Raw genomic sequence first — 72,089 nt, 5'->3', positions numbered from 1 at the left:
TAGTGGTCCCTATTTTTCTACTTGCATTTTTACATGCTTTCGAACTGCTAGGTGGGCAGAAGCTGGGACGAGTAACAGGCGCTCACTCTGTTACGCGGCACTCGGGATTCGACCCGCCAAACTGCCGACCTTCCGATCGACAAGCTCAGCGTCCTAACCCACTGAGCCACCGCGTCCCTTTAGGGTACCATATATTGGCTGCAAATACACAAATAACCACAGGATGGCAGCAAAAAGATACAGATCATTCTAATACCTGCAGCCATCTAACGATTGTTTAGATTTTTACAACTCAGATCTGGTAGCCCTATTAAAATAGCTCTCCCAAACTGTTTTTCAAAATTTAGTCCCACCTACATGTATGAGATTGTCCTATCCACTCAAACCTTAAGCTCCCCCAAATGTTACATGGTTTGGGCACCAAACAGCTGCCCCACCCTTGCCTTAAATGAGCAGATTTTCTTCTATCTTTGGTAGAAAAAGCTAGAAATAATCTAAACAATGGGTAATAAGAGTTTTGGGTAGATGGAAGATAGAAACCGCTACATTCTGATCACCTAAACCACAGGTCTGCAACCTGCGGCTCCGGAGCCGCATGCGGCTCTTTCAGCCATCTCCTGCGGCTCCCAGTCCTCTGCCATGTGCAGTCCAAAAAAAAAGTGAGACTAAAAAAGTTCAACCAATCAATTCAAATATGCAGGGTAGGTGCATATCTCGCCTTGGCTCCACTCTTCAGTCAAACCCTGTTCTGCACATGCACGCATGTACGCGCATGCGCACACATTTTTTGCGGCTCCCAGTTTTTCCTTTTGTGAGGGAATCGGTTCCGAGTGGCTCTTTCACTGTTTCAGGTTGCTGACCCCTGACCTAAACACACAACTGAGTGCCAAAAGATCTACTAGTTCCTAAGAAGATATTGTTTATCCAGCAATGGATTACTGTATATCTCTTCTCTTCTCTTCTCTTCTCTTCTCTTCTCTTCTCTTCTCTTCTCTTCTCTTCTCTTCTCTTCTCTTCTCTTCTCTTCTCTTCTCTTCTCCTCTCCTCTCCTCTCCTCTCCTCTCCTCTCCTCTCCTCTCCTCTCCTCTTCTCTTCTCTTCTCTTCTCCCCTTCCTCTCCTCTCCTCCTTTGAGTCTATATTGACTTCTGGTAACTGCCTGGACAGGCCCCTGCAGTTTCCTTTGCAATATTTCAGAAGTCATTTGCCCTTGCCTTTTATCTCAGGCTGAGATAGTGACTGGCCCAAGGTCATCTAGCTGGCTTCAAGCTGCACGCAGTCTAGGTTTCTAGTATGCCTTAACTACTACATCAAATTGATTCTCAACTGTTTCATTACATTGTATGATTAAGAATGAAAAACCACCCATGACATAGAGTGAAAAGCTTGTTTGATCCTTGTGATTGCTTACTACAATGAACAAATGGCTCACTACTGAATTGAACAATTTGAAGTGATTTTCTAAAGGCAGCATCAATGTGTGCATTAGCCTTAGGATGCCCCATATTTCATAAGTCTTATGTTATTAAGCCAAAGTTTTAGAACTAGTGATATAAATGTTGAGAAATTAAAGTGAGGGCGCCTTGTTAATCAGTATAATCACATTTTCCACCGTGGTCTGTAGACAAGCACTTTCAAATGAAAAAAACACTCAGCAGGCATTTGTTTAATATAGAATAGATCATAAAAATAGACAAGCTGCTCTTTAAAAACTTTATAGAAACATTTCCTGTGTTAAAAATAAGTGCTTGTGCCCAGCAGAAAAAAAATGTTCTGTGATTGCATAAGATACCGTACTAATAGCAAGCTTCAAAATGTTGTTGAATTTTGGGGTGAAGGGGAGGGCTGCATCTTTGTTCAGTTGAATTTCTTTAATAACTTGGAGTATATACCGAGTTTCAAAAATCATAGATACTAAATCAAATATCAAGGTAATTGAAGTTCGGTATTTCACTGCAGACATCGTCTGGAGAAAAAGAAAAGATAGTTTACTGGTTGTATATTATTAAAATTATCAGTAGGATTGTGCTGGACCAGTATATATTCAGCTGCTCCATTTTATATCTAGTTTAGGAAGTAAGAACTGTGTTAGTGTATTCAGCATTTACAGGGTTAATACAGCACGCTTAGCAGCATTGTATGTAAGAACATGTAGCATTTACAAGGTTAAACGTTATTTCCTCAAGAGATGCCTTATGGGAATTGTAGTCTGTTTAGTGAATACCATGCTTTCTAGTTAAGTGGGTGGAGCTTTCATAGTTTATTACAGGATGGGGAAATCACTCCTTTTTACCTATGAAAATGGACAGAAACAATTGTACTGGACCAGTCCACAGCAAACTAAGTTTGTCTAGATTATCTGGAAATAAAATCTTTCTAAACACCATTTCATTGAGTTATACTGAATGATTCCTGAAATTAAATAGCATCTTGGTTTTGGGAGTCAAAACAAGGATCTTGGAGAAATCCCACCTTTCACCTTGTTAGTGTGACTGATCTGTAATGGTGATTGTACCTGTCTTTACTCTAAGAGAAGCAAAATCCAAAAACCAAATGTCTTGCTGGAATATTCTACCATTCTGGTGCTCATCCTATACTTTGGGGACAACAATTTATTTTCCTATGCTTCATCTTTTCCAAATGTTCTTTACCTGATTTCTCTTGCTGTTTCTCCTAGGTGAATAAAATCTGCTGGTTGGTCTGCACATAATAATAATAATAATAGTAATAGTAATAATAATAATAATAATAATAATAATAATAATAATAATAATAATAATAATAATAATAATAATAATAATAATAATAATAATGTTGGAAGGGACCTTGGAGGTCATCTAGTCCAACCCCCTGCTCAGGCAGGAAACCCTATACCATTTCAGGCAAATGGCTGTCCAGTCTCTTTTTAAAAACTTCCAGTGTTGGAGCATTCACCACTTGTGGAGGCAGGTTGTTCCACTGGTTAATTGTTCTAACTGTCAGGAAGTTTCTCCTTAGTTTTAGGTTGCTTCTCTCCTTGACTAGTTTCCATCCATTGCTTCTTGTCCTGATTTTTCAGGTGCTTTGGTGAATAGCTTGACTCCCTCTTCTTTGTGGCAGCCCCTGAGATGTTGGAACACTGCTATCATGTCATCCCTCACTTTTCTCTTCGTTAAACTACACATACCCAATTACAGCAACCGTTCCCTATATGTTTTAGCCTCCAGTCCCCCAATCATCTTTGTTTATTATTGGGACTTATATGCCGCCCTATCTCCCGAAGGACTCAGGGCGGCTAACAACAATTGTTGCTCTTCTCTGTACCCTTTCTACAGTCTCGACATCTTTTTTACATTGTGGTGACCAAAACTGGATGCAGTATTCCAGGTGTGGCCTTACCAAAGCATTGTAAAGTGGTATTAGTACTTCACTTGATCTTGATTCTATCCCTCTGTTAATGCAGCCTAGCACTGTGTTGGCTTTTTTGGCAGCTGCAGTACACTGCTGGCTCATATTGAAGTGATTGTCTACTAGGACTCCGAGATCCCTCTCACAGTTACTATTATTGAGCAAGGTACCACCTATACTATACCTGTGCATTTGATTTTTCCTGCCTAAATGTAGAACCTTACTTTTTTCACCATTGAATTTCATTTTGTTAGATAGCGCCCAGTGTTCGAGTCTGTCCAGATCCTCCTGTATTTTAAGCCTATCTTCTGGAGTATTGGCTATTCCTGCCAGCTTGGTGTTGTCTGCAAATTTGATGAGTTCCCCATCTATCCCCTCATCCAAATCGTTAATGAAGACGTTGAAGAGCACTGGGCCCAGAACAGAGCCCTGGGGCACCCCACTACACACTTCCTTCTATGTAGATGCAGTTCCATTGAGGACCACACACTGAGTACAGCCTGTCAGCCAGCTACAAATCCATCTGGTGGTGATGCTATCTAACGCACATTTTTCTATCTTATCAAGTAGTAGGTTGTGATCTACTTTATCAAATGCCTTACTGAAGTCCAAGTAAATTATATCTACAGCATTCCTCTGGTCCACTAATTTTGTCACTTGGTCAAAGAATGTAATAAGATTTGTCTGGCATGATCTGTTTTTGACAAACCCATGTTGACTTTTAGTGATGACTTTGTTTGCATCAAGGTGTTCACTGATTTGTTGTTTGATTATCTTTTCCAGAATCTTCCCAGGTATTGAGGTCAGGTTGATAGGTCTGTAGTTTCCTGGATCTATGTTTTCCCCTTTTTTGAAGATGGGAACTACATCAGCTCTCTTCCAGTCCTCTGGTAGTTCCCCAGTGCTCCAGGATCTTTGAAAAATATAGTTCAGTGGTTCTGAGATCACGTCTGTCAGTTCCTTGAGAACTTTGGGGTGTAATCCATCTGGTCCTGGTGATTTGAACTTGCTGGACAGGTGTTCACTTACCATTTTTTTGCCTGTCTTAACTTGCATTTCTATTCTGTTTTTTATGGCACTGGTTTTGGTAGGTTGGACTGTTTTTTCCCCTTGTGTAAAGACAGATGCAAAAAACGAGTTAAATAGTTCTGCTTTCTCCCTATTGCTTGTCACCTTCTTGCCACTTTCCCCCACTAATGGACCAATCATTTCCTTAACTTTTTTCTTGTTTTTTATATGTTGAAAGAAGCATTTTTTGTTATTTTTGACTTTGGTTGCAAGCCTTAGTTCATTTTGAGCCTTAGCTTTCCTCACTTCATCTTTGCAGGCACGGGCTATTTGCTGATATTCTGACTTAGTTATGTGCCCCTCTTTCCAATTCTTATACTTGTCCTTTTTATCTTTCAGTTTATCAGAGAGTTCTTTATGCAGCCATGCTGGTTTCTTTTGAGAGCTGTTATTTTTCTTCTTTGTTGGTATTGTACTAGACTGGGCCTTTATTATCTCACTTTTCAAAATTTCCCAAGCTTCTTGAGTTGTTTTCCCCTTTAGGATTCTCATCCATGGAATTCTTCCCATGGTCTCTCTAAGTTTATTGAAATTAGCTCTTTTAAAGTCCAAGACTCTAGTTTGGCTGTGTTCTATTGCTTGTGCTTCCAGAATGTTGAATTCCAATATTGCATGATCACTTCCCCCCAAGGTTCCTATGGCTTCGACATTTTCTATCATTTCATCTCTGTTTGTGAGAATTAAATCCAATATGGCTAATCCCCTAGTTCCCTTCTCTACTTTTTGGGAGAGAAAGTTGTCTGTTAGGTTTGTCAGGAATCTGTTTGATCTTCCACTTGGTGCAGAGTTTGTCTCCCAGTTGATATCAGGATAATTAAAGTCCCCCATTACTGATGTGATGTCTTCTTACATACTTTAGTTAACTGACTAGCAAAAGGTTCATCTATTTCCTCTGCTTGGTTGGGCGGCCTATAGTATACACCTATGGCAATGTCATTTCCTCCTCCCTTTTATATTGACCCAAATGCATTCAAGGTTACAGTTTTTGTCATTGTTGTGCTCTATTTCTGTAGAGATAAAGTTATTTCTTATATATAGAGCAACTCCACCTCCTCTTTTGTTTAGTCTGTTTCTTTTAAATAGTTTAAATCCCTCTAGCTGTGTGTTCCATTTGTAGGTTTTGTCCCACCATGTTTCCGTAATGGCAACAATATCATATCCGCCCTCATTTACCTGAATTTCTAGTTTACCCTGCTTACTGTTCATACTCTGTGCATTAGTGTATAGACATTTGAGTCCTTTATGACTGACCCTGTGTTTACTTGCTGCATAACCTGTGTGGTGTCTGGCTTCCCCTATTTTCTTAGATTGCTGGGGACAGTGATGTTCTGTATCAATTAACTCACTGTCCCCATTGTTTAGTTTAAATTCCAGAAAAGCTGTGAATTTATTGCCAAGTAACTCAGTCCCTTTCTTGGATGGATGCAGACCATCTCTTTTATACATTTTTTCATTGGACCAGCTACAGACATCGTGACTAATATAACCAAAGCCTTCTCCTTTACACCACTCCTTTAGCCACATATTAAATTCTGCTATACGCTGGCCTTTTCCATTTTGCTCCTTATACACTGGTAAAACCTCTGAAAAAGTAAGCCTACAGCCTATTCTGCTAAGTTCCTGCCCCAAGCTCTGGAAATCATTCTGCACAGAGAGGAAATCATTCTGCACATAATCTGGAATTTGCAGTAAGGAGCCAAGTTGTCCACTGTAACATCAATGTGGTGGTCAGAAAGGAGAACATTGACAGCCAATCATTGAAATAACTCCTTCCTTCTTGTCTTTAAGTTTTGCCAATGAAACCTCAGCCTTAACTAGCTAATTCTTGGGTGCAGTAGAGGCAGTCCACTAGTTATTTCCCACTGGGGAAGGGCAGAACTCTATCTATAACCAATTATCATTTCTACTTAACTGTCCTGGCCCATTGCTGTCAGATATGATGCAAAATGCCACTCATCACCAGTTTGGAATAAGATTTAGAGGCTCTCTAGTCAGTTGCTCAACATGCTATAGAGACAATGAGCTCTGCTCTGTCTAAGAGTACAGAATGTCTTTGGCCAATCACAGGGCTCAGGAAATTATGTGAAGCTCAGGCTTTTAAGACAATCTGCACTCTGCTTTCTTCAACAGTGGTTTAATAGGAAGAGAGAACACAGGAGTTTGATAAAACAGAAATCTGAAAATAAAACCAAAGAATAATTCCAAATGACAAAGGGATTTGGCAACAATTCCTCCTCCTACAAATGAGAGAAAGAAGAGAGAGTGGGATAAATGAAAGGAAATGGCTTATGACAAAAAGATGACACTTCCAAACAACTGCCAGCCTCTAATCCTTGGCACCAGTTTTATACTATTACTAATGTATTGCCGAACACACTCTCCAGTTCACCAATAAGAGAGCAGAAAAAATAGCAGTCAGCCAAAGGTCTGTCTCCCACTTTTTTTCTTGCTGCATTTGCTTTTTACAATCAGGGGAGAAAAGGAAGTCTTGTCATTTTAATTCAATGTTCCAGGCAGCCTCTGTTGAATTTTATGACAAATGGAAGCATAATCTTTGCTTAAGCTCTTCTAAAGTAATTTGATTTTAAGAATTAGTGGCTTTAAAATGGATAGCTCTTTGAATGACTTCTCATTCAATTGAGAACAAGAGAATAAAACAGAAATTCTCTTTCAACTACTTGCAATGTAAAACTTGGGTTTTTAAAAAAATCTCCTTGTCTCTTTACCTTAAGACCATAATGAAGAAAATAGCCAGTAAAGGTTTTCTTAGCAAGAAAATTGTCAACAGGATTTCTGTAATTTTGTGCAGGCTTGGACAGCTGGTAGACCTCCTTACCTATGTTTCTAATTCAGATGTATAATAAAATTTGTCTTTAGAGTTGCTCAGTCACAGTACTGGATGTTTCTTTCCCCATCAAGACATGCTTCATTGTACCCAAATTGCTGACAACAAGAAGGCCCAGTCTTGGAAAATGTTCACTCAATCATTTTTATTGACAGTTCTCAAAGTGGGCAAAGCTTATTTTTACCAGTAGCATAATACAGACAAGCTTATTGGACTAAGGCAAATTGTGATAATAGATTGCCTGTTATGATTTTTTTTCAAGGCATGGGCCCAAGGAAACTGACACTGCTTTTATTTTTAAAGGTAGCTAGTCATTTAAATCTGTGTAAGATGGGAGTCCACTGTTCCTTAGAATTTCTATAGGAAAATCAAAAGTAGATAATGTTGATCATTATTGAAGCAGACATCTGGCAAAATTGGTGCAATTTGAGGAAATGGCTGAATGGTTAATTGCCTATAATGAGAGTCAATCATTATATACGGAGCCTTAAAAATAATATCATACAGTGTAGGATATTTTAGAGTCAAAGATAATGTACTTCTCATTGATATGTAAGCTCAGTAGAGTTGTTTTTTCAGCTGCTGTTACAGCTGTTATGCTTCAGACTTCTATATTGGAAATGTGAGGACACATGAGCTTACCCTCCACATGAGAGGTCTAATTTCATGTGACATGGCTCTATCACAAGTCGCTTGCACCGCACTAGAAATCAAGTCGTTCATAACTGAAAGGCTTTCAGCTCACATTACCACATAGCTAGAGTTTTGCCACTGAAGCTGTCAGAAAGTTTAGACAGCATTTCCAGATAAATTTTAGCTTATGCACCATAATCACGAATCCCATCTAGTTCATAAAAGAACAATTGTTTGCCTTTTGTGGCACAAAGTTTGCCTATCTATGGCTCAGTGTCAGCCAAATCCAAAACATGTGCCATTAAATGCTGCTCTGACTAAGCCACACAGCACATTAAGCTACAATGTGGTTTTAGCTCAGTGTGCATATAAATGACCTAACTGATTTATTTAATGAATCACCCTGCTGAAATCATTAGATCTGTATGAACTAGCAAACAGCTAAGCTAAGTGAGCCGAAATCTCAATGTTTGCGATATGTAATGTATGCAATTCTTAGGAAACCAGTGTCTGAGCTTAGCTTCCAGATTTAGTATGCCATTTAGTATGACAACTCATACAACATGTGGAGTCCACTACAAATTAGCTTGACACAAAGCATACACCCTGGTTGAGCGTTCACAGGCTGCATCAGAACTGAGATGGTGTGCCTGTAACAGTTTCTGAAAACTGGCAAAAATCACAGTAGTTGGATTAATGCCTAAGGCATTCTTTCCCCATGCAATAACTTTTGCAGCATCACGAGGCAGAAAATTCTAACTCTGAAGGCCAGGACGGGTCAGATATCCCACCTGTAATTTTCCTTAAAAAAACCCTGACCCCTGAAATTGGACACAGCGGGGACCAAAGCAGCAACTTGTATAGCCACTGAGTGCATCACTTTCTGAAGCAAACCGTTCCAGTCCCCCTGAACAGATTATTGGCAAAGTGCAGGCATCATGTGAAGTTTTATTTGCTAGGTAGCCATTCTCACAGAATAAAACAAAATATTTACCTGCTTTAAATTATTTCTTAAGAAAAGCTAAAATCTAAAGTTGTACTTTGTTCTTGGTTCCTGGAATATTTTGACCTGACAAAATATAGTCTGTGGCAGAAAGAAAGAAAGAAAGAAAGAAAGAAAGAAAGAAAGAAAGAAAGAAAGAAAGAAAGAAAGAAAGAAAGAAAGAAAGAAAGAAAGAAAGAAAGAAAGAAAGAAAGAAAGAAAGAAATCAAAGCTGACCAGCAGGAGAAAGAATTTGGGGAACCCATAAGAGCAGGGAGGATAAGAAAAGGCAAGATGATACTCATGATCATACAATCAAAGCCACACCTTTTTTAAAAATTTGATTGCATATTTTGATCATGCAGTTACAACCACCATCTTGACTTTTCTGACACACAAATCCCCATGGAGGCACTGGAATTAATAGAATAGTATACATCATCTAGGATTTTATCAATAAACCAGAATTCTGACATTTATGGTTTACAGTTCCACGAAGATGCTGCTAATGTGTCTGCTATTTCAGTTAGACACAACAAATCACTTCTTGAAATGAGATTGAAACATGTGATTCAAAAATAATTCAGAATAACAATGGGATGCTGAACTAAATTACCAGTAGGCCATACAATATTTTATGGGGAATTGAAGGCCATAGTTAATGGAATGATGAGTGATGAAATGAAGTAGGCAGGGACATATATACATGGGTAGAATTAGGATTTCTCAGTGTTTGGGTTAATGGCCTTTAAAAAAAACACGTTCACATTGTGTCTATTTTAGGGCTTGCACTAGCTGTTCTTTTCAAGAGTGGGAAAGCAAACATGGTTGAGATGTAACACCAGAAAATTGGACGGATTACCAGCTTCCCCTTTTATTACTGTATTTATTATTATTATTATTATTTATTTAACTTATATACCGCCCTATTCCCGTAGGACTCAGGGCGGTTTACAGGGCAATTAAAATCATACCATACAAACGTTAAAAAATTTAAAACAGTTAATGAAAACAATTAATTAAAATTTGGAAGTCATTTGATGGTTAGTCCTGATGGTTTCATAATAGGTCTCACTAAGCGGTATGGCACATGCAACTGAAGTTAGCAACTCTGAGAACTTCCACTGTTATCATTCATCAAATATGCCTTTTGGAAATAGACACCTGCATAGACCTTTGAAGTGCCAGCTGCTTTCTGTGCTTGGCTGGAACGCACAGTGGTGAAATTTCTTTCTTACCCACTGCCGGCCAGCAAGAATTGGTCAAGGGTATGTTCATCTATTGAAGAGTTAGAGAAGGAAAAAGCACAGAAGAAATGCTTTGATATATAAAGTGCACACGGAAAGTTACTTAACAGCCCAAGAAAGGCCCTTTGTGGTCAGCAGGGTGCATTTTATCCTGCAGTTTTCCAGACTCCTCTACCTGGTAGTCCTGAATGGTATTCATGCCTCTGTGAATTGGTGCAGATATTAACACCTTTGTTAGGTGGTGCAAATATTTGGTCTGCCTGTTGGGTTAATAACTGGGAGCAATAGCACAGCCATAGATTTGCACTTTCCAGAACCCTGCCACATACAGGTGGCCCTCAACTTATGGCCACAATGGAGGCCGAAATTTCTGATGCTAAGAGAGACAGTTAAGTGAGTTTTGCCCAGTTTTGTGACCTTTCCTGCTGGAGTCATTAAGTGAATCACTGCAGTTGTTAAATTAGTAACATGGTTGTTAAATGAATCTGGCTTCCCCATTGATTTTGCTTGCCAGAAGGTTGCAAAAGAGGATCTCACATGACCCCATGACACTGCAACCATCATAAATATGAATTGCTTGCCAAGCATCTGAATTTTGATCACGTGACCACGAAGATGCTGCAGTGGTTGCAAGTGTGAAAAACGGTCATAAGTCACTTTTTTTTACTGCAGTTGTAACTTTGAATGGTCACAAATTATTGTAAAGTTGAGGACTACCTGCACAGTCATTGCCTTCTACTCAGACTGCTTAGCTCTGAAGCCAAACAACAGCTCTGTAACCAATCAATGGCATTAACTTCTTCTCTAATAATGTATCAACTGGGCCATTTTGGGACTGTTGTAGTCTACTTACTCTTGGCAGATGTAAATGATGCTTTAAAAAGGGGTTCTATTCTTACAATACCAGTCACGTCTATTTTTTTCCCCCAGGATTTTATACCATAAAATTTAGAGCCAGGAATGCAAGTTGAAGGAAGAGGTGGCAGAAGATGGATAGCCAAGCCAATAAATTGCCAGCAGTAAAGAAGAATAGGAGGAAATCCTCCCAATCCATTATTGTTGTTGATTATTAGTTTAAATAGTATTTTTTAAAAATTATTTGCATATAATAAATGTTTTGGGGCCAATGAACAATCTGAAAGTTCATAAAGGAGTAGACGAGTTGAACAGTTTGGGACTCCTGATCTAAAGGAATTTTTGATGATGTAACCTGAGATATGTACTAAAGATTTTGTTATTGAACTATTGACTTACCCAATCACCACACTGCTTTCCAAATACTCAAATGTAAAACTGGAAAACCAATAAAATTTGTTGTAAAGTTGGTATTCATTCATTCATTCATTCATTCATTCATTCATTCATTCATTCATTCGTTCGTTCGTTCGTTCATATTACTGACCAGACAAATCCCTGGACAGTTTACAATTAAATATTTAATAGTTGCACCCCATTTTCAAAGGCATTTAGAGTGAAATATTTTTTCTTTAAACCAATATTATGATATGGTTGAGAAATAACTACTTATTCATGGCCTGAGAATGAATATGACTGGGTCCATGGATGGAAGGTTTAGAAGAATGAGGGACCTTTCTTAAATAATCCCCCCCTTTGTTTTCTCTGATTCTTGAAAATTTGGTGAGCTATAGTAATCACACTGAAGCCAGTGAATAATCCTGGTTTCATTATGTTTGTTCTGATCCCACATCCTGATCAGAAGAAAGTGAAGAACAAAAGCATACAAACCAAAGGATGCTGCCTGATGCCAAATCAAACCACACTTCCTTCTAAATTAGCAAGATTGAAACCAACTTGGATGTGGCTTTTCAAATGTTAGGCTTGAGGGTTTTCTTTTTGTTTTTTGTTTTACTTTACTTGGACATGCCAAGAACTGAACCTGTAACCTTCTGCATGTGCTATCCCAACCAGATTAGTCCTTCCTGATATAGGCCAAAATCAACCAGAATAACAGCATGCAACTTTTTCCAAAATTAAAATACCAATGAAAATACCATTGCATACTGTGGAATGAGTATTTACCTACCAGGACCCTAAGATCATTCCCCTAAGTTCCTTCACTGCATGGGACAACCAATAACCCCAAAGGAGAGGGCTTTTCCTGTTAGGGTGCCCATCTATGGAATAAATGGCAGAGAGAGAGAGAGAGAGAGAGAGAGAGAGAGAGAGAGAGAGAGAGAGAGAGAGAGAGAGAGAGAGAGAGAGAGAGAGAGAGAGAGAGAGAGAGAGAGAGAGAGAGAGAGAGAGAGAGCTGGCATCTCTATGATCAGATAGGGGACACTAGATGAGACTACAAACTCGTTTTCCCAGGCATTTTAAGAACTGCATTTTGTATCTATAGGTTCTATTGTGGTGCTATTACTATCATTACTTTATGCCAGACATGTCAAACACAAGGCCCGGGGGCCAGATCTGGCCCGCAATGTGGTTTCATGTGGCCCGCGAAGCCATCCTGGAAACAGTGAGGGAATGGCCCCCACTGTCTTGGCCCTGGCCCAGAGACCCTCCTTCTGCCAGAGACCCTCTGTTCTCTCCCACTCTTGCCCAGGCACCCTTGATGCGAACGATGTAGAGCTGGCCACGCCCACCCAGTAGGCCATACGCACTCTAGCCATGCCCACCCAGTAGGCCACGCCCACCCTGGCCATACCCACCCTGCCCCCTGAGGGCAACTGCGATGCTGATGCGGCCCTCAATGAAATTGAGTTTGACATCCCTGCTTTATGCTATATTTATTATTGCTGGCCTGACTTTTATCTTGTTTGTTCTGCTGTTCTTTGGGGAGATTTTTATACTATTTATGTATTGCATTGTTTTACACGGTTTTATATTTTATCGTGTATACCCTGGAAGATTTTTATTGGATTATGTAAAGGAGCAATAAATAAAAGAGAGATACAGTTTTGCCATTCCTACAGTGTTTATTTCTTATTTAGGAAGATTGCCATTGCTATTTGTTTCACAAAACTGATTTGTTTTTATGCCCACCATATTCTTTAATGCTTTCCCACTAGCTGCTGAGCTCACGATTAGAAGAGACAACTAGCATTTCATTTAACATCCTTCCACCATGAATACCCTCAGAACTGTGGCAACATCAGCTCTCTCTGGATTTCCAGTCACATAGAAAGTTGGTCTAAAGAGTCCCAAGTTTAGGAATGCTGCTTTCTGTTGTCACTCACCTTACTTAAAGCTTTGCATTTTTGTTCTTATTTGAGGAGCACAACTAGTATACTGAAAAGTTTCCAGGAACCTCTCCACAACCATTCTTTACCAATTCAAGGTCTGTGGCAGACTTCACTCAAAGCCAGCTGGGTTAAACTGCTGAGCTGATTTCTCTCTGACTTTGCAGTGATATAGTTGAAATTGAAGCAAAGTAGTGAATTTCATAGAATAATTGGCAATGCTTTGTCGGTGGTATGGTGTTCCCATTGGCAGGAACTCTTCTCGCGTCCTACTTCTTGCCTTCTGAACTTAAGACAAACTTTATGTTCTCCAGGCCACCATAACAGGTTCAGCTTGGAATATCTCTCAAGGGACATTCCATTTCAAGGCCATTTTTCAAACACATACACATTCACACATATTTACACATACACAATAACCAGGCACAACACCCTAACCTTTGTAGGGCCCTTGCAAACTGTTTCAACAGTCCTGGTCATCCTGATACCACAGCAACAAGTAACCACAGTTAGTGCTAATGTGAAAAGGGGCTAGTTTCAAAAATGCCAGCTTGCTTAGCTTTTAGCTTCGACATTTCCAGCAGCTTTTAGACAGAAAAGGAATGGGATCCCCATTGCCAGTTAGTTCTTCTCATAGCTCAAGTTAACTTTGCTAGACAGATGCATACCATTTACTGGAAAGATGTGTGTGCGTGCGCGGATGCATATACGAGACTAGCAAATTGTTTTCTATATATTTTGTGTGACGTAAAAATAGGTACATTTTGGTTACTCCAAAACTTTTTATAGTTCAATGAGGACGGCATTACCCAAATGCTCTTTTTGCATTTTTCTATTGTTCATCTGGAAGGAACATTGATTAGCTCTTGGTGTTCTTAGCTGTCCTCAGTCTTCCAAGGTTGGCTGAATTGAAGATAATCAAATAGTTGGCTTAATTTGCTTCTCAAAAATTGGGAACAAAAGTAGAGATAGATGTACTCTTCACCAACCCAGACATTTGGAAATCTGAAGAACTGATAAGAAGTTTAAGGATTCTCCAGTGTCATACCCAGCCCTAGAACGACATTGAACTTTCCTCATATCATATAGACAGAATCTTGCCAGACTAAACCTGTAGTACTTCAACCCTAACAGATATACCTTGTGGAGCTATCCTAAATATATTTCTCTTTCTCTGATCCTGCTCTGGATTGTGTTGTTGCTTGTCTTGCCTCCCCTCCTTGGAATGTTTTCTCCTTCTTGGGAAGCTGCCACTTCACTGTAGTCCATCACATCCAGTCATGTTGCAAAGAGTGTCAGTTGCAGCAACTTTCCCTAGTAACTAACTATCTGACAGACCAAAGAACAGAACTATACCCGCTAACTGTTGGGAAGGAAGAGTCCCAACTAGACTCCACCATTCCTGTATCATCTCAGCTCAGGTAAAGAGGAATATAAAGATATCCTTGAGGAATTAAATGACTGTTATGAAAACATCCACTAATCCCAGATAGACAGGATGGGGTAAAGAAACTCGAGGTTGCCCAAACTCAATTCTCTTTAGAACTAAGAGGGGGAAAAATCTGTCAGGCTTTCAAGATTATGTTATTATACCCCATAACAATAAAATAGATTTGAGTCGTTCACATGGTATATTTCCTTATTTAGTCTACCTCAAAGGGCTGACATCAGGACCTCTGAGGTTGTTATGTGTTTAAGCTAGCTCAGAGTAATTCACACTCTTTTTTTCCTAGCTAAAGCTCATGCGAAGTGAGAGCCAAAATAAAATCTCCCATGAAAATTCATGGGAACAAAGATTACCTTCCCCCAAGAAAGGTTCATAGGGAGTGAAGCTGAGGTTTCCTAAAATTTTAGATTCTCTAATCCCCATGGCTGTTGAAGACCTCTGGATCCTACCTAACCAGGGAATGAATTTCATGGTGGTCTGGAGGCACCTGCTCATACTTAATTGAGTTGCCCTAAATTTGACCTTCCCCTGACATCTGTTTTTGTGTGACAGCCAGGTTAAGTATGACAGTGCTTCAAATAGACCAGTGCCTGGCACCTGTTATTTTGTTATTTATCACAGAGATTGTGTCAGTAGTCACTTCCTTGTGCTCCCTGCTGCCCAAACATGGAAAGGTGATCTGCTCTTCTCCATTCCCCCATCCCATGCAACAGATTGCCTGAGAAAAGAAACAAAGGAAGGAATATGCATACTTTGGAAGACTCATGAGCGCTTAGCCATCGTGTAAGAAAATAGTCACTTTCTCCAAGCTCATTATATTCATCTTGTCTAATGGGATTTAAAAGCAAAATTAGCCCTGAAAAAGGTTATTGTGGAGATGCTGGCCATGATCTGAAACATCCTTATCGTATGCAAAAAAGGGGTATGTGCATCCTTTCAAATTCAGCCGCTGCCTCGTTTCCTAACTTCCAAAATGGCTTTACATCAGTGGTGGGATTCAGCCAGTTCACACCAGTTTGGGAGAACTGGTAGCTAATTTTTTGTTGCCCAGGCCCAGAATGGAATTCTGGAAGCAGCATCTACACAGAGAACCGGTTGTTCACATATTTGAATCCCACCACTGGTTTACATTCAGGAGGATTTAGAAGATTAAAAAAAAAGAGAAGAAATGAGGAAAGACAAGAGCTTATTGCCCAGAGCTGTTTGATCTATAATATGACTGCGATCACATGGGTGGGATGGGGGGTGTGGGGTGTACAAAAGTAGGATGGTTGTGTTAAAATGAATCAAATCAATTAAAACAAGTTGCTTTATCTTAAAATAAAATCACAAGATGAAGTATATAAATAGTTATTGGGGCTCATGGCAGCCTAAATTATGTTAACTTGCAAGGGAGATCAAAGAAGTCAGGAAGTCAAGAAGGCAACTCTGACGTCAAAGTCAAAATTCTTCCTCTTTTTTATGTCTCTTGTATAATGGCATCTGCCAGTTTGACTTTTGTGATCGTATCATCCATCCAGACATTCCTGTTTCCTTGTGTCTATTTAAATATGACATGCTTACCCATGGACATTGCTCAAATCTTCTGATTCTTACCCATGTACAAAGTAATGAGTCCACTGACTTTCCACTCCAATGCAGGATCTATGGTGTACAAGTTGATGAACTGTGGGTAGGAAAGAGCCATCCTTAAAGGGGGTACAAAGGCTTCTGTGGGTTGAATGATGAGGACTGGACTGGGATTTATTATTTCCTTTTCTAGGTCATGGAGACAGAGGAGGAAAGGGTGTATTTTTTGTTTTTATTTAATTTATAATTTATTTGTTTTATTTAAAGCCTAACTTAATTATTGTGAATTTTTCCACTGAAAAGTTCCATTCCTTTTACTGAAAAATGGAAGGAAATCAATCATTTGCCTTCATTCGTGGGACATTACATTGTTGATTTGGGCAGTTGTGTACCAAAATTCAGCACTGCAATTGGGGTGGGGTGGGGAAGAGACACTTTTGGAGCTGGGGAAAAAGGAAAGTTCAGAAGCTTGATTGCTAAAACTCAAAAGGCATTAAAATGCCTGAGCCAAAACAGTCTTCTAAAATCTTGTACCTTCCAAATGTGGTGGAATTACACTTCAGAATCTATCCATGATGGGAAACAGTTAATAAATACTTGAACAATTATATATTAGTAATGCTTGTATGTTTTCGTATTGACTGACAAATCCAAGATCTGAGTGTGCAAGTTAGCGAAGATAGGTAATATGATACGGAGCTAAATAACATCAAATTTCAATTAATTTTTGTAGGAAAAAAAATGGGTCTCCATAAAATTGTTCACCATGGAGTGTACTTGTGCATTTGATAGTGCAGTGAAATCAGGTCTTTTTTAAATACTAAAGCTGCATTCCTGCACCCACTTACCTAGGTGTATACACTGAAACTCCATTCATACAGCACATTTGACCAGTTCAGTTGCGTAACATGAGCCTCAGATACTATCAGAGGCCAATGAAAAACCCAAACCCCTCATCACATAGTGCACTCTGATAACTTCCCTGTGTGAACTGAAGCAACCTCTCCATAAAACATGCAGACTTTGCAACCCTGCAGGACAAATGCTAGTATGAAGAATTGCTTTGCAACATGTTAAAATGTCTTGAATTGTTAACCTTGGCCTGTTTTGTCTTATTTATTAATATTTGAGGGGATGAGCTAAATCTGTTGCATAAACCCACCCTTTGGCTACTTTTTTCTTCAATGCATTGTGATAGCAAACTCAAACATGTGACTTTGAGTTGAAACTCAAATACTTTGGCCACCTAATGAGAAGGAAGGACTCACTGGAGAAGAGTCTAATGCTGGGAAAGATTGAGGGCAATAGAAGAAGGGGACGACAGAGAATGAGGTGGCTGGATGGAGTCACTGAAGCAGTAGGTGTGAGCTTAAATGGACTTGAGAAGATGGTAGAGGAAGGAAGGCCTGGAGGAACATTGTCCATGGGGTCACGATGGGTTGGACACGACTTTGCAACTAACAACAACAACAAAGCTTAAAGCATCCTAAAGATGAGATCTCAGTTGACCTTTCATGTATGTTTCTATCTATCTACCTCTGATTTTTGGGGTGAGGATCAATCATTTAGAGTTTTTTTTCCCCCAATGAAATGGTATAGCTGGATTGGAGAGTTGGTCTTCAGGATAGAATCTACATGAATGTCCATGTACATAAAACTGTAGTTCTGTGAAGTATACATACAGGGGCAGACAAAACAGTTGTATGTTACATTTTCAGAGTTCCAGGTACGTCCTCAGCTGTGTAACCTCTGTGTACATAACTCTCAGATTTATCACAGCTTGTGGATTGTCTGGTTGCTTTGAAGGGCCTCAGGCTGTTTAGATAAGTGAGGATACACTGCACACATATTTGATTCATGAACGAGAAAAGCACTATTCATTTCAGGAAAGCTTTGCAGCTAATTTTAAACAACTGTCTCCCTGGAACCCATGCTGGCAGTTCCTTCCAGTGTTCACAGCTGCAGCCCATTTTATAAATGTTTGGGTTTAATCTGCATTAGGGGTGTTGACTATTGACAGCCCCAGAGGCACCAGTGGCACCCTTGGAAAAAAGAGCAATTTTCTTTAAAATTGGTGGTGGAGGAGCAATTACCTGAGAATTACTTTTGACATTAAGGCAAATTACCCTACTGAAATAACATATTTATTGATTTATTTAGATCATTAAAAAAATCCTGCTCTTTAGCCCCCAGAACTTGCAGAATGACCAATGAAGATAATTGATAAAATAATCTGGGCACTGAGGCCTCCAGCTGAAAAGATTGGCCCCTACCCATGTGGGTATTTTTTTAGTATCTTTAGTATCTTTCTAGATCAAGATACTCAAGTCAGGCTGTGGGAAGAAGAAGAGTTTACTGAAATAAACCACGTTTTGTTCCATGCACATTCACATCTTTGTCCTTCCAAATAAGTTTCCTGGAAATGTCCATGTCTGCTCTTAAGGTTTCCTGAAGGGCGGCACAGAGAAGGAGGCCTACAAGATTTTGAAACAAGACTGGATTTTAATGTCTTGGTAGTATGTTTGCACTATTCAGTCTGGTTGGCTATAATTTAAACTAAAATTTCTCAATCTGGTGTCCTTGCATGTCTTAGATTACAGATATCGATAGGCTGGAGTTAAAGGGAGTTTTAGACCCAGAGATCTGGAGGGCACTGAGTAGGGAAGAACAGCTTAAATCTTTTTTTTTCCCTAATGAATTCCTGCCTTGTCATTCCTACTCTTCCCAAAGAAGAGATAAGTTTGCAGTCCAAAGTCACCATTCATCATCTTGTCTCAGGGGATTTTCTGCAGAGCCTGTGGCCATAAAATGATAGAAAGTGGTGTCATGAATACTGTCCAATTAACTGCCTAATGAAAACCATGCACCATTCTCTACCTTTGAATTTCAGCAAAACTAAAAGATAGTTGTAACTGCATGCAGCATAATTATCTTTGCAATTCTTCTGGAAGGATTGCCTATAGGCAATGAACCAAAAGATTGTTTCCTATCTGAGTAATTTTCACCTTAAAATAAAAAAAGTCATTTGATTATTACTAAATATTCACTGAAATCCATAAATAGTTTTGCGTAGCCCAGATCAACTGGGAAGCAATGTTAGAGTTTGCTGTATGATAAATCGTATGATCCTTAAATATATATATATATATATTAATTTTTTTGTATCCTACCTTTATTTTTACAAATAATTCAAGGCAGTGAAGATGTGCAACACACCTTCCTCCTACTGTTTTCTCCACAACAACAATCTATGTGGGGGTTGAGCTGAGAGCGTCTAGTTCAAAGTTAACTAGCTTGCTTTCATGGCTAAAGCAGGACTTAAGAGCCCTGGCAGTGCAGTGGTTAGAATGCATTATTGCAAGCTAAATGTTTATGGAGATTCTCAGTCATCAAGGTCATGGTTGTCCCAGAGGGGCTTTTTCAGGAGGCAACGGGACTTTGTTTTCTTGTATTGCCCTTTGGCAATTCGAGTCTCACAGACTCAAGGTTCACTCAGCCTTCCTTCCTTCCAAGGTTGTTAAAATGAGGACCCAGATTGTTGGGGACAATATGCTGACTCTGTAAACTGCTTAGAGAGAGCTGTAAAAGGGTAAAGCACTGTCAGATGGTATCAGTGGTGGGATTCAAATATGTGAACAACCGGTTCTCTGTGTGGATGCCACTTCCGAAGTCCACTCTGGGCCTGGGCAACAAAAAATTAGCTACCGGTTCTGCCGAAGTGGTGTGAACGAGCTGAATCCAAACCACTGGGTGGTATATAAGTCTAAGTGCTATTGCTATTGATCTCATGATCTCCACTTTCTAGGCTGGTGCCTTCACCACTAAACTCACTATTAATATCTGAAGAGTATATTTATATTCATATATAATTTTTATGTTATATGTTATATATTTATATATGAATTATATATGAATAATATCATTATTTATCAGCCCTATGAGTAAATCCATATTTCTTACCAAAGTCTAATATAAAATGGCTACATAAATAATGGGCTGGTGCAAAAACGCATTATGGTTTTGATTAAGATTGCTTTACATTTCGATATGGAATACTTATATTTCAGCCTACAACTCTGTTATATCAAGGATCCTGAAGTGGGGTGGGGTTTATTTTGGAGGGAGAATGGGTGGGTGAACCAGGGATAGCTAATATTAAATTATCAATTAAATGTGAAAAAGAAGTAAATGGCACCAAAAAGAGAAAGATAATGAATAGCATCAAAAGATTGTTTGCTTTGAAGCCTTGCTCTTTATCTACTTCTCTTTAAGCACAATTTGATCTCAGATTACCTAGGTGCTCCCTTCTTAGCAGAGTTCTGTTGTGAAGGAACTAAGAAAAAGTACTGAGTTTTGGGAAAAGTGAACTTCTCTTTCTCTCCTTGCTCCTTCACAATGAACCCCACCTGTGCCTGTCAGCCATTTTTTAGGCTGCTTTTGAGGATCATGTTGATACTTTTCTGGAGCATGTTAAGGCTATATTTAAAATGAGCCCAGTTATAATGGAGCTTCTTTTGAATGCATCAATAAAAAAAACAACTGCAAAATCAGAACAAGTTTTGAAAGATTGTTAGAGTTGTCAAAACTCCTCTCCTTCCCCAAGTCCAGTTATGTCTCGCATGTAGAAGAATGATTGGTGGGTTTTTTTCTCCAGCTGCCTATTTGGTGGGAAGGCAGAGAAACAAAGCTGGGGGAATCCACCCAGCCCTGTTCTTAATGTGTCTTGTTCACTGTTAAGTGCTTGTACTGTAATGTCCTTGCGCAGGGCTTTTTTTTTCTCATAGAACACTCAGAACGGAGTTCCGGCACCTTTTCTGGATGGAACCTTGTAGGGTAGGCAAGGCGGGTTGTATGACATGTGTGAGTTCCGGCACCTTTTTCTTTTACAAAAAAAGCACTGTCCTTGTGTATGTAACAGATAAATATCACCAGTGGAAACAGCAGATTTTATGCTAGTAGTTTTCTGCTGGCTCAAGACCTGTTGGATAGTATTAACTAACCATGAGAAAAATCTAGAGAATCTCCGCTCTTTCTGTTTCACCAGGCAACTGCCACTGTTGTTTAAACTAATCTAGGCTTCCAACCTGAAAGAATAATGCCCAGAGACTGCTTGGAGGGGATGTATATCCTTGTACCAATCTAAAATGGCCGATGGAAGCCATGCTGATCTCATACCAAGGGTAACTGAGGAACAGCTGACACAGTACATTTGCTGATATCCAAGGGAAAGCCTATGCTGGCATAAGGGAAAAACACCATTTTAACAATGGTAGAGCTATGGATGATTTAAGGCAGCCTCAAGTGTGGGCTAGTGAAAGAAATGTCACGAGGACACAACCACAACTAGTTGATAGATGTTTGTACCACAGTTAGTTGCATGTGAAGAAAGGTTTCAGTTTATTACTGTGTAAAAGGGCAACATTTAGCCTCTCTGCCCAGTCTTAGAAGAGGATTGCTAAATATCTTTGCCCTATTCTTCCTTGGCCCCTGTCCTGTTTTGAACTAACAGTAAGCATGTAAAACATGACTGTCCCTTACTTCTTTAAACATCTCTATCAGCATTTAACTTCAGCAACTTTAAGAGAAATGGATTTCAACTCCCTACCAACTATGGTGGTTGGGGAACTCTGGATGTTGAAGTTCACCTATCTTAAAGTTGCCAAGGTTGAGAATTGCTAATCTATATTATTTCCAAAATAATCCAACCCACACCATGTTTTTTAATGTTGACATTATTTATAGAATACAAACAGATGTTTAACCAAAACCACCTCCCAAATATCATATATTGCCTTATCTATAATGCCTCTTGACTCAATTAAAAAGTTAAAATGAAAAATATAAGTGGAAAGAGGAGAGAAAGAATTGAAACAAACATATTCAAAAATTTAGACATATTAAAAATGTGCTTGCAACATGCTATTTAATCTTAGTTTTTGACTGCACGTTCTAGAAGATCCTTATTCAAAAATTCAAAGACTATTGGATCAATGCTTCTTTCACTAAGGAACAATTTCTCTTAACTCCCATTGCAGTCCATAAACCTGTCATTTTGAGTTTGTTGTTGTAACCTCCTGTTTTTAATGGAATGTGCTGAGGATAAAATTGAGGGCTGACCATTTTTAAGGCTGAGTCAGGGACAAAGATAATGTATTGCTTTACTTCTTGCCAGAATAGGGCAAGGATAGGACAACATCGTAACATATCAATTAAGGGTAATCCACATGCAGCCTATCTCCAGCAAGATCAGTAAATTCAGGTTGATGATATTGATCAAAGGTCCAGTGAACACGCAAGACAATTATTTCAAATTATGAATAATATAGGTCCAATGAGAATTAAAGTAGAATTCCACTGCAATGAAGAATGTGTAATCCAGCATCAGCACTATTCTACTTAAGCTGTGGAAAGATTTGTTCAGCACTCTATATAGGGTTGGTTAACTTTATTAATTTCAAGATGGAGAAAGCATCAGGAATTTCCAATCTGAGCCTCAGGGCCAAGTTTAGCACCAGAGCTCAAATACTGCCAAATTGCTAAAGGTAAGCTAAATTCCAATTTAAAATCCAATTGTACCTAAGACAATTGCCTCCTATTATGTATTTCTTCAAACTGGTGTTTTCTGCAGAACATTTGATCTTGCTCCTAATTTTATATTTGTCCTAATAAGGGTGTATCTTTCTCTGGCAAGTATTTTTATTCCCAAGAAATCTACACAATACTTCTTTGATATCAACTCCAATCTCTAGAATTGGTAAAAATTAAAGTATCACTAATCCCAGTGAAATGCATTTATGCACATATTTAACTGTTTTGGATGAAACCAATGGGTTATAACAGTGCATAAGTATCTTGGATCATTATTTCATGCAAGAAAACTTCAAAACCTGCATTATAAAAGAAACCATATCAGAAGGCTTGCCTTTGCCATATATTTCAAACCAGTCTTCTTTCTTTGTGCAGTGTCTCCTGAGTAGTCTACTGCTGTGAAAATAGGCAGGTTCTCACAACATCAGCATTCTGATTTGATGAGCTCAGGCAGAAGCAGTTGCTATTTTGTTTAGCTTTCTCTATCCAGTAAAGTGGCAAGGGAAATAATAAAAGAATACAAAACACAGAAAGGTATTATCTTAATTGCAAGATCACCTGATATATTTCCCTAGTGAGAGATTCCTTTCCAAAGAATAGCACTTTCTTAAAGGCAACATAACAGATTGCCTCAAACTTGCAGTGCAGCCAAAAATATCAGACTTCTGGTCAGTGTAGGTCCTGGAAAACTGCATTTTCTGATTCCATTGTAGCTGCTCTGAATAAAGACTATCTGGCCCTGCCAAAGATGAAACCATTCCCACAGACCCCCTCCCTCAATCCTCCAACACTTCTAGTATGTATTTGCTGACTTGACAGAAGGTAGAAAGTTCACATTTATTGAGTTCATCTGCGCTTTCAAATTGTTTGGGTTTTGCTTTCTTCTCCTTGGAAATCAGGTTCATTCATACATGGTCATCCTGGTTAAAGCCACAGCAGTTGCTGTACAGTAAAACAACACACTACATTTTTTTTACTTTCAAAATGTGGTTAGTTTTTCTGCAGCTTATCTTGCTAGGTGAACCTATAGTCATGCAAAACACTTAACCTGACAACTGGTTTTCTGGGTTTGTTGAGTAAGAAATAATGTATGCATGCTCCTACTTTAATAACTTAAAGCATATAAGCATTAAACCCTAGAAGAGACATCTCATGCAGTTCAATAGCAGAACCATATTTAGACAAACACTTCTATGTGTATACAAATCTATGTATTGTATAGTTGATATAACAAAGTGACACAAAAACTCCATACACTAATTGAAAAACTCAAGAGATTAAGGAGATCTGAACTGCAATAAAAAATGAAGATTCAATTTTATTTTAACACTAGTGTACACAGCTCATGACACAGAGATCCATTGTGTTCATATATCATACTTAACCTGGTTAAAGTGATAGCAGTTGCTGTACACTGCTATTACTAGTAGTTAGAACTATGATACTCAGCCACATTTTGAAATAATCCATTCTTTCATAATATATAAAGTAATCACAAACATGATTTTACATATTTATTCTTTATTGTATTGCACAAAGTATCTACGCAATTCAGGGACATCACAATATTCCCTGAAAACAATTGCTCTAGCACAACGTCTTCTGAGCATTGTAACTAGTTGGTGCTTCCTTCTAAAATGTAAAAGAATCCATCACACAGTTTTAGACATTTGTCAATATTAATAACTGAAAGGACAAAGTTAAAAGATCAAAATATGGATTTTATGTGAATGCACACAAATATACAGTTTATACTCAGATTCTCAAAAAAAGGAAAGAAACAACAGTTCTCTGGTGCAATCACAAGAGTTTCTGTTTGTAGAAGTTGTTAAAAGTGTAATGTGCATAGAATAGATTTCAGCTCATAAAATAATGCAGTTTTAACTTCACTTTATTTCTTCAGATTGTCTAGTACTGAAAACGTATTGGCATAAGAGCTTGCACAGGAATTGCCCTTAACTTCAGTGGCACCAGTTTGTATTGGCTACACATTCTTAATAGTTGAACAGAAAAAGCCATTCCCATTTCAGCTTAGAACTACACATTAACACTAAACAATAACAGTGCAGCCAGAATGAAAAACATTGCTAATATAATAATAATAACAATAGTTATAGTAGTACTAGTAAAAAGAATTTCATCATTCTGGGGAGTTACAAATAATTTTGAACTAATTATTATTACTTTACTTCATAAAACCTCTGCCTAGCATACATGGAATCTCTGAGAATCAAACACTTTCTGATTTTCAGAATAAGTTCAAATATTACATTGATATCTCTTGTTTTAATGAAATATTTTAATACAGCTGAAAATTGTGTCATTAAAATATGTACTCATTTGAAAACATTTGCCATGCTAAAAAATATGTAAAAAAATAGTTTAAAGTCATTTGTTTTTAGAAAACATGTCAATTGCAAAAAGAACCAATTTTTATATACAAAGCAAAGGCACAATCCATCCAAGGCTAAGCCTATTTCTTTTTCATTTATTCTCAATAGCTGAGATATTTAAATATTTACTTATTTTTCTCATTCAAATGAGTTGAGGTTTGACACCTTTTTATTAATAAGCAAAAACATTAGATTGCAACTTTAATCGCTTGACATTGGATGGATGGTGTCTGTACATTTAAAATATATTTCTTTGAAGAATACTGAGATGGCACAAAGCAGCAAGTTCTATGATTTGTTTTTGTCCATTACACTCAGTACTTCATCCAAAAGTGAGGGTCCGAGGTCAAGCTGCAAAGAAAGGAGGGGTTCTGCCAGGTCTGAAAGAGGGTCGTCTGATTTAGGCTGCATCTTGGTTTGATCACATGAAAGATGGGGGTTGTCAAGGAACTCCTCTGTTTGCCATTTCGTATATTGTTCTGAATGGCTAGTTGAATGGCTGTCTGTTCCATTAGTATAATATGATCCTGGCGCTTTCTGCTTCCATGTGATGTCATCTCTGTATATTTTCCCATTCTCCAAGTGTTTGCTCTTCTCCTGCAACTTTTCTTCCATTACCGGCTCACAACTATGCCTGGGATTCCTCAGGGGTCCCAACGAGTCCCGCTTTGAATTAAATGTCACTGGTGACAACAAGGGCAACATAAGGGCTTGAGAACCACCGATGGCAGGAAGCGATATGGCATTTTTAAGGACGGGAGAAGGAGTTTCAATAAACACTGAGTCAGAAGTGCTGTTTGCCCTTAGGAATTCACTGCATCCTTCATATTGGCTGGCTGTTGTTTCTCCCTCATTTCCAGGTAGAAGCTCATAATTTCCTTTCAGAAAAGAGATGTCTCCAAACACATCATGTTGTCCTTCTTTCCCAATGTGAATTGTGTGGCGGAAGTCACCCAAAGGTGGACTGATCATATCAGGAGACAAAATGTCCCTCAACTTGAATTTCTTTCCTTTCTTATTATTGTCAGCTTTCAAGTAGATGGGTGTCTTGGCTGGCATCTTTTGACAATATGAGGAAAGAGAAGACTTTGTCTTCCTTGTTAAAAAAAAAGGGGGGGTTCAAAATATTCTAGGTGTACAAATTCTTTTTCTTCAACAACTCCTTTATGTATAGTATAAATCTATATTACATTATTGATAGCAGCATCATTTCTAAAAACATTCATATAACTACCACTGATTCTGTCTCACAAACAAAATTTTGGAAGCTGGGTTGTTTTTATGTATAGTATGTTTCTTCAAGGTGACTAAGGCAGTTAGAATGCTGTGCTGTTTTCTCTCCCAATCCTGTAAAATAAAACAAAAAAAGCTTAGTATTTATTCTTTATAATGTATTCAATCTCTATTGCAGAAACAATAAATGGTACTTTTAATAGTTCTGGCATGATTAGCTCTGTGAAGTAGCTTGTCTTCGTTAAGCAAGATAAAAAAAATCTAACTAAGAGCTAACTACCCTTTTTTTCTAACTTGGCTCCCTAGACATAATTGCCAAACATAACTATCTTAATAAATTTACTATTTTGGATTCTCATTTTTCTTGTTCTGTCATGGAATGGAATTCTTATGTTTAGTGCTCATACCTAAGGACATTCGATTTAAACATCTTACCAAAAAGTACCTTCACGTTTGTTAGTCTTTGAAACACAAAGTTGAAATATGTTTCTGTTTGAGGTTTTAAAGGTCAAAGCTAAAACTGCTTAAACAAATGCCAACAAATCTTTTGACTCATCCAGGTGATTAGTTCAAATACAGGTCTAACTTCCTATTTGTATAATCTGGCAAATTCTCTTTCAAGTACTATTTCATGCAGAGAGTTTAATGAGTTGGGCTGGCTGTCCTGGTTTGTGTGGTATATGTGCATGCACATCAAAAATGCAGATGCGGAAAACTCAGGCTGCAAGTGGAGATTAAGTATAAATATTGAAATCATAATCTTAGTATTAAAACTGTAGTTTCAAACCTTGTTGACATATTTTGTTCCTATACAAATTTGCTTTTAGCAGCTGGCTTCCAATTTTAGGGCAAAACAGTTTAACAAAATGAAACCATGATTAAATTATCAGTTAAAAGCCACCCATTGAAATCTAGACTTGTTATAATAACCAGTTGAATAATCGCTTCCTCAGCAAACAAGTAGACGTGAAAAAATGCGGAAGCATAATTCAATCAAGTATTCAAATTAACTTACTATTCCGAATTTAACATATTTCATAAAGAAGACACTAAATAATGGGTATTCTAATACATACAAAAGTATAAGTGGCTCTTCCCATAATAAAATGAAGGGAGGCACTTAAAAAAAAGAAATAAAAAATTACTAGAAATATACAAAAAATGTAGTCCAATTATATAACAATAGAAAAGGAAATAACTGAATATTCTAAATCAGAAGTCCTTAAATTTCACAACACTACAGCCCTATAAAATTAAAAGATGATTCTTCAAAATTCTCAGAATATTGCTCTTAACCAAATATATTGTAAATAACTCATTTTTAAATATTAGAAGCATAAGAAAGAAAAATATGCTGAAACTAAGAGTAACCTACCAAGGGAAAAAGGGGGGGGGGAGTAATTTTGTAGGATTGAGTGAAGCCAACTGCATTCAAGAAGGAACTGTGTTGTGAAAAGCAAGGGAAAATATTCCCGAATATTTAAATGAGGAAAAGATCCAAATGGCTTTCACAACAAGTTATCATGATAACCAGAGAGAGGATGAAAGCCTTGAGCAATGAGATAGAGGCATGCACAATGTCTGAATACAGGCTTTTATCTTCAAGCAAGAAAGAATAAGAAAAGATATGTAAATCAAGAATGTCAATAAACAGAGGAATATAACCAGAAAGGAAATGAGCGCTCTTTTAAGAGAAATCACAGGAAAAATACCCAAATAGGTAGAGCAGGAATGCTCTCAAGAGTAAGCGTGATCTGACAGAACAAATGAGATTAAAGAAAAGCAGAAATTGGAGCTCAGAAACAGATAAATATGTACATGTACTGAAAATGCTAATAGGAGATTAAGGAGGAATGCAACAAAAAGTTTAGATAAGATTATGGAGGATAAGGTTATTTCTGTAACAGCAAAGACTGGAACAGTTAGGCAATAGTCTTTCTAGTATTAATATGTGAAAGACGAACACTGAAAAATAAGAGAAGAAATAGAAATGTCTTTAAATTATGAATTTGAAGTCAAATTCTGAAAATAACAAACTTTAAGAAGAATTAATCACTCAATCAATCAATTATGCAAAGGTCCCTCATGATATATTTAAGATTGCTTGAATTGGTTTGTTAAGAGTATGCCTGCACTCTTCATGTTCTCAGATCTGATTATTATTCTTACAGTTAAAAAGCAGTAAAAATAAAATAAAATACATGGCTGCTTTTTCTGTCCTTGCTTCCCACAAGGATTAAAAAAATCCAAAATATACCACAGATATTATTTCATCTCTTGAAAAAGGTTGGATGGTCATCCCTATTGAAAATAGAAGGAAGCAATCTGTGGCTCTCTGGCTTCTATAACCTCAAGCTGAAAAATGTGCTAATGAAAAGAATGTTGAAGAGATTAGTCCTCTTTGTCTGATATGCCTGTTAGCTAAGTGTCCGATAACATACTCTAATCTAAAAACAACAACAACAACTGTTTTTCAATGGGTAAGAACAAAGTTATGCTTCCATTGTTTCCTGTGAGGATTTTAAAAATGTTTAAAAATCATACTCTCTGGTAAATTTTCTGCAATTTAAATGGTAGGCAGCATTCCACATAGACTACTACTCAATTACCTTGGGTAAAAAATCAAATAGCTGATCAAAAATACCTAAATCATATACTTATTTAAGGGACAACAGTTTAGAATCAAAATCATGTCCCTATTCTAATTCATTTTGATTTTTACAAATCATTTATAGGGTAAAGAAATAGATCTCTGGAGTTTCTAGAGATATTTGGAATAAAAATATTTCTAATAAAATGCATAAATGTATTTAGAAGCAGTAAAACTACCATGGTTCTACCTGTAAACGCTCAGAATTTGAACACAACAGCTTAAAGTATAGCACAGGATCCAATCTGGGTTGGACACTGGGACCAGATGTTTAATCTTCCGGGTTTTTGGACTTATACTGGAGCCCATCCTCAGGGAACTTCTCAGGAACTGAAAACGTGGAAAACTAAACCTCTGGTTCTGGTGACCAACCAAATTTGGATCTTGCAAAATTATCCTGCTACATATACTTGCCTCCATTCTTAAGTATAACACAATCCACACATCTCTTCTCCTGAAGATGCCTCTCTGAGCCCTCAAAATATGTGATTGGAAAAATATGTGTGCATTTAAATGTGTGTATTTAATAAGCATTTAATTTAAGAGCCAAGGTGACACAGTGGTTAGAATACAGTATTGCAGGCTAACTCTGCCCATAGCTAACAGTTCAATCTGACTGGCTCAAGGATGGTTCAGCCTTCCATCCCTCTGAAGTCAGTAAAATGAAGAGCCAGATTGTTGGGAGCAATATGCTGACACTATAAACTGCTCAGAGAGTGTTGTGAAGCAGTGCTTTTCAACCCATGGTATATGTATTATTGGTGGTACTTCAGCACCTGGTGGTATGCGTATGATGGGTTGTAAAACACTGTCAAAAAAAGTGTAAAAAAATGTAAAAGTGTAGAGGGGAATGAGCTAAAGCGGCGGCAGCGCTACACATGCCTGTGGGAGAGTCAGCTGGAGCTGCACTATTGCCAGGGCTCTGCTGAGCGCCCAGGATTGGTGCATGGCTCCAATTGATTGGTGTGTGGCTCCAGCTGATTGGCGCTTCCAGGAGCAGTGCGCAGCCTGGGGGGAGAGAAGTCAGCTGGAGCTGCACCAAAGAGAAAAGGAGGAGGAGGGGGGATAGAGGACAGGATATAAAAGGAGGAGGTTTTGGCAGGAAAGGAAGAGAAAAAAAGACAACAGGGAATGAGAAGGGGACGGAGGAAAGGCTTTTTCGAGACAAGCAGAGGGAGAGAAGGGGATAGAACGGTGCAGAGATTAATGTCAGAAAAACAGGCACAAGTTTCCCATTAAAAGTGTGGTAAGTTGGTGTACAGATAGTCCTCAACCTATGACCACAATTGAACCCAAAATTTATGTTGCTAAGTGATAAATTTGTTAAATGAGTTTTGCCCCATTTTACGACTTTTCTTGCCACATTTGTTAAGTGAATCACTGCAGTTCTTAAATTAGTAACATGATTGTTAAGTGAATCTGGTTTCCCCATTGACTTTGCTTGTCAGAAGGTCACAAAAAGTGATCACATGACCCTGAAACATTACAACCATCATAAATATGAATCAGTTGCCAAGCATCCAAATGTAAATCATGTGACCCTGGAGATGCTGAAATGGTCATAAGTATGAAAAATGGACATTAGTCACTTTTTCAGTGCTGTTGCAACAGTCACTAAGCAAACTGTTGTAAGTTAAGGACTACCTGTACTTTGTCACTTTTTTCCTTTTTTTGTAATCAAGTTTTTGACACCTTGTTAGGCGACTGGTGGTACTCAAATATTGCCATATCCTAAAAGTGGTACAATTGGTGAAAAGCTTGAAAAGCCCTGCTGTAAAGCACTATGGAGCAGTATACACTCCCATGTCACACCTTTGCTCCGCGAGCTGCATTGGCTTCCAGTTGTCTTCCGGGTGAGGTTCAAGGTGTTAGTAATGACCTACAAAGCCCTACATGGCATGGGTCCGGAATACCTTGGGGAGCACCTGCAGCCGGCGTCAACTTCCCTCTGCCCAGTAAGCTCCCACAGAGAGGGCCTCCTCAGGGTGCCACCGGTCAAAGAATGCCGACTGGTGGCCCCCAGGGGGAGGGCGTTCTCTGTGGGTGCACCGGATCTATGGAACCATCTTCCGGTCGAGCTCCGGATGGCGCCCGATCTCCGCTCCTTCCGGCGCGATCTTAAAACCCATCTCTTTGAACAAGCTGGCCTGGCCTGATGGGACGGGGTTGGATTTTATAAATGGATTTTAACTTTTAATCTGTATTAGTTTATTACGGGTACTGTTTAATTACTTTTTACTAATTTTTAATTTTTGTATCTTGTTTTTATGTATTGCCCTGTTCACCGCCCTGAGTCCTTCGGGAGAAGGGCGGTATACAAATTAAATAAATAAATAAATAAATAAATAAATAAATAAATAAATAAATAAATAAATAAATAAATAAATAAATAAATGTCTAAGTGCTATTGCTATTTAATTTAACAAATCAACTGTTTGTGACAGATTGACTTATGAGAAAAGCTCACCTTTTGTCTTTATAATGTTGCAAAGTTTGTATCGTAGCAGTAGAGGGTGGATCTGAAAGAGAAGAAAAGGCAAAATTGAAATATTATTATACATGACAAATGTGTATTTTTTAAAATATACATGTCCCTTTTCTATTTTTATAATCCTCTCCTATCTCTTCAGTGCTTCTTCCATTGACTTATTTCAAATTATTTCATGTGAACCAATGACAGGTTTTATACAACAAAAGAATTATACATTTGTGAACATTCAACGTTTATTAATTATCTTATAGATTATGTAAGGTTCACTAACCGATTAGGAGAAAATTTTATTTGAAACACTGAAATCAGTTATGAAGTCCACACTTACAAAACTATGGTGACAATGACAATTTAGAACACAGCTAGATAATAAAAGCTACGTTACTCATTGTTTAGATTTACACAATTCTTTTCAAAGTTTGCAACAGAATGTGGAAATTTAGAAATAAGGCAAGCACCTAAAAAGAAAAGACTTTAACTATTAGTGTGATCTAGGTAAGTTTGAAGTTAGTCACGTTGACCATTTAAAAATATTTATGGTATTCTCAGTTTGTAAATTTCAGTTACATCTGTGGGATTTATTTTAAAATAGCTATGCTTAGACTAACTTTCCTTAAATCTCACACTGAATGCCTTTTATTGTAATCAATAGGCTTGAACCTTTATTTCATTAATGAAACCATCTGTGTGGGGAGAGTTGCAAGCATTATTTTAAATAAGTAATTGAACTGGCATGTCTTTATCTCTGTCTTTTTCTCTATCTCAAGTGAAACAGACAAGCAGTCATTAGAAAGGAAGACTGTATGTATAAATATTTAATGTTTTTATTCTTCATTCAAAAAAACCCCAACCAATTTCTTTTTAATGTTTAGATATTAAAATTATAGAGAATATGAGGATTGCAGCCTCAAGAATTTTTTTGCCATATAATCCAAATATGTAAGACTGGAGAATATATCAGTAAATAAAATTTATGAATTATAAATAGCCTAGTTTACGTTTGGATTTTCTTTTGCTAGACTCCCCATATATGATTTGTGAGCAGCTATTCAACCTACTGTGGGAAATTTACAGGTTTGTTGATGGATTTAAGGTAAACATGAGCAGAAATTGATATAAATGTTATGAAACTGGAATGGTGAGAGTTGAACTTTTTCAGTCAGGCTTGTGAGTTTTTCCATTTACCCATTACAAATTGGATAGGCCTGAAAATTATGGCTTTGTAGAGTTTCCTTGCCCAACATCAATAGTTATTCTTCAAATGTTATGAGATTAGTATAAATGTTTGTGTAATAGCTGCCAGGAAAGGACACTAGTACTGTAACACTATTGTGGAAAACTGTGTGTATATACCGTAAATCTGAAAAAACCTGTGCAAATAATGGCTGGTGCAGAAAGCATGAAACCAGTTTTATATCTTCAAAAACGCAAGAAATAACAACACGGTAGATTCAAAATATTGCATTGAATTACTGAAAAGACAGACAAGAAAATACACGCAAACCATTATCTTTAAGCTAGTTTATTGCTTATATTTTACATTGCAATGTTTATTCTAACTCTGTATATCAGCCTTGGAGGTTTAATTCAGTAACCCCACCTCTGCATGGCCACATGTATCTGCACTGATCTATGTTAGCCTTTGTAGCACAGAATTGCCTTTAAAAATCCAAATACAGCAGTTATGTGTGTGTCTCTCTCTCTGTGTATGTGTGTACAATATGTCAAAATATGACATGATGACCACAATTTAAAAAAACATAGTAAGAGTAAAATGAGCAAAAATCCATACATTGCATGGCAGTATATAAAAAATTCACCTGTAGTATTAATTTTAAATTCTCCATAGCAGAGGTAACTTATTACCATAATTAAACAAGGGAGGCCAAATATGAGTTGACCAATTATTAAGTAAAGGATTCTTCAAAACGTTTTGTTGAATTGTTAATTTTGCTGGTAGTATTTCCTGTGTTTTAAATATAATTTATCCCTGAATGATAGATGATGTACTTTATTTTTCCATTATTTTTCTACAGTAAATGTCGCAATTTAACACAAAACCCATTGTGCCATATTGATGGTAATCCAAATGGTTCATTAGCATTAATGGATATCATGAAGCTATACATTTTCCCTTTCCTCAAAACCTTTGATAAAATTTCAGTTAATCAAGAGTATTAACTAAATGGAAATCATCACCATAGATGCCAATATGTACTAATGTTATAACATATCCATTGCTAATCCAGAAAGACCTGGATTAATACATAGATATTTGAGTGGTTGTAGTATCTTCTATGAATTCCTGATGTTTTGCCAAAATATATTTGAAGAGAATTTTGTATCATAAAGACTTTCAATCTCAATCACTAACATATAGCACAATATACCCAAATGACAAAAACACATTTTTTGTTAGGCATTGTGTATTACTGATCCTTACATGTGTTGGAAAATTGCTGTAGATAATTTCCAGTTTACTTTGCCCAGCACACTCCCAATCAATCCCTACATCCAGATCACTGCAAGTGCACTTGCCACTCAGTATAGGTAGCATAAATATAGCTTGATGTTTATTAAACATCAGTAAACACCAAATACTGTATGGATAATAATGCTGTGGGAATTAGCATCAACAATCCCAAATGGAGTGGCCGTGGGTTATTCCAGGTTTAATCTTTTTTATGTACATAATGGCAGCAAAATAGACATGGAATATACAACAGTAGGAATCCCTCCTCTATTTTGCACCATTAAAGAAACAATTTGATGGGTGGGATGATTGTATGGATGAATCACAGAAGGGCTGATTCAACATTCTCATGGTTGGGTGTCACTTGGCAACTCCATCTATGTTAATCTTTTATATAATTAAATGTTAATACCCTAACTATCCCAAGTAAACCCTTTCTTCTGATTTCCATGCTTGTAATGAGTATTGCAACATAACTCACTTTTTTTTGCCCAACTGTGAAGGAATTTCCCAGATCACAAGTTTCTATGCAAAGAACAGCGCATCCATAAAAATATAAGGCATCTGATTCTGTTTTTCCCCGTGAATGATAACTTTCCAAACCAATTTAATGAGAATCAGTCAAAATGGAAGAAAAGCTGCACAAGCTTTCAATTTTTCCAAATTCCAGATTATATACAAACTAAGGAAAAGAAACAAAAATGTTTTTAAAATATAGATTCACTGATTGAGTTCTGCAGTTTGAGACATGTAAATCAGTCTCAAACTGCATTATATAAAAACCAATTAGTACTGTAAGGATTCATTAGTGGTAGGTGTTGTTGGAGGAGTAAGTCACACCTGTGATTCAAAGGGAAACAATAGTAGCTACTTTCCTTTTACTTTCCACCCCCTGCCCATCCTGAGACACAGTGGATATTGATTCTTTGATCGGGCTTTGGCTCTCAGTGAAAAAGATTTAAATTCCTGGCCTAGCAGAGAGCAGAAATAAACTTTATACTAGGAAATGCCCACAAGTACACTTTCAAAAAGGAATACTTATGGGAATTCTACCATTTGATTTCCTGAATCTTTCAATAAGCACTCACTAAATCTGAGAACAGTTTGCAAGAGCACAGTTGCTTGACAGAATGGCTGTTGAAATACAGCACATCACAAGGGATTTCTAAATTAAGTGTATGCTGTGATGTAACAATATGAGGTGGCATTTTGATGAATTTGTTCCATGTGTTTCAAGAGTTGTCTTCTTGAATCTGAGAAACCTGCTTCTATTTTGGTTCAGCCTGTCTATGAAGAGACTCTGCACTTGGGAAGGCAGGTCAAAAGAGCAGAATTCTAGTTCAAGTGTGATTAGAAATATAATCAGGAAATATCCGGTGACCTTGAATGGGTTTAAATATGCAGGACTGGATGGGCTGCACTTAGGTTACAGACCGTTTGGCAGAATCTTTATGTATTCTCTTTGAGAAATTTTGTAGTACAGGAGAGAAACCAGATGACTTGGAAAAGAGCAAATGTTCCTATCTTGAAAAGGGAGGAAATGGAGAGGAAATGGAGAACTACTGGATTTGTCAAGGCCAGTCTTGCCAGACTAAATCTTAATTTATAATTCCAATAGAGGTAATGAAAATGCTGTGGATACACTATTGATGTTTGACAAAGTACATGTCTGCCTTCCAAGGCAGACCAAATTTGGAAACCAAAGATGTACAAGCTAATACTACTTTTATTATAAGGCTACAGTAACAGAATCTTGCAAGCTGAGATGTGCTTGTTCTCCGCTCCCTCCCTTTGTCTTCTTGAGAAGTAGGGAGGGCCTTGCCTGAGATGCTGTTTCAAATTACATTTTGTCTGGGACTCAGATTTTTTTTTAATCTAACCCTTGCTATGTTGCATCTCTTTCTCTTCTTCCTCAAGGTTATTCTTTTTACCCATTACAGCAATCCATGATTTTGTGTTCAATGCTTTTGAAATACAAGGGCTGGATTAAAAAGTACCGTATTTTTCGAACCATAAGACGCACTTTTTTCCCAAAAGTGGGGGGGGAAACGAGGGTGCGTCTTATGGTCCGAAGGTGATCCGTATGGCCAGCCCCAACCTCCACAAGTGGAAAGCAAGGGAGATTGCCAGGAGCACGAATCGGCACGTGCTGAGAAACGCCGATCTCGCGCTCCTGCACTCTCCCTCGCTCGGTTTCAGCTTCCCTTGCTACAAGAGAAAGCAGGCTGAAACGGAGTGAGGCAGATTGCCAGGAATGTGAATCAGCTGATCTCACGCTGCTGCAATCTGCCTCGTTTCAGCCTGCTTTCTCTTTTAGCAAGGGAAGCTGAAACCGAGCGAGGGAGTTTGCAGGAGCGCGAGATCGGCCGATTCGCATTTCTGCCAATCTCCCTCGCTCCGTTTCAGCTTGCTTTCTGCAAGAGAAAGCTGGGCTGCAGGGCCGCCTCCGCGGGTACTGCTCTAATGCAGAGAGGGAAGGACAAAGAGGGAGGGAAGGAACAAAGGAAGGAAGGAAGGAAGGGACAATGGGAGAGGGAGGGAGAGAAAGAGAGAGAGAGAGAAAGAGAGGGGGAGAGAGAGAAGGAGAAAGTTTTTTTTCTTGTTTTCCTGCTCTAAAAACTGGGTGCGTCTTATGGTCCGGGGCGTCTTATGGTCTGAAAAATACGGTATTTGCTAACAGTTTTTCACCAGACTGGAATATAATATGAGCTGCAAGGACCAAGATAGTTCAAGAACTTATTAACAATATGGACAAAGAGGTGGAGGAAATGCTTATCATATTTGTTGTTGTTGTTAGTTGCAAAGTCATGTCCGACCCATCGGGACCACATGGACAACATTCCTCCAGGCCTTCCTGTCCTCTACCATCTTCTGGAGTCCATTTAAGCTCATGCCTACTGCTTCAGTGACTCCATCCAGCCACCTTATTCTCTGTCGTCCCCTTCTTCTCTTGCCCTCAATCTTTCCCAGCATTAGGCTCTTCTCCAGTGAGTCCTTCCTTCTCATTAGGTGGCCAAAGTATTTGAGTTTCAATTTCAGGATCTGGCCTTCTAAAGAGCAGTCAGGTTTGATCTCCTCTAGGACTGACTGGTTTGATCACCTTGTAGTCCAAGGGACTACCAGGAGCCTTCTCCAGCACTATAGTTCAAAGGCCTCAATTCTTTGGCGCTCAGCCTTTCTTATGGTCCAACTTTCACTGCCATACATTGCAACTGGGAAGACCATAGCCTTGACTATACGCACTTTTGTTCGCAGGGTGACGTCTCTGCTTTTTAGTGTGCTGTCTAGATTTGCTATGGCTTTCCTCCTCAGGAGCAAGCGTCTTTCAATTTCTTGGCTGCAGTCCCCGTCTGCAGTGATCTTGAAGCCCAGGAAAATAAAATCTGTCACTACCTCCATTTCTTCCCCATCTATTTGCCAGGAATTGAGAGGGCCGGATGCCATGATCTTGATTTTCTTAATGTTAATTTTCAACCCAACTTTTGCACTGTCCTTCTTCACCTGCAACAAGAGACTCTTTAGTTCCTCTTCACTTTCTGCCATTAGAGTGGTATCATCTGCATATCTTAGGTTGTTGATATTTCTCCTGGCAATCTTAATTCCAACTTTTGATTCATCTAGCCCTGCCTTTCTTATGATGTGCTCTGCATATAAGTTAAAGAGGCAGGGTGACAGTATACAGCCTTGCCGGACTCCTTTCCCATTTTGAACCAATCAGTGGTTCCGTGTCCAGTTCTCACTGTTGCTTCTTGACCTGCATATAGGTTTCTCAAGAGCCATATAAGATGGTTTGGTACTCCCATCTGTTTAAGAACTTGCCACAGTTTGTTGTGATCCACACAATCAAATGCTTTAGCATAGTCAATGAAGCAGAGGTAGATGTTTTTCTGGAACTCTCTAGCTTTCTCCATGATCCAACGTATGTTGGCAATTTGATCTCTAGTTCCTCTGCCTCTTTGAAATCCTGCCTGTACTTCTGGTAGTTCTCGATCCACATACTGCTGGAGTCTAGCTTGTAGGATTTTAAGCGTAATTTTACTAGCATGAGAAATGAGTGCAATGGTGTGTTTGAACATTCTTTGGCACTGCCTTTCTTTGGAATTGGAATGTAAACTGATCTTTTCCAATCCTGTGGCCACTGCTGAGTTTTCCAAATTTGCTGGCAAATTAAGTGTAGCACTTTTACTGCATTGTCTTTTAAGATTTTGAATAGCTCAACTGGAATACTGTCACCTCCACTAGCTTTGTTGTTGCTCAGCTTTCCTAAGGCCCACTTCACTTCACATTCTAGGATGTCTGGCTTGAGGTCAGTGACCACCTCATTGTGGTTATCAAGGATGTTAAACTCGTTCTTGTATAGTTCTTCTGTGTAATTTTGCCACCTCTTCTTAATCTCTTCTGCCTCTGTTAGGTCCCTGCCATTTTGGTCCTTTATCATGCCCATTTTTGCATGAAATGTTCCCTTCATCTCTCCAATTTTCTTGAAAAGATCTCTGGTCCTCCCTATTCTATTGTTTTCTTCTAGTTCTTTGAGAAGCTCATGGTCTGAGCCACAGTCAGCTCCTGGTCTTGTTTTTACTGACTGTATAGAGCTTCTCCATCTTTGGCTGCAGAGCACATAGTCAATCTGATTTCTGTGTTGACCGTCTGGTGATGTCCATGTGTAGAGCCATCTCTTGGGTTGCCAGAAAAGAATGTTTGCTATGACTATCATATTCTCTTGACAAAATTCTATCAGCCTGTGCCCTGCTTCATTTTGTAATCCAAGGCCAAACTTGCCTGTTATTCCGGTTATCTTTTGGCTTCCTACTTTAGCATTCCAATCCCCCATGATGATAAGGACATCATTTTTTGGTGTTAGTTCTATAAGGTGCTGTAGGGTTTCATAGAACCGGTCAATTTCATCCTCTTCAGCACCAGTGGTTGGGGCATAGACTTGGACTACTGTGATATTGAATGGTTTGCCTTGGATTCGAACTGAGATCATTCTTTCATTTTGGGGATTGTATCCCAGTATTGCTTTTCCTACTCTTTTATTTATTATGAAGGCTACTCCATTTTTTCTGAGGGATTCTTGCCTACAGTAGTATACCTGATGGTCATCTGAATTAAATTCACCCATTCCTGTCCATTTTAGTTTGCTGATTCCTAAGATGTCGATGTTCAGTCTTGTCATCTCTTGTTTGACCACGTCCAGCTTGCCTTGATTCACGGATCTTACATTCCAGGTTCCTATGGACAAAAAATGTTTACAGCATCAGACCTTCCTTTCACCACCAGATACATCCACAGCTGAGCATCCTTTCGGCTTTGGCCCAGTCGCTTCATTCTTTCTGGCACTACTAGTACTAGTACTAGCCCTCTGCTCTTCACCAGTAGCATATTGGACGCCTTCTGACCTGAGGGGCTCATCTTCCAGCGTCATATCTTTTTGCTTTTTGGTACTGTCCATGGGGTTTTCATGGCAAAGATACTGGAGTGGGTTGCCATTTCCTTCTCCAGTGGATCACATTTTGTCAGAACTCTCTGCTATGACCTGTCCGTCTTGGGTGGCCCTGCATGGCATAGCTCATAGCTTCATTAACTTTAAGTATATAAGTCTAAAAAAATCAAATCAAATTCATTGAATTATGCAAGCCCCTTCACCACGACAAGGCAGTAATCCATGAAGGGGATGGGATGTGTCATTTTTGTAGATGACACATAGATAATGTTGTAGAATAGTGTTTCTTAAACATTTTTTCTCTCTCGGGACACTTTCTACATATAAAAATTATAAAGGGCTCCATAAGAGATTTGGTATGAATTATATTTATTGATATTTACCATACTAACAATTAAAATTGATGCATTTGCTCTGTTTCTTCTTATGATTGTTTGAAGTGATTTAAATATTGTATTATTTTTCAACATAGGCTGGCAAACTATTTTGATCTTGCAGATCCCTGAGAGAGTCTTGGGGAACCATGAAGGATCCTAGGAGCACACTTTAAGAAACAGTGTTCTAGAACAATGTTTCTCAACCTTGGCAAGTTTAATCTTCTATGTCTGCTATGGAATTCTGGGAGTTGAAGCTCAGGAATTTTAAAGTTGCCAAAGCTGAGAACACTGTTCTGGAAGAGAGAAAATTCAAAATTATATTGATAAGTTAAAGAAGTGAACTGAAATAATAGAATAAAAGCCAATAATCAGTAGTAGTTTGGAAGCACTTTTTCAGACTAATACATTTTACTCAAAGATCTTATGGAAGATTATGCTTTAAAAAAGTGTCCAGTCTGAAAACTATCTCTTAATATCTGGCTGGAGAGAGTACATGTGAAAAGATTTTTTGCTTTACAGTATATTGTATATAAGTCAGCATATATCATGGATGAACTTTCCCCCAAGAATAAAATAAATTATGTACTATCAACATAGTGCTAATTATGGGACTTAATAATATATTATGTCCTATTCTGGATATTATACTTTAAGAAGCATTCAGAGAAATTGAAACAAGCACAAAGAGGGCCAACGAGGATGATAAACAGACCAGAAACTAATTCTTATGAGTAAAGATAACTATACTTAGTGAATTTAAAAGGAAATGACAGTACTTTTCAAATATCTGTGGTTTTGGAAGGATTACAGAAAAATGGCCAAATTCTGTTTTATAGTTATGTGTAAAGAACACATAGTAATGATATTCAATTGCAGAAATGCTAAGAAAATCTTTCTATCAGTAAGTTAAATTCCATAATGAAACTGATTTTAATTACACTGATTTTAGTCTTCATTGTACTACCCTTTTCCCTGACATTTATTTTACAGTTAATCCTTGAGTCATAACCAGACACTTAGCAAACTATCAAAGTTATAACAGATCCCCAAAAAGCTACCTCTCTACAGGATTCAAAGTTCCAACATCTGCCCCACTGGATATGTGACCACATTTGGGGCACTCGGCAACTGGCCCACATTTATGGCCTTTTGCAGCATCTTAGTCATGTGGTCGTGATTTATATTTTTTTTGAGAAACTGGTGGTTATTTCTGGCTTCCGGCAAAAAAATGCCCCATAGTAAACATTGGGTTCATTTAATGACCATGGTAAAAAAAGGACATAAAATCAGGAATGGTCATGTGGTGACTCACTTTAATACTATCGTGACATATAACTGTGATTGCAAGCTCAGTTATGATCATAAGTCAAGGGCTAGCTGTATTGCTTAAGCTATTGACCACTTCTATGGGGCAGAAAACAGATAAATAAAATAAATGATGTGTCCCCCTTTGCTGAAAGAATACAAGTTGGGTTGCCAGAAATGCTGCAGCTGACATCCCCTCAATTAAGTGGCAGACTGGACTCAGTAGCCCAAAGTGTGATCAAGCAAACAGAAAGGTTTAACATGTAAAAAAATAAATGCATTAAACCTTAGTCATATGAAGGAGCTCAGCATTTAAGCTTGCTTCACTATCTCTTTTTATAGTTATGTTTACTATCACCAAACAATCCCTCAATGATGAAATTAGAGCTGTTTTATTTTCTACTGACATTTTCCTGTCACTGTGTGAAAGGCAAGTCCAAAGTGGCAGTGACATTCTACTGTCTTATGTCTAACTTTCACCTTTGGCTAGGATAAGACACAAAGGAAGAGAGCAAGAAGCATTTCTAGACTCCTCTTATAATCCTTCTTGAGGCCATCTGAGCATTGTCTATTGCAAGCTATTACCTTAGATTCTGCTTACTATAACAGAAAAAGACTGACTCCATCTTATGCAGCACTGTGCATGGCTTTAGTGGGAAGAAGAATCCGAGAAATTGACAAGGCTCACAAATCTAGAAGGCAACACTTATTTTGTACTTGTTTGTTTTTTTAATATGGTCCATATATTGTTTAGCTAAGAAACATCATGGGAATCACTGACTGCTATTCTGAAGTCCTGTCCTCAGTGGTTGTCTTTTAAAGTCAACTTTATTATTATTTATCAAAGTTATTATTTATCAAATGTATTAGCTGTCCATCTTTAAAATGAGTTATATTTGGAATTGTGTTTATTTTAACATTAGGTTTTTCAATAATAACCAGTGGTTTGCTATTGGAGGAAATAAATTAATTTTATGTATAAACAGGATGTTTTATAAAATTAGTGGATGTTTGTGAACTGCATAGTTTTGAGTCATGTATTTGTATAAAATGCAGAATAGGAACTGTAGAGCTCTTATATATCAGCATTCCTTTTAAAAATATGGATCACAAAGACATTCATTTAGAAACACATCCCAGTGAATTCAGTTGAAATTATTTTCAAGTAAGTGAACTTAGAATTTATTGTAAGTAAACAAACTCTCTCCACAATCACAGCACCCCGAACTGCCTACCAAAATTATACCTTCTTATCAACTTTTATCCAACTGACATAATTACTGTGGTAAAGCAATATTACTTGCAATAGGGAATCAACTGAGTGGTTATTTACAATTATTATTCACCTAGGCATTTGATGATCTGTTTGTTGTATCAGCAAACATTTTAAGTTGTATTCGCGGATCATCTCACATATTATACTGATCATATTACATCATAATTGTTCATTTAATGACAGTTCAAAGTTATGAAGCCTCAGAATGATGTATGACTCATCCTTAAGTTACAGCATGATTGCAACTGGATACTTGGCAACCAACTTGCATTTATGAGAGTTGCAGTGCCTTGCTGCCATGTAATCATGATTTGCAATCTTCCCAGTTGACTTCTAGCAAGCAAAATTAATTGGGGGAAGCCTGATTTGCTTAACACAAGCTTGATTCAATTAACAACCATGTGATTTGGTTAACAACCATGATAAAAATGGTTGTAAAATTAGGTCTGAACACATGATGACTTATTCAATGATTGCATTGTTTAATTATTAAAAAAATGGTCCCAACTGTGGTCATAAGTCAAGAACTACGCATACATTTGTTTTCATATTTAGCAAGCCAGTTTAGACTAGTGGTTTAGGCCTCAGACTAGAAACCTGGAGAATTTGAGTTCTACTCTAGTCTTAGACATGAAAGCTAGCTGGGTGATTTTGGGCCAGTCATTCTTTCAGCCCACAATATCAGGCTGAGTGACAAGACTTAGTCACAATTAATGATCAACAGTTGATCTGCAAAAAGTGAACCCTGCATTTGTGAGAAAATGCTAAGAAGAAAAAAAACCTCTTCACTATTCATTATTTATATTATTTTGATAGACGCTGCCTGATTATTTGTATAAGCATATGTTATTGAAATATGTTTAAAAAATCAATACACAAACACACCTCTGAATGTCTACGTCAGGGGTGTCAAACTCAATTTCATTGAGGGCCGCATCAGCATTGTGGTTGCCCTCAGGGGGCCGGGTAGGTATGGCCAGGGTGGGCATGGCCTACTGGGTGGGCGTGGCTAGAGTGCGTATGGCCTACTGGGTGGGTGTGACCAGCTCTACATCGTTCGCATCAAGGGTGCCTATGGGGCCCTGGGCAGGAGTGGGACAGATCTGAGGGTCTCTGGCAGAAGGAGGGTCTCTGGGCCAGGGGCCATTCCCTCACTGTTTCCAGGATGGCTTCGCGGGCCGCATGAAACCACTTCGCGGGCCAGATCCGGCCCCCGGGCCTTGTGTTTGACATGTCTGGTCTACGTTCTTTAATTATGTATTTATTTCATTTCTATAGCTGTCCATCTCTCTTAACAAGTGACTCTGTACATCATAGAATAAATAAGGACAAATATTGAGTGACATGGGAAAAATCATTTAATCTTTAAATGGTAAATTGTGTCTACGTTAAGAGTATTGTTTTAAGACAGTGGTTCTCAACCTGTGGACCCCTGGGGAGCCATGATGTTGTCACAGGGGGTCTGCGAAGGCTTGAAGAAATGTTATGATTTAAATTTTGAGTTAAGTGTTGGGGAGATCCATGGCCAAGGTCCGTAGGCACAAGAGATATTTAAAGGGGGTCCATGGTGAAGAAAAGGTTGAGAACCTTTCAGTTGAGATCCAAATTCACTGGGATGTGTTTCTAAAACATGGCATTAACCTTGTTAATTGTTCAGTGCCAGGAAAGAGTTTTTCCTAGGATTGTCAATATTCTCTTGGATATTGACCTCCACTGCCCATCATGGCTTTGGCCAATCAAGGTTTTCACCTACTGCTTTTTAAATAAGATGGAGAGGTTACAGACTGAACTACCAATCTGGCTAACATGTGTGCAATATATGTGTTATCCATCCTAGCAGTAAGAATAGTACTGGTCAGTTTAGCATGTTTTGATCACTATGTGACAAGAGCAATCCTAATCCAGTTCTATTTCAAGAAGTTTTACCAGTCTGATGTAGAAATGTGCTAAATACAAAACTATGCTAAGGTTGCAAAGCCTTCTAGGAGGGAGTATGCTTTAGTTTCTGGTTTTTTAAACATATTTTTTTTTAAAAAAAGAGGATTAATCATGCCTGGAAGACATGCAGAGCTACGCAAAGCTCTGACTATCTGATCTGATGCTCCCTCTACAAAGGGAGTGATGAAGGAGGAGAGCCCGCAGCAAACAGGAAATGACAAAAGGTGGAGAAGGGGATTTACAAGTCCCAAGCAAGGCTGAGAAAGGAAAAGAATAGGGTGAGCTGTGATTGTTACCCTCAGTGTAATGTAGAGTGTAGGGCAGAGTGACAGAAGAAACTGACTCATTTTAAGAGAAGCTGATTTGAAGCAGGGAACTACCTCTCCCTCCTCCCCTCCCCACCCCCGAATTGACAAATGAGAGAAGATGCCTCTCTCATCAAACTTTCTGAATTTAGGCAAAATAAGCAAATTCATACTTCCCGCTAAAATATGGTTTTTAACTGATTGCTTATTTTATAAAATTCCTAGTGTTTAATTTTATCAAGTTATAAAATACTATCGTGTTATTTGCTTTATATATGAAATTTTATTAAAAAGGCCCAAACCGGACCGTAGTTACATCATTTTATTCATTGTACAAATCGGTGTTATTTTAAGGGAACTTGATATTGCAGAACATCCTAATACACGTGAAACTCTTCTTTTTCTTACCAAAAGACCATTATTACTTCTCCTACTAATAGCACAAAATTTCATTCCCCAGACTTTTCCTATAGCCAAATAAATTTGTTAGGAGACCTGTGGAAGAATTAAAATGAGGATCTGACAAGCTCAAGAAAAGGTGGATAGAAATCTAACAAAGAAACATACAAATGTTCTCTCCTAAAACACAGCAATTCAAAAGACTAAACATTAACTTATTTTCCAGCATAATTGTAGCTATTTGTCCTCAAGATTAATTTTTAGAGGTTAAATAAGACATTACAAATTGGCTGGTATTACACATTGCTTTCAGTAATATGGTTTGCTAAATAACCCACATTAACTGGATTTATACAGCATGTTAAGCTAAAATTAGTTTTTTCCTAAACCTTAATGGCTGGCTTCACTTACCCATAAACCAAAATATTAGCATTGTGTGTGAATGCAGCTTATAACCATTGCTAATTTCTCAATGTGAGTCAAAACTGCTGACTTCCAGATATTATTGAAGCAGAAGGATGACAAGATGCAAAACAGCAGAATATGTACTGAGATATTACAAATTAAAATTGTGGTTTGGTCCAGAAGAAAGAAACTTTTTACTTTGGTGACTACTCAAAACAGAAAATAAAATTTAAAAAATGAACAGTTAAAACTACAGGCAATCTTCACTTAAAATGGTAATTGGGACCAGCAATTCTGTTGCTAAGTGATGCAGTCATAAAGCATGATGTTACATGACCTTGCCAACTTACAATGGCAACTGCAGCAGTCCCAGTTGCTGTTGGTAGGTGAATCCTATGCAGTTGCAGCATCCTGTGGTTATGTGATCTTGCCATTTGCAACCTCCCACCAGCTTCCCCCAGACTTTGCTTCTCAGAAACCAGCAGCGAAGGTCGCAAATGGTGATAATTTGACCACAGGATACTGCAACTGTTGTCAATGTGAGTCGGTTGCCACGTATCTGAATTGCAATCACATGACTATGGGGATGCTGCAACAGCCACAACTATGAGAAAAGCTGAAAGTCCCTCTTGTTCAATGCTGTTGTAACTTTGAACAGTCGCTGAATGAGGACTACCTATAAAGACAAAATTTAATGACAAATGCTAAAATTGTCTAACTATTAAAAGCTTAGCAAAAGATAAGCTTCTTTAGTTTACCTAAACACTGAAAGTAAAGAGTCCAAGGAAACTCCCTCAGAAGCATGTGTTATGCCTGGAAAAAAGTCAGCAGGAAGATGGACCAGAAAAATGGGCATGTTTTAAAAAATCAGATCTTAACAGCCAAATAAGGACTTAAAAGAGAGGTAGTCCCTTAGTCAGTCAGGCCCTAAGCTGTTCAAGGGCTTTAATACTCAGTATAAAGAGCTTCAATTGTTCTTGGTAAGTAATTAACAACCTGCATCGTATTATCAGAGGAAGGGAGGCAAACGACGAAATGAGAATTATGGCGTTGTGACCTTTTTGTATGTGCGCTGTAACATTGCATGGATATACATAAGGGTGGAGTTTGCATTGTGACATCACAGTTTATTTAATCATCCTGAAAAAAGGGATTCTGCAGATGCCTCTGCAATATGACCTTATGCTTTGTACTGATTGGCACATTAGTTACTGCATTTTTTTATCAGCTACAACCTCTGGACACTTTTGAAGGATACCTTCAAAACAACATGTATTCTAGTGAAAGCATGCAATTAAGGTGTGGATAACCATTCAGTCCAACCAGCTCAGAAACAGTTGTGGCTGGTACACTTGGCAGATTTGTGCAAAAGTACTCTTTGCCACAGCTGTTATACCGTAGGTGTGAGTCTAGTGACAGCTGAGGATCGGTAAACATTCCAAGGCTGCAGATCTGCTTTCTTATGGAAAGACAACTTCTCTAAAACAAGTTGAGAGCTTTAATCCCTAAATGTCATTTCCTATTCACCAATAGTTTCTCTGTCTTGCCTGGATTTAATGAATCCACAGATGGTGAATAGATTGCCACTGCTTTTAAAATATTCTTTTACAATAAAAAAAGTACAAAAATTTTCTAAAAGTAATACATAGTTGGCAATGTTCAGTAACGTTGTTATATTTATTTTCTCTTCAAGGAAACTCAGGCAACTATGAAAGTCTTTTCCCATTTTCTATTATACAGTATTTGATCCTTCCAACAGCCTAATGCAGCATATTAGACTGCAAAAGAGTGACTGGTCCCAGACAATTTTTGTGAATAAGTGATTGCTCATAATAATATATTTGGTTTTAAACCAAACCACTGCTTGAATTACATGGAGCAGGATCAGGGCTCACTATAATTTAAGCACATACTTAAATAATTGGTTCTTTCCCACCAAAATATTGTATTATATTTTTAATAGTGCATTATGTTTTCAAAGGAAGATGTTGTACTTTGAAAGACAGTGATGTCACTCTTCAAAGATCATTAAAACTTATAATCATAATCATAATAGTAAAGTTGGAAGGAACCTTGGAGGTCATCCAGTCCAACCCCCTGCTCAGGCAGGAAACCCTATACCATCTCAGACAAATGGCTGTCCAGTCTCTTCTTAAAAACTTCCAGTGTTGGAGCATTCACCACTTCTGGAGGCAGGTTGTTCCACTGGTTAATTGTTCTAATTGTTTGGAAGTTTCTCCTTAGTTCTAGGTTGCTTCTCTCCTTGACTAGTTTCCATCCATTGCTTCTTGTCCTGCTTTCAGGTACTTTGGAGAATAGCTTGACTCCGTCTTCTTTGTGGCAGCCCCTGAGATATTGGAACACTGCTATCATGTCCCCCCTAGCCCTTCTCTTCGTTAAACTAGACATACTCAATTCCAGCAGCCGTTCCTTATATGTTTTAGCCTCCAGTCCCCTAATCATCTTTGTTGCTCTTCTCTATACCCTTTCTAGAGTCTCAACATCTTTTTTACATCGTGGTGACCAAAACTGGATGCAGTATTCCAAGTGTGGCCTTATCAAGGTATTAATACTTCATGTGATATAAAACATTTCAAAACTGTGTTGGGTATCTTTAACCATTGGCCATTCTCTTATACTACTAACCTAGGCTGGTGAAGAGAGACACAAATAGAGAGGCATTTTAAGTATACATATTTATGCTTTTAGTATAAATTAATGGAAATATGTTCCCGAGCATAGGGGCTGCTTCCATTCATGGAAATGTCTGAGATCCAGTGAAAACTTCTAATGGGAGAAAAAGAAACATTCTGGAACTATTTTACTTCACCATTTCTCCCTTCCACAAAGAAGCCAACCAAAGGAACACAAGCAAGGTTGTGCAGGAAGGGTTCAGAGGCAGGAGATCTTTATTACCTTTTTGCTGGCTGGAATTTAACTTATAAAATAACCAAATAAAATAGAATGAAAATAGCTATTCAGATACTGACATATATTCAAGGTTTTTTTTTTTGGGGGGGGGGAAACAAAATCGGTTGCTTGAAAGACATATTTTAATTTCATGCTTTTGCAAAATTAAATTATTTTATAAAGGGAAGATATGAAATGTGTTTTCAAAAAATGTTGCAACATCCTAAAGACAGTAGTAGCAATGCTTTTCTAAACCTGGTGGCTACCATACTGTTTAACTTTCTTTAAAGTTTACTTGATGCAGAATGGAAAGGATCCACATTCTGCATCAAGTAAACTTTAAAGAAAGTTAAACACTATGGCAGGGGAAATCCAGCATGGTGGGGGGAAAAATCACATTTTTTTAAGATGCCAGACTAGAGTGCATTCACATGCCTCCAATCCCCTTGCTTGCTGCAAAGCCAGATTGGAGCTGGCTTTCCAGTCCATTTCGGAGCCAGTCCAAAAGTGAAGGGAATGGTTCCCACCCCACCCGATCGCTGCAGGGCTTTGTTTCCAAAGACCCTCTGCACAGGCTCCATATTAACTGAGATCCAGGACTGAAAAAGCAGAAATAGGAGCGAAGGAGGAAGAAGGAGAAAGTGGGAGAAGCCCAAGGGAGACTTCCTCCGTCACCCTGCAAACAGAGACGGGGGGGGGGGGGGAAAGGCAGGTGATCCAGACATACTAAATGGCGGCAGCAAGCAGAGGCAAGGGAGAAGCCTTCCCCTGCCTGCCTCTGCATGCTGCCGCCATGCAGCACGTCTGGATCACCTGTCTTCCCCCCTCCCTTCTGCCTCCGTTTTCAGGGTGATGGAGGAGGTCTCCCTTAGGCATGGAACAGGGCGTCAGCTTCAGGTCAGTGCTTTGTAGAACCTCCTCCATCACCCTGAGGAGCACGAGAGTGGCAAAACCCGAACAGATGAAGTGAGGAGCTGAGAGAGAAAAAACCTCAGCATCGGATTGAATTTTTTTTGAAAAAAAACCAGAGATGGGAAGGCCAGGAGTGGAGAGTCAGATTTATCATAATCGGTTCACCAAACTCAACAAAAAAATCAGGTATCGGTTCTGCCAAACCGGTACGAACCGCCTGAATCCCACCATTGGAAATGCCTCTGCAGCTGAGAATGGAACTCCAGATTGATCCATGCAGCGCCCCCAGCCTTCATTTTTCCATCAGAGGCCTTCCGGAAAGGCCTCTGCAGCCAAGAACCAAGCTACAGATTCAATCCATAGCTTGGTTCTTGGTTGCAGAGGCTTTTCCTGAAGGCCTCTGATGGCAAAATGCAGCCTGGGGGTACTGCAGAAGAAGTGGGCTGGCAAGGCAGGTGTTGGGGCATGGGAGGCCTGGCTGCAATGGTAAGTGGGTCTGGGGCTCATGGGGAACCCCACTCCCCACCCTAGCTTGATTTTTAAGCATGTGCCTCGCCCCTAACATAGGGCTTATTTTTGGGGTAGGGCTTATTATATTAAGCCCAAATCTGGTAACTATCTTGGGGAGGAACAGACTTCAGCTCAACCCTGACAAGACTGAGTGGCTGTGCATTCCGGCATCCCGGGACATTCCAAATGTTCCATCTCTTTCTATGGGGGGTGAGCTCTTACCCCCCGTGGATAGGGCTCGCAACTTGGGAGTCCTTCTAGATTCACGGCTTACTTTGGAAGAGCATATAGTGGCCGTGACTAGGGGGGCTTTCGCCCAGGTTCGCCTGGTGCGCCAGTTGCGGCCCTATCTGAACCGGGATGCCCTGTGTACAGTCACTCATGCGCTCGTGACCTCTCGCCTTGACTACTGTAATGCTCTCTACATGGGGCTTCCCTTGAAGACCACTCGGAGGCTCCAACTGGTACAGAATGCGGCCGCGAGAGTTGTCTTGGGAGTTTCCCGGTACTCCCATGTTACACCTTTGCTCCGCGAGCTGCATTGGTTACCAGTTGTCTTTCGGGTGAGGTTCAAGGTGTTGGTCACGATCTTTAAGGCCCTACATGGCATGGGTCCGGGTTACCTCAGGGACCACCTGCTGCCGGCATCGACTCCCCTCCGCCCTGTGCGTTCCCACAGAGAGGGCCTCCTCAGGGTGCCGCCAGTCAGGGAATGTCGACTGGTGGCCCCCAGGGGGAGGGCCTTCTCTGTGGGGGCTCCGGCTTTATGGAATCAATTGCCGGTGGAGCTCCGGATGGCACCAGACCTTCGAACTTTCCGTCGGGGCCTGAAGACCCATCTGTTCGAATTAGCTGGTCTGGCCTGATGGGGGATTATGGGCTTTTAATTGTTTTTAATCTGTACTTCTGTTTTAATTGGGCATGGATTTAATTCTTTTTAATTTTTGTATAGTGTTTCTTATGTATGCCCTGTGAACCGCCCTGAGTCCCACCAAGGAGAAGGGCGGTATATAAATCAAATAAACTATAACTAAACTATAACTATATTAATTCTATCTTTTCAGTAACACGTACAGTATCTGTTTCTGCCATGGGACATATATAACTATTACTAAGACACCATTTCACAAGTATGTTTAAACAAACATAACCAGTTAGACACATCTTGTTAGGGCATGGTTTGCTTAACCCAGATTTCTTGAACCCCGAATGGTTAGGTTCATATAACAGTCTAAGCCAAAACCAAGCCACATATTTTATTCATACTGCTTTTCAGAGGTTGTGAGCAAATTCAGTGGGTGGGGGAAATGCAGTTGCCAGAGCCAATAGGGGAATGTGCTTCATCACTGCTCAGCTGTCCTTCCACCCATGTAGGTGATGCTGAGTGATTCTTACTTCTTCGTCAGTTAAGTTGGGCTATAAAGAGCCTCAGCAACATCACCCAGGAAAGGTTAGTAGGGAGGCTAAGCTTGCCTCCATCCAAGGATGAGATTGCACATAAGCCCACGTTGCCATGTAAACACACCATACCCACATTGCTTGGACTTCTGTATTTGGTCATACAATATCCTAGGGGTATAATGGCTGAATAGTGAACGGTAAATCTGAGAGGGCAGTGAGTAGTTAATGGAGACACTCTGGGGTTTATGCATTTATTAAAGTAATTTCTCCACCTCTTATGCAACAGAGTTCCAGAAAGCATGAGGATAATGAGGTTGTATAAAAAGAAACAGGGATGGCACTGGAAAGTCCCCCTGCCCCTGGCATTTAACTGAGTGGAAAAATGGGAGTGGGGGAGGGTGGGGGTGAGGAAAGATGTGAACATTTAGAGAGAATGAGTTTATTTTGCACTTGTTTTTTTTCTTCATTATTACCATTGTACCAGTATTCATTGCTATTTAAATATTACTTTATTAGTATTAATGCTATTTGTTGCTATTGTTGTTAGCATATTTTCCAATGTGGCGTTGATGAAAATGTTATACATTGGGGAAAAAATCTAAACAGTTTAGCCCATCTCAATTGGCCCTCTCCAGGCCATTTGTTCCTTGGCACAGCTCTCATATTACTATCTCCAATGGGCAGCCATGCTGATTTTGTTCCAATTCCTGTGTCCCTAGAGAAACTGTTCATGCTGTTATTTCAGTTGCCCTGAATGGGTAGGATGGCAATCTTGACCCTGTCCTTTTTTTGGAATGAGGATTCTGTAAATATGTATCCAGGTTGGGGGCAGAAATACCTCCTGTACTTGTTGCAGCTGGAATTAGAAAGTGGATGTTGCACAAGACTTTTGTCTGTGATCATTCTTCTGTCAACTCTTCCACTTCGAGAGGGATCACCTTCAATTTACTAGGACTGTGCTGATTCCTATGTGATATCTAATGTATTGGTAAATTGTATTCATGGGAAAAGTGGGTTCCACATAAATTCATTTATTATTTTAGGGGGATCATGGCACCATAAAATTTGAGAATACCTCAGAACAGAATAAAATTACACATCATACGTTCCATTTCCACCAGAAGATTGTAGTTTAAATACTCTACTGCTGTTCTGAGTACTATTACTGTGAATAGCAGCCATGAACACAGCGAGATTAATTTGTAAGCAAACATGTATTTGATTGGCCCATGTGTCAGTATAAAAAGCTGATTAAACAAAAGATACCACAGCAAATGGGAATTTTCCCAGGCATTTTAAGGATGTGACAATGCAGACAAATGTGAGAAATCTTTTTTAGGATTGTGTTTTTAGAAACATTTATTATTATTTTTCCTAACCCCATATTATTTTCCTTAAAAATTCATTTCATTTTTTATATTCAGTAAAAAGTAATATTTGACTTCTAGTATGATACTGATAATACTTGTCTTTCAGACAAGCAATGGTATTTCCAATTAAGTAAATATTTGATCATGAATATATCACATCAGGCAATAGGTATAACTAGTAATTTTGGTAGTTTCCCAAATGCAAAAAGATTTTCCTTTAGTTTCAAGCCAAAATAAACTAGGAGGCCAAAACACTGAGTATTTTCAGGCATAGACATTGACAACTAAAGAAGAACCAAATTGCTTTGGCATGTAATTCATGTAGCTAAATTCTCAGGATTACATTTATGTTATTTAACTGAGTCAATTTACCATGGTAAACTAAGAAAAAGTTCCCATCTTGTTTTGTTTTGTTTTTGCATCCTTGTTTTGTTGACTACCCACTATGACTGCTGGAAACAGGCTGAATGAAAGCATATGATTTAAACATTTTTAATGCATTTTAAATTAGCTGAGGTTAAGTGAGTTGAAATTAAATCTCTTCCAGTGACCTCTGTGGATCTGTTATTTATGTTAATGTCCACTCTCCCATATATTTAGCTGAAATATATATTTAAGCTTTTTACATTTTTCAAGGAGACTCATTAATTTCATCAGATAGTATACTGCAAGGTAGAGTTTGAGACACAATAAACCATCAAGTATTCATCAAGAATTTCTTCTAATGCAGCTAGAAATAAACCACAGAGCATTGCAAGAATATTACTTATGTACTGGATTTTATATAATACATTAGGATTTACTTGCCTTCGGTGCCATGAGGTAGAAAGTGGAATATGTGTTTAATAAAATAAGCAAAAGTTAAATAAGATACATTTGTGATCATTTATCTATTCTATTGTAGCTCAGGTTAGTTAGAGTTAAGATTAGCTCAACTTTGGCAAGTGACATTATAAATATAAATCTGCTTCTTTTACAGCCTATTTAACCATTTATTTGAAGAGTTGATTGACTCATTTGGCATCAGGCAAATCTTTTTGCAAACATCATTCCTCAGACAGAGTACTACAGTTCAAGAACTAGCTTTTTTATTAACATTGTGTACAATAGTCTAGAACAGGGGTGTCAAACTGCCAGCCCACGGGCCGGACGCGTCACGAGGAAACTGCGTCCACCCCATTGCCAGCGATAGGGAAAAAGCTCCGAAACATGGAGTGATGTGATGTGACGTCGCGAGTTTGACATGTCTGGTCTAGAATCACTGGAGAAAAGACTTGGAAAATGACCTTGATGTTTGGGCATATTTATGAAAGAACAGACTACCTTTCAGCACGTTCATCACACTTTGGTAGTATGGCAATATAAGTATTTGCCATATAAACAACCTTCCATTCTATATTCCAGTTCCTAGGAAAAGGTCTGACTTCAAGAAGCCTTTGCAGAGAAATTGGCTATTTGTTTTAACAGATTCCATCCCTACTTTTATTTCAGGTAATCCTTAACTTATGACTGGTAGCTTAGCAACCATTCAAAGTTCTGACAGACCCATAAAATGTACTTATGACTTGGATTCAAAATTCTGACAGCTGCTGCAAACACCCCCACCCCCAACGATTGCATGTTGGGTTCTCAGTAACTGGCCCTCATTTATAGTCATTTGCAGCATCCTGTGGGCACACAAATGTGATTTACACATTTTTTTTACTGGAAATTGTTGATTACTTCCAGTTTCCATCCAAAAACACCTATTTTGGACAATGAGTTTGCTTAACGACCATGGCTTTAAGATTTATGATTGTGAGCTGCCCAGAATTACCCTGTGGTAAGGTGGACAGCCAATAAATTTTTATAAACAAACTATTTATTCAACTTAATCACTGCAAAAAATGTCATAAAATCAGGTTGGCCACATGGGTGCCTCAACTTACAGCCATCATGGGATATGACAAAAATTCCAGGTTCCATTCTAGTTGTAAATTGAGGACTAACTGCATAACATTTTCTATAGTCTGAAACAGAATGGCCCAATCCAATTCTCTGAATTGCATTATGTAACTTAAAATAGGCTGAAATAAGATTATTCAATTGAGTGAATTATTCAGCTCAAAGAAGCAGAAGTCTTCAAATAATTGTTCAAAGCATACAGAGAATTATTCAGAAGAATTATTCAAAGAGAGAGAAGTACTTCCAGGGATATTCTAAAGACAAAACAAGGAACACCAGTCCTACACTATTTTCAATGGAAAACTTCCTGTTAGTATGATAATTTGAATTTATGAACAGTAAACTGATACCAAAAACCATTTCCTATTGGGAATTTAATTTACCATTACTAGTACTGGCAGTTAGCTGTAGAGTCATCCAATTACCTAGTTTCTGGATAACTTAAGTAAAACAAGACATTTCACAGAGCGTATGGAATGTGTATCCTGAAAACTGAAGACAAAATAATAGTATATGTTTCTGTCTTCTAAAACATCCCACTTCTAAGTTGTTCACCCAGAGAATAAATTAAATTAAAGGCAGTTGGGATTCAAAGTTAAACCACATTATCTATTGAACTCAATTTGATTTAATTGCAAAGGTAGTGGATTTGTGTCTGTCTATGTATATTGAATGCATGTCAAGCTCTGTTCCAAAGTCAGAAAATCAGTGCTCCTTTGGTTCTGAATTTCAGACAGCATAACTCACTAAACTGAAGTGCATTTTTTCATGCCTACCAGCAAGGGAAGGGGAAAAAACATATTGTAACACAGGTGAAGTGTTTTCTATATGCAGATATGGGGCTCCAGGGCTCAACAGAGGAATATATTTTTAATAGTGGGCAAGCAATATCTGAGATACTTATGGAGTGCATGACAGTCAAGAACCAAATGCTTTTCCTTATCATCACAAAACTGGATATTGCACATTTGTTATTAAGAAAAAGGGCTTCCATTGTAGATGTCATAATAAAGATCCCACTTAATTTTGTGTTTAAAACTGTACATAGCTTTGTACCGAGAAATGGGTTGGGAAACAATTTACTTCTTTTTTAGTTGTCTCTGTTTTCTTAATCACAGTACAATACCATCCCAATAGGTCATTCTTTCAGTGATTTCACTTGAAATTTGACAGATCACTATGGGAATGGAATCTGTAACTGCAGAACAGCCACCTATAATGCCATGTCCAGTGCTCTTCCCAATTAAATTAGCATGCAGATGATGGTACCTGTACTGGTTGACCTGAAAAGTCCACAATGCAGCAAAGAAACAAGTGGTAATGAGTTAATCAGAATCCCTATTAATGAGTTATGACTTCTTCTAGAAAAGCGTTTCTCAATCTCAAAACGTTTAAGATGTGTGGACTTCAGCTCCTAGAAATTTTATTATTTATTAATTTTAATTACTTTTATAAGTAACTCAAAGGAGAAAACATACATAATATTCCTTCCTCCTCCTGTTTTCCTCACAACAGCAATCTTATCAGGTGGGTTGGGCTGACAGAGAGTGACTGGTCCAGAATCACCCAGCTGGCTTTCATGACTAAAGTGGGACTAAGAACTCACAGTCTCTATAGTTTGTAGGCCAGCACCTTAACCACTAACCAAGACTAGCCTGGTACAAGCCATCTAACACTGTTATCGCTAATATCCCAAACAATATGCTGTACTACTCCCACTTATTCTTCCTTCCCTAGTATTCCCCACAAGCCTATCTTCCAGGGGCTTTCAAGCTACACAGAACCATCACCATTCAACGTCTTCCAGCCTGGGAGATCATCTCCAACATCACTCTTTCACTCCACAAAAGACGCAAAAGAGTATTTGTGGATTTCACCCAGAAAGCACCTTCTAGCAGCTCCCAATTTCTTCAATCTAATCTTGTCTGGTCCGCTTGTTTTTTTTGGTCAGTTACCCTACAATTCCTGATCCATCTTGTCCATGGAATTTATTCACCAAACCTCTGATGGTGACCCCCAGTTCTTCCCTGCGCAGTTATCCATAGTCAACTGTTTCCTACAGTGCCTGTAATTCTCACTGCATCAACTTTGTCACAAATGCGTAGACTGAGCACTACAACTTGTTTACTGGACCCATGTCCCTCCTGGCTGGTTTCGGCCGCCGGGGAGGTGACAGGTGGCTGGCTCCACGCAGTTGTCAACGCTTCATTGATAGAGGGTGTCTTCCCCTCCGCCTTAAAAGAGGCGGTGGTGAGGCCCCTTCTCAAGAAGCCTGCTCTGGACCTGGCCTCCTTGAATAACTATCGTCCTGTCTCCAACCTTCGCTTTGTTGTGAAGGTTGTTGAGAGTGTTGTAGCGCGTCAGCTTCCGCAATTCCTGGATGAAGCGGACTATCTGGACCCATACCAATCTGGTTTCAGACCCGGTTACAGCACGGAAACGGCATTGGTCACACTGGTAGATGATCTCTGGCAGGCCCGGGACAGGGGTTGCTCCTCTGTCCCGGTCCTACTTGACCTCTCAGCGGCTTTTGATACCATCGACCATGGTATCCTGCTGCGACGGCTCGAGGGGTTGGGAGTGGGAGGTACTGTTTTACGGTGGTTCTCCTCCTACCTCTTGGGCTGTTCGCAGTTCGTAGTGGCATGGGGGCAGAGATCTACCCCAAGGCCCCTTTCTTGTGGGGTACCCCAGGGGTTGGTTCTCTCCCCCCTCCTTTTTAACATCTATATGAAGCCACTGGGTGAGATCATCCGTGGCTTTGGGGTGAGGTATCACCAATATGCCGATGATACCCAGTTGTTTATCTCCACCCCGAGCCAACCCAGTGATGCCCTTGATGTGATGTCCCGGTGCCTGGAGGCACTGCAGGTCTGGATGGGAAGGAACAGGCTCAGGCTGAACCCCTCCAAGACCGAGTGGCTGTGGATACTGGCATCTTGTATTGTCCAACATGTTCCACCTCTTTTGATGGGGGGAGCTATTGCCCTCCTCAGAAAGGGCCTGCAACTTGGGTGTCCTCCTGGATTCACAGCTTAATTTGGAGGATCATCTAACTGTTGTGACCAGGGGGGCCTTTGCACAGTTCGCCTGGTGCGCCAGTTGCGCCCCTTTTTGGACTGAGATGCCCTATGCATGGTCACCCATGCCCTTGTCACTTCTCGCCTGGATTACTGCAATGCTCTCTACATGGGGCTGCCCTTGAGGTGCACCCAGAGGCTTCAACTGGTGCAAAATGCGCCTGCGCGGGTGCTTATGAGAGTATCTCGATACTTCCATGTTACACCACTCCTGCGTGAGCTGCATTGGCTTCCGGTTGCCCTCCGGGTGCAATTCAAGGTGCTGGTAATTACCTTTAAAGCCCTACATGGCTTAAGCCCGGGGTACTTGCAAGACCACCTGCTGCCAATGTCAACCTCCCATCGCCCGGTTCGCTCCCACAGAGTTGGCCTCCTCAGGGTGCCGTCGGCCAGGCAATGCTGGCTGGCGCCCCCCAGGGGGAGAGCATTCTCTGTGGGCGCGCCGACCCTCTGGAATGAACTGCCTCCAGAGCTGCAGACGGCCCCTGACCTTCGATCCTTCCGCCACGACCTAAAGACATGGTTGTTCCAACAAGCGGGCCTGGACTGATCATGGTTTTTTAAATTTGGTTTTTATTGGCTTAAATTGTCCTTTATTTCTTTATTTATTGTTTAATTCTTTTTTAAACTTTGTGTTCTATGTTTTTTAATTTTTTATTGTTGTGGGCCGCCCTGAGTCCTTAGGGAGAAGGGTGGCATATAAATTTAATAAATAATAATAATTAGTTCCACCAATGTCACCTGATATAGCTCCAACAACTGCCTGGCAGTCTCTCATCCCTGCTTCTAGCATTGCTCCTCTTGCCACAACTCAGCTGACAATGGTAATGGCAATAAGTTTCCTTTATTGGAGCTAAGCCGACTCCCTCTGGCCACTACATTGGTCAACAACAGAGTCTTGCAATTCACACTAGAACAACTCTGAGGAATCAAGCAGCAAAGAGTGGGCCTCTCCAAAATAGATCACATATAATCTCTCTTCTTTGAAGAAAACCTTGGTGTAGAAATTATTTAAGTTTCCATAGAAGCCTTTTTAAAGAGAGCCTAATACTTTTGGTCTGAAGTTTTCAGAGTCAACAAAATTTATGACATGAAATGAGTAAAAGGTAATTAGATAGCAGTATGGTACCAATTTCACACACTGAAATTAAGAGTTTATAACTGCTATTGCCTCTATAATTATAGGGAATAATATATGAAATTATGTTTGGTATTCCATGTAAATCTATGCTCCCAAAAGAGATACTTTCTTGGCAATGTAACACAGCCCTGCCTTTTGAAATTCCTTCTGTTACTAATATCTCTCAGTCTTTTCTTGGAGTAACAGTTAGAATAACCTGAAGTAAGTTTTCTTAGCAAAGAACAGCTTGGTCATTTATATCATTTACAGAACAGTTTTACTAGTCCTTAAAGGCTAATGAATGTTAAAATAGTTATTTCCTAAGCATCAGGATATCCACAAACCTAACCAGACAATTTCTACTATAATTAAAGAGGTTCACATTTTATAAACATGATTATGATCACAGTATAATAGAAACTAGAGAATGAGTTTGGTGTAAAAATTAAGGTACAAGGCTAGAAATGAGGAGAGTATGAGATCTAGTCCTGCTTTAGGCATGAAGCCATCTGGATGACTTTGGGCCAGTCACTTACACTCTCAGCTGTAGCAAGCACTCAATGTCAAACCACTTCTGAGATCTTGCCAAGGAAACTGCAGGGACTCCTCTAGGAAGTTTCCAAGAGTCAACATTGATTTGAACACAAACACAAAATAGAAACTAGCACCAAAATCTAAAATACAAGTGCTCTGAGATCAAAGGGGTTTACTTGTTCCATATTAGACATGACAGGAATTGCAGAAAAAAATCCCTTACCAAATAGTTTACTAAAAACAATCAAACAAAAACCTTATGATACTGCTTTCCTATCCACTACTTAGATTACACTCTTACATTGTATTTCTTTACTGATTGATTAACCATGTTTAAAAGATATCCATGTCTGCAATTTTGGGAATTCTTTGACAGCTTCCTTGAATAAAGCTCCCCTTTCCTAGCCTCTGAAAATACAAAGATAGCAATAAAATTGGAAAAGAAGTAATTTGATTCACTTCAATCATGTTTAAAATGGGCACTTCTACATTCCACTTAGCTAGGACTCCAGAAAGGACGATGAAATTGTTCCATGTATTATAATGGAGCAGTTATAAAGAGGAAGAACATTTTCTGGCTGGCTCCCAAGTAAAATCTGCAGTTGCCTCCCTAAACATACATATTTTAAAATTTGTTGATTTTAATTAGCAAGGATAGAGTTCTTAAGTTAATGTGTTTAGGTTCATTTTAATTTTCTTGTTTTCATCACTGCTGTATTCCAGTACTTCCCAAGCATGAAAACAATTATAAATTGCTTTACTCTTTCATCTCCTATTGTTATATGACAAATGTTGAGGAACCATGGAATGAATTATCATTTCCTACCAATAAATAAGCAACTCAAAGAAGGAAGGAAAAATACTTTCATTTTTTTTCAAAGCTAATAAATTTCAGATTTGTATATACTTTCTTGGTGCTATAGTTAGTATGATATTAAAGCTTTTACAGCATTTATTTATTTATGAAATGTATACATTGCCTCAATTCAGCTGGACTGTAGTAGAACATAACTTTGAGCCCTGATAGTGCAGTGGTTAGAATGCAATGTTGGAGACAAATTCTGCTAACAGTTTGGAGTTTGATCCTGACGGAGCTCAAGGTTGACTCCGCCTTCCATCCCTTCTGAGATTGGTAAAATGAGGACCCAGATTCTTGGAAGCAATATGCTAACATTGTAAACTGCCCATAGAGTCTGTAAAGCAGACATGTCAAACACAAGGCCCGGGGGCCAGATCCAGCCCGCGAAGTGGTTTCATGTGGCCCGCGAAGCCATCCTGGAAACAGTGAGGGAATGGCCCCTACTGCCTTGGCCCTGGCCCAGAGACCCTCCTTCTGCCAGAGACCCTCAGATCTGTCCCACTCCTGCCCAGGCCCCTATAGGCACCCTTGATGCAAACAATGTAGAGCTGGCCATGCTCACCCAGTAGGCCATAAGCACTCTAGCCACGCCCACCCAGTAGGCCATGCCCACCCAGGCCATACCCAGTCGGCCCCCTGAGGGCAACCGCAATGCTGATGTGGCCCTCAATGAAATTGAGTTTGACACCCCTGCTGTAAAGCACAATGAAGTGGTATATAAGTGCTATTGCTCTTCCTATTGCAACAGTAGCAAATTTAATTGGTTTAAAAAGACTTCTTGACTTAAAGTTTATTTTCTTCCATTTTGCTGGTGCAAGTCATCCTCTTCAGTCCAGTGTGAACTCAGCTCCACTCTGAGGACATGAAAGTTAAGACCATTCATTGCTCCAGATATAAAGCCCTCATATAGCCCTCAATCCCTTTCCTTAGGCTACTCTTATTATTTCTGATAGGATTTCAAGGCAATAGGACATACCAGAATTATATATAAGTTGTGTCCCTGCAGCATATTTACCCATAATTAAACAAATCATGGTTTACTGTATTCAATGAATCCAATTTTCTAGATTTGTACAATGAAAGCCATAAATTAACTACTGTACACAGATGAAGTTCATTCCTCATATTTGAATAAAAAGGCTATTAAGGATTCAGGATGAATACAGCCAATATATAGTTTACAGTAGCATCTGTGAAAGTGGAGTTTGTCAAAATCTGCAAAAGGAAGATAGATGTAATTGCACAATATAATCTCCAACACTTTTCTACATGCAGTAATGTTACCTGCATACACAAAAGAGGCAGGGCTTCAATTTTGATGTTGTGCATGCCATCTTGCAGACCACATCCCCTACTTTCCTGTGGATACCCTTGATACTTTATGATCATCCATATACAGCTCCCTTTATTTCAATGAATTCTTTCCTGATGCAGGCAAAATATAATTTTTTTAAAAAATTACTCTATCAAAACTATTGTTCCTTTAATAAATCTGGAATAAAAATCATATACATTTGTCCCAAACATATGTTCTTTGCTAGGGTTCAGAGAGTCCACTATCACAGGATAGCATTCTTCAATTGCTATCATGGGACTCACATTTTCATAATTACAGCCACTGGCCATGCTACTTGGGGATTTTTGTAGATATAGGGCTCAACCTATAAACAGAGGAAGACTACTATGAGTCATTTATAATGCTTTCCTATCTTCACAGCTGCCATTCCCTCTTTCTGAATATTATCGCCTAACTGATTAATGCATTAATCTACTGATTTTCTTCAAACTTGTATTGAGAACTATGGCACAGTATCTTGTGAAGGGTTGACAGTCTTTATAAGCAAACATACTTAAACTCAGCATATAAAAGATTTTAAATGGCTAGAAGTCTATCTAGATGAATAATTCCAATCAGCTTAGATGATTATGGACAATGAAATTCTGCCAACTATTTTTTCTAAAAGTTATAATTGAAACTTATTCTTTTGCTTGAACATCAAATTAAAATTTGATTTTGCCCTTTATGGTGGACAGTGATGAATCATGGAAGAATAGATACATCTAATAAAGCAGATGAAGTCTTGACCCGCATATACAATTGAATTGACATATTCCTTTAAGAGCCCAGAATGATCCATCTACCAGATGCATTATTGTTCCTACCCTCTGTTTTAACTGACAGCCTCCAATTCAGAGCCATTTGTATGAATGTGTTTGCCATCTCTATAAATACAAGCCTAGCTACTAAATTGTCAAGAACAGAGAGTGAATGTAGAGAAATTGCTACAGGCGATTGAATAAAATTAACCCACACTGACAAGATGACACTCTGACAATTTAATTGCTGCATCCCATCTATAATTAACATAGTAAAATACTGCATCTAAAAGCAGCTATGAACTTGGAAAAATATAGGCTTAAACCTAGATCCAAGAAAATCACAAACAGCTTTAAGAACACACATCATTATTTTTCAGATGACACATAGTAAAATACTCCAGATAAAATGAAGTACTGTATGTTCCTACTCAATTAATGTATGGGATTCAATAAACTGGGAATGAAGATCCTGTGACTGTCAGAAGTTGCTGACTTCCAGTTCCCCAAAGCCTCAGCTAAGATCTAGTACAGAAGTTCCCAAAATGTGCTCTGGGGAATCCCGGGGGGGGGGTATCTGAGATTCTTTCAAGGGTCTACAAAGTCAAATAAATATGTGAACATTTCTCAGTTTTAATCTCTAATTCAATAGTACATACCCTAATGGTAGATCATATAACCCATATAAACCAAAATTCAATCATTGTTAAGTATGTAAAGGAGTTCTGACAACAAAATGTTTGAGAACTGCTAAAGACATAGGCCACAGGTCTGCAACCCGCGGCTCCGGAGCCGCATGCGGCTCTTTCAGCCGTCTCCTGCGGCTCCCAGTTCTCTGCCATGCGCAGTCCCAAAAAAAATATGTGGGACTAAAAAAGTTCAACCAATCAATTCAAATATGCAGGATAGGTGCATATCTCGCCTTGGCTCCACTCTTCAGTCAAACCCCGTTCTGCTCATGCGCGCATGTACGCACATGCGCACACATTTTTTGCGGCTCCCAGTTTTTCCTTTTGTGAGGGAACCGGTTCCGAGTGGCTCTTTCACTGTTTCAGGTTGCTGACCCCTGACATAGGCCATCCATTAGAAGGCACATGATGAATGTTGCAACATTGTGATGCAACCTCAGCCTCAGCCTTTTATATATGCATTGTCTATAATGTTCATAAGGGATAGAATCTTGAGGCACAACTCTAATTTAGTCATTCTGATGAAACCATTGGGTTCTGCAGATGCTCCTCTCTGGAGTGTCACAAGTCCCTACTCTTAATGTTCCAGGTCCCAGCATTCTTATATAACAGTGATAAGAAACTTGGTCTAATTCAGTATTGCTGAATTAGAAATCCAGGGTTCTTCCATTACTGTCCAAGCTACCTCTAGATTGCTGTACTTGCTGTAAGACCATCTTCATTCTTATACCAGTCCAATTATGAGGTTCAAGAGCACCCTTTATTTGCCACATTGGTAATAAAAAGTTACCAGGGTCACCCCTCTAATGGTCAAGCCTCACCTGTGGGATTATATTTCTCAAGAAACTGTCCAAAGTCTCAAATCAGATTTCTTCTGACAGTAGCACAAATACCTAGGAAGATAGGCTTTATAGCTTTTTAACAGCTTATTTATTTTTATTTATTTTTTTATTCACATTTATATGACCATCCATCCCACAAGAAGCAGCTCTGGGCAGCATTTGCAATACTGTAATGCATGATCACTGAGTAGGATCTCTTTTTTTCTAGAAGCAGAATAGCTATCTTATTCAGGAGCTTTCCAGAGTATCTGGCTGACTCAAGCTGAAGACAGAGTGTTGGGCCAAAAAGACACTTCTGTTTCATGAGCCTCTCTTGACCATTAGTTCCGCTTGCAAATGTTGTTAATACAGGACAGAAAGCAAAAGATAAATCCTCCATCTTAGCTCATGAAGATTTTACATTGATATTTAAGGACAAATGAATCCAAGCCTCACTTTTTGAAATGCCATTAAGTAACAGCTGAAAATACAAACAGAGAAGAAATATCATTAACTACGAAGCCCATGAAAAGAACAGTGAGCAGAACGCAGCTAAGGCAACACCCCCTTTCGTTTCAAACTTCTTTTCAAATTAATATCCACTTTTACACCAGGGTTGAAAAAAAATATATGACAGCTCCTTTAGCTGAAGAAATATGGTATCTCACTATGTTTATGAGCTCAGAGTTTTATCTTACAGGATTTGGACCATGTGCTCACTTTCAATTTTCTGTGATCTCTGTCTTTTCCTTTGAGGCAGTTAAGGTCACAGCTGCTCGACTATACAATAATCCAGTGTTTGAGCAGACATTTATTTTTAAACTTGTCCACCCAGAAATCCAGAGTTAAAAAAAGAAAGAGGGCAAAAGAATAGTCTTTCAAAAATTACAGTGTGGATTTTTAAAAAATTCAACAAAAGATTTTTGAAGGAAAGAACTGTAATGTAGATTTGCAAGGAATATCTAGTTGGCAAGTGAGGTCAGAACACGACAATAACTCTGTTTTCCCCCCCTCCTCAGATGGTTAAAAAATAAGAATTCCACATCAATCCAACATCTCCATGCTGTGAGAATGGAACAAACCTAGGGAAAAAGTATACTGCATATATTCAAAGAAACTGCAGCAATGTATAACAGTGGCCTCCTGCCTGATATCTTTCAAAAGACATCAACAGTTTTGTCCATTTGAAGATGATTAAAATGTCCAAAATGGGGATGAAAATGTTCCCTGAATTCTTAGTAAACTTTGTTATAAAATTCTCTCATATTCATTCTTTGTTTTATTATAGAAAAGCAGTTGTGCTGCAGTGGGACCTGTCATCCATAGTAAGCATGTAAAGCATAAATGCTGGTCTTCAGCACTTCACAGCATAGTGGCTGGTCACTAATTTACAGACATATTACCAAGCTAAATTACGTTCCTCAATCCAGGTTTGTTGAACTATGACTTGGTTCACACAGAATTCTAAACAATATATAATTTCTTGTCCAATGTTATTATTGAGTTCACGCATCATGAGAGGCAAAACCAAAACTCATCATATTATGGCTCAATGCAATATATCTTTTCCCCCGCTTAAAGCCATCCTAGATTATTTTAACCAGTCTCTTTCAGATTACAACTCCTAACTAAGCTCTTGGAATTTTCAAATAAGATAGCACGGACAATACATATTACCTCAGGCTCCTTATCTCCCAGTTAGTCACTCATTTTATTTTTATTTTTTTCTGGATACCATCAGCTGTCACAAGTCATTATAAATCTGGACGTAAAAAGCGCACATTAGCTCCACATAAGGAAGTGTGGTTTGGAAAACTACATACACAAACACAATTACCAGACCTCTCCATCAGACTGTGAACAAATAGTGTAGCCGTTCCCAACCACGTGCCATCTAGATGAAATCAAATACCGCTAAAGAACACCAAGCGAGGAAGCACATTCTGGCAATAATACATCTGTCCATAGCTACCTATGCAAAAATCGTGCTTGTTCTGCTACACAGCCTCTTTCTTTCCACACCCAGCCTGCTCCCCCCCACCCTTTGCTCTGGTATCTTCTCAGCTAATTTCTAACTCGGTTCCCCACCACCACCACCTGCCAAGTCCCTCCCGTTATCCCCAACGTCGGAATCCACCGATCTCGCACACAAAGCAACCTCCATCCTACAGCACTGGGCGGCTCCCCGCGCCCTCCTCGGTAACACGCGCCGAAGAAAAATGGGGGGGGGGGTTGTGAAAAAATCAAATCCTACCAGGCCGGATGGGGCTGAGGGACGGGAGAGAGAACCTGTCCGGTCCTCGTCCCTCCCAGCCAGCCAGTCAGTCAGTCAGTCAGTCAGTCAGCGTCTTGCCATGGCTTGGAACCCCGGTGGGTGCGCGAGCTCACATCCAAGGGAACAGTCGCGCCTTGCAGAGAGAGCCAGTTGCCCCGAAGCCGCTGCTGGTCCAGCAAAAGCAGAGCAGTTCCAGCAGCTGCAAGCGGCGGGAGTACCCAGCAAACTTACAGGCTCCGCCGAAGCGCGAGGCTTTTTCGCTCGCTCTCTCCCTTGATCGCTGGCTTGCCCGAGAGCGCGCGCGCGCGCGCGCGCAGCTGCCGAGCTCGCGCTGTACTCCTGCACGCGCCGGCTCAGCAGCACCAGCACCACCAGCAGCAGCAGCAGCAGCAGGAACGGCGGCGGCGGCAGCTGCCACCCGGAGGCAGGCAGAGACGGCGACAGCAGCAGCAGCTGTTTGGGGCACGGAGGCGCCTCTCCTGTGTTTCAAGGCGGCCTCAGCACCTGTGACCGCTTGTCACCCAGGAGCGCCCGCCTTCAGAGGCTCTTCCTCCTCCTCCTCCTCCTCCCCCTCCCTCTCCCTCTCCTCCCTTCACTCTCTAGTACTAGTTAGCTGCGTCGCCCCCTGACGGGGAAACTGTTCGGTCTCGAACGCCAGCCTAGCCAGAAAAGGGAATGGGAGACGAGGCGGCGGCGGCGGCGGCAGCGGGCTTTGTGAAGGCGGTTGGCTCTTTTAGCCTCGTCAGCGAGAGCAGCTCCGCTGAAAGATGCCGAAAGAACCGAGGGAAGGCAAAAAGGGGTTTGGCGGCCTTTCTTGGAGGCAGCTCGGCTCAGATGGTAGCAGCAGTCGGGACGCTGCCTCCGCTTGTCTGACGAGCGAGCAGCCTTGGCTGGAGGTTGTGTGGAGAGGCAGAGAGCGGACGACCCGGGACGCGCTACTACAGTACTGAGTGGCCGGAGCTGGAGTGACGTCACTGGGTTCCGGGCTAGTGAAGTCTTTAATTCTGGCCAAGCAAGTAGGAGCGCTTAAGGATCCTGCTGGGGAGAGGATAGTCCTTCGCGTTTTCGTCTTTTAGGTGCGTAGCTGGGATCTTGCAGGCATAGTCCTTTTTACCTCGGTTTTTGACAGGCACTGGAATGTAGTGTTGGCCAACCTCTCCTTATTTTAAAAGTTCTCAACTCAGTACCAGTTGGAGGCAATTACCAATATTCCGGCCATGTTCTTGACTTGCTCTCTCATGCCTTCTTTTGGGGAAAGACTCTCAACCGATCCAGACCTAAGTGATACTTAAAAGCAGGGGGAGAAACTTCAAACACATACCATGCACATAAAAAGGTTTTAGCTGGATTCGGATGCATGCAACTACTGCTGGGTAGTAATAGAGTGAAACAACAGTAGAATTGCTAGGTTTAATCACATTCATACAACCACCCTCCTCTCCGTCTTAGGTTCTGTTTTATGTCTTTACATTATGAAAACATCTCAATGCCTAAATAAATATTGTCTTGATTTTGATGCAAACATCCAGTTAGAATGAGTTATAAATAAATAAATGTAGGTATGACTCAGTTTGCTTGCACTGTATTTAAAAAAAATACTTGAAGAAAACACCCACTTTCACATTTTTGAACCAATTCACAAAATGAAACTTGAATTGTATTTGAAATTCTCAATTGTTCATATTTTGTAATGCAAATACATCAACTTTATTTTAGATCTATAAAAATATTTATACAGAAATGTATATATATTCATGAAAATTATATAGGTAAAGGTAAAGGTTCCCCCGCACATGCGTGCTAGTCGTTTCCGACTCTAGGGGCCGGTGCTCATCTCCGTTTCAAAGCCGAAGAGCATAGAAAATATTTATTTTTACAAAATACAGTTCTATGGTCGCCTGACTTCAGAACTAATTGGGTTGTTTATAAATTAAAAAAGGAAGACATCATAACATCAAAAATGGTACTAGTCATCCAGAGGGGACAATGAACACCCTCTTTCTCACTTAGCACCCAACTTAAAGGGGTCTGACAATCACCCTAGCCTAAGACCTGGAGAAAGAGCCATGTTTTCAAGACTCATTTAAGGCTGGCAGAATAAGAGCAGTTGAAATCTCTGGTGGGTTGCTTTTGCAGAGGGTGAGTGCTGCAACAGAGAAGGCACATTTCCCAAATCCTGCTAGGTGACAATTTAATTACTAGAATCCAGACGATACAACTCTCTGATTGTAAGTAGTGGAAAGAAACCATGGGAATGTATGATCTCTTAGATAATTAGGTCCTATGTAATGTAATGCTGTATAAATGATAATCACTACCTATAAGTAACCATGCAACTTGCAGTTGTCAAAACCTGAAGGAGATGAGCAGAACACTATTTGTCCATTACTACTTGCATTGCCACACCTGCAAGGGATCTTCAAAGGCAACTCAATGTAGAGTGCTTCGGAATAGTCTACAGAAGAGACGACTAAGGCATGAATGACTGTAAAGAGGTTCAGGAATAGGCAAAACTGGCACACAAGATGGCCATATTGGGCACCACCCCTTAATAGAAAAATTCAGCAACATAGGTGAGCCCACTCCCTAAGCAGAGTAGCCCAAGAACCAACAGCTGAGCCCAAGCCTATTCTTCTCCAGCCCCCCCCCCCCAGTTTCCAACCCATAATAGCCTCCAGGCCTTTGACAACATTCTTTTTTTATTGAAAAGTTTTACAATACATTTTTTAAAAAGACAAAACCCCTCCCAACCCCCTCCCCTCTCCCCAACCCTCCCCAACACCTCCCTCCCCTCCCCCTCCCCCCTCCCCGACTTCCCAGAGCTCAATACAGGGTATAAATATACAAACAATCATAGTCTACCTTATGCAAACAACAATAAAATATTAAATCTATCGCACTTTAACTCTTATAAAATAACTACAAGCAATTTAAATATCACATCAATACTTATTCAAATGCTAGATGAAACTTTTTAGTCCCATATTTATTCTGGATATAATCAATCCATCTTCTCCACTCCACAATATATCTCTGTTGCGACTGGTCTTTCAAGTACGCTGAGACCTTTGCCATTTCCGCCAGATTGGAAACTTTTAAAGTCCATTCTTCTATAGTCGGCAGTTCTTCCTTCTTCCAATATTGCGCTACTAAAAGTCTCGCTGCTGTAATTAAGTTCAAAACCTTTGACAACATTCTTGGCTAGTTGGTTGAGATAAACAACTGGGTCAGACTCATAATTTTCACAGACCAAGTATTGATAAACCTTGTAGGATACAAAAACAAGCACAATACCCAAGAATGTTGGTTTATATGCTTCATAATTCATTTTGTTCTGTAATAAGTTGTTGAAGATTTCAATAAATCTCTTGATGGTAATAGATTTTGTTTTACAATCTAAAAATTAAGTCACATGTTTCTTTTTTGATTTGTCACAAACAACTAGCAAGGGTATTGTGATTATGAACTGTTGGGAGGCCATTTTGTGGGGAAGCTTGTAATATATTCTCAAAATTCCAGTTGTGTTCACCTGTCCAAAATGCAGCCTACTCCCAATATAAATGATACTGGGGGGAAAAAACATTTCAATCCTGTGTTGTTTCTGTAATGTTGCTATTATCTGGACCCGTACCAATCAGGTTTCAGGCCTGGGCACAGCACGGAGACGTCATTGGTCGCTCTGGTGAATGATCTCTGGCGGGCTCGGGACGGGTTGTTCCTCTGTCCTAGTCCTATTAGACCTCTCAGCGGCTTTTGATACCATCGTCCATGGTATCTTGCTGCAGCGTCTCAGGGGGTTGGGAGTGGGAGGCACTGTTCTTCATTGGTTCTCCTCCTACCTTCTGGGACGTTCACAGTCGGTGTTGATGGGGGCAGAGGTTGACCTCGAGGCCTCTCGTTTGTGGAGTTCCTCAGGGGTCGGTCCTCTCGCCTCTCCTGTTCAACATCTATATGAAGCCTTTGGGTGAGATCATTCATGGTTTTGGAGTTGGTTATCATCAGTATGCTGATGATACCCAGCTTTTCATTTCAACCCCAAACCACCCCAGTGATGCCCTCGATGTGATGTCCCGTTGCCTGGAGGCGGTCCGGGTCTGGATGGGGAGGAACAGGCTTTGGCTCAACCCTGACAAGACTGAGTGGCTGTGCGTGCCGGCATCTCGGGAAATTCAGATTATTCCATCTCTTACTATGGGGGGTGAGTTATTACCCCCCGTAGATAGGGCTCGCAACTTGGGTGTCCTCCTAGATTCACAGCTTTCCTTAAAAGATCATATAGTAACTGTGACTAGGGGGGCCTTCGCCCAGGTTCACCTGGTGTGCCAGTTGCGACCCTATCTGGACCGGGATGCCTTGCGTACAGTCACTCATGTGCTCGTGACCTCACGGTTAGACTACTGCAATGCCCTCTACATGGGGCTGCCCTTGAGGACCACTCGGAAGCTTCAGCTGGTGCAGAATACAGCCGCGCGAGTTGTGTTGGGCGTCTCCCGATACTTCCATGTTACACCTCTGCTCCGTGAGCTGCATTGGCTCCCAGTTGCCCTCCGGGTGAGATTCAAGGTGCTGGTGATTACCTATAAAGCCCTACATGGCATGGGTCCAGATTACCTACGGGAGCACCTGCGGCCGGCGTCAACGTCCCTCCGTCCAGTGCGCTCCCACAGAGAGGGCCTCCTCAGGGTGCCACCGGTCAGAGGATGTAGACTGGTGACCCCCAGGGGGAGGGCGTTCTCTGTGGGCGCGCCAGACCTTTGGAACCGTTTACTGGTTGAGCTCCGGATGGCTCCCGACCTTCGCTCCTTCCGACGTGAAATAAAAACTTATTTATTTGAACAAGCCGGCCTGGTCTGATGGGTTTGGGGTTTTAATTATTGATTTTAACTAATTTATTGTATCGGGCACAATTGTTTAATTTGTTTTTAATTTTTGTATCTTGTACTTTTGGTATTTATTGCCCTGTACACCGCCCTGAGTCCTTCGGGAGAAGGGCGGTATATAAATCAAATAAATATAAATAATATAAATATAAATGTTGTTTCTCCTCCTCCTCCTCCTCCATCAATTCTAAGTTAGTCTTCCTAGTCGATATGACTTCCACTGACCTCATATGCTAGTCACACATATTCCATTCATGGAATATGTGTGACTAACAGATGAGGTGGTATTGAATTTGAAATCTAACATCTTTAACTTCATTGCTTTCAATGGGAGCCAAATGCAACTAATAGTCTGGAGCCTATATAGTTTTTCAACTTTCTCCAAAAATAATTTTTCAGTTCCACCTTCCTTCCTTTGGAAACAAGCAAAAAAGCCCTCTCTTCTTTGATTCATGAAGACTATTTCACTGTTTTGGGAGTCTGTTGTAATAGGCATATAACTACTTCAAAATCCAAATTCAGGCCTTTTTGTAGTCTCAGTTCCAGTAGTCACTGCTTCCTTAAATTTATTGGACTCAAATGTCTATACACCAATGCACAAAGTTTGAACAGTAAACAGAGTGAACTAGAAATTCAGGTAAATGAGGGCAGATATGATATTGTTGCCATTACAGAAACATAGTGGGATGAAACCCACAAATGGAAACCACAGCAAGAGGGATTAAAATTATTTAAAAGAAACAGACCAAATATAAGAGGAGGTGGAGTTGCACTCTCTATATGAAATAACTACATCTCTACAGAATTAGATCACAACAATGATGGAAACTGCCTTGAATGTATTTGGGTCAATATAAAAGGGGGAAAAATGACATTGCCATAGGTGTTTACTATAGGCCACCCAACCAAACAGAGGAAACAGATGAACTTTTTGCTAGTCAGCTAACTAAGGTATGTAGGAAGCACATCACAATAGTAATGGGGGAGTTTATTACCTTGACATCAATTGGGAGACAAACTCTGCACCAAGTG

The 72,089-nt window shown here is 39.5% G+C and overlaps 1 protein-coding gene across 1 annotated transcript; it reads right to left on the bottom strand.

Moving 5' to 3' along the window:
* Positions 1-24,504: 24,504 nt before the first annotated feature.
* Positions 24,505-66,600, bottom strand: CDC42EP3 (CDC42 effector protein 3). The gene is made up of 3 exons (XM_081331441.1): positions 66,157-66,600; positions 31,711-31,762; positions 24,505-26,707 (listed from the first exon to the last, which is right to left on the bottom strand). Exon 3 carries the CDS (start codon positions 26,417-26,419, stop codon positions 25,649-25,651), a length of 771 nt encoding a protein of 256 aa, XP_081187567.1. The 5' UTR covers positions 26,420-26,707; positions 31,711-31,762; positions 66,157-66,600; the 3' UTR covers positions 24,505-25,648.
* Between the last annotated feature and the right edge of the window lie 5,489 nt (positions 66,601-72,089).

Source organism: Vipera berus (assembly GCF_964194415.1).
Source record: "Vipera berus genome assembly, chromosome: 1".
Lineage (NCBI taxonomy): Eukaryota > Metazoa > Chordata > Lepidosauria > Squamata > Viperidae > Vipera > Vipera berus.
The sequence above is the reverse complement of the archived record's forward strand: the minus strand, read 5'-3'. Positions and strand labels throughout refer to the sequence as shown.

Excerpts from the sequence above, each read along its gene's own strand:
- CDC42EP3 (XM_081331441.1), bottom strand. The coding sequence starts at position 26,419 with ATGCCAGCCAAGACACCCATCTACTTGAAAGCTGACAATAATAAGAAA.